General features: G+C 42.3%; 1 protein-coding gene across 3 annotated transcripts; it reads left to right on the top strand.

The window, feature by feature from the left end:
- The first annotated feature begins 29,707 nt into the window (after positions 1-29,707).
- On the top strand, positions 29,708-67,900 carry SMIM29 (small integral membrane protein 29). Of its 3 annotated transcripts, XM_075195735.1 has the most exons (6): positions 29,734-29,810; positions 46,026-46,270; positions 53,552-53,717; positions 53,987-54,012; positions 54,559-54,658; positions 66,714-67,900. In XM_075195735.1, exons 3-6 carry the CDS (start codon positions 53,607-53,609, stop codon positions 66,780-66,782), a joined length of 306 nt encoding a protein of 101 aa, XP_075051836.1. In that variant the 5' UTR covers positions 29,734-29,810; positions 46,026-46,270; positions 53,552-53,606; the 3' UTR covers positions 66,783-67,900. The 3 variants fall into 3 exon arrangements, with proteins under 3 accessions (XP_075051835.1, XP_075051836.1, XP_075051837.1); XM_075195734.1 differs by lacking the exon at positions 46,026-46,270 and having other exon boundaries at positions 29,708-29,810; XM_075195736.1 differs by lacking the exon at positions 46,026-46,270 and having other exon boundaries at positions 29,747-29,806.
- Positions 67,901-72,089: the final 4,189 nt, after the last annotated feature.

Genomic DNA, 72,089 nt, shown 5'->3' with positions numbered 1-72,089 from the left:
ACGTCTAAATTGTACCCTTCTGCTTTCCATTCTTGTGACCCTAGACAGGAAAAACAGGGTGTTGCTACACACTTCGCATTTTATGTGACATTTGAGGTGTTGACATCCCATTCCGACCCTGACGGTCGTTTTCTAATCCTAGTGGGAAAACTTAATACCATATGTACACTAGTCAACTTGTACGGCCTGATTCAAAACCAGCATTCGTTTTTCACTGCCCTAGACTCCTTGCTCTCTCAAGTACGCCAGGGAAAACTGATTATGGCAGGGGACTTTAATGTTGTAGTATATGACACTGTAGTTAGGTCATCCACTCTGGCTTCCCCCGCTAGTGGCTCGGATTCCTGTAAATCCAGTGTCCCTCCTCTCTCACCATCTTCTCTTTGACTCTTGGAGGCTTACGGAACCCTCCTCTCAAGATTATACATTTTACTCCTTGGTTCATGGAACCTATTCACGAATAGACATGGTCTTCCTCAGCCATTATCTGTCTCTGAAACTCAGGGCAACTCACATATTTCCGATGGTTTGGTCTGACTACTCCCCCATATCTGATGACCTTTCAGATATAGTCTCCCGCCCTCGCCCAGCCACATGGCATCTTAATGATTCCATTCTCCACAACCCGCAACTTACATTAGGGCTCCGGACCCTTTTGGAAGAGCATTTTCTGTTCAATAACCTCCCAGATAAACCCACAGCGACCCTCTGGGAAGCCCATAGTGCGGGGCCACCTTATTACAATGTTCTCACGCCGCAAGAAGTTGGCCATCTCTAATTGTACCTCATTACCTATCCAACTCCAGACTCTGGAGAGACAGCACAAACTCTCCAGATAAAGCCACCCTGACCAAACTTCTAAAGGCGAGGTCTGACTTGAACCTCCTTCTCTCTGAGCCCACTGCCACAGCCCTGACATGGTTGAGGCAAACATTCTATGAGAAGGGAGATAAAGCAGATAGAATCCTAACCGCCCGTCTGAGGGTTTAGAGATCTCAAAATAACATTATGACCTTGAAGTCTCCCTCTGGCTCACCCATCTATAGTCCTGACCAGATAGGTTGCGAGTTTCAGAATTTTAATCTACATTGTATAATCTAGATGCCCTAAACCCCGGGAGTGCCCCTCCTGCGTATACTATAGCAGTCTTTCTGAGACAAGCGAATCTCCCCACTCTCACTAATAGCCTAGCACAACAACTAAATGAAGAGATTACATTGGAGGAAATACTGGCAGTTATCAAAGAGCAAAAGACCTCTAAGGCCCCGGGTCCAGGTGGCTTCACCGCGGCCTACTATAAAAGATTTTCCCAGACCCTGGTCCCCCACCTCCACACCATGTTCAATGCTGTCTTGCATAGAGACCCCTACCCTAAATCGATGTTGGAAGCGCGTATTGTAGTCATTCATAAGGAGAGGAAGTACCCCAGCAAGCTACTGTCCCATCTCCCTCCTTAATGTTGATATTAAGATATACGCAAACATCCTGGCCACCCGTCTGAATAAAGTCCTTCCGGGTCTGATTCACTACGATCAGGTGGGGTTTATCCCGGGTCGCCAGGGTAGTGATAATATTCGTCGCGCAATAGACCTAGTCCAATTAATTAACCAGAGACGTCTCCCGGCCATGCTGCTCTCTCTGGATGCCGAGAAGGCGTTTGACCGAATTTCATGGGACTTTATGGTTCATGTTCTGAAGGCGTACAGCTTCTCGGCTGAATTCCTGACGGGGGTCTCCGTACTTTACAGTTCCCCCACAGCTAGGGTTCTGGTTAACGGCTCTTTATCCGACCCTCTCTCCCTCTCCAATGAGACGAGACAGGGCTGCCCCCTATTACACTTAATCTTCGCGCTAGTTATAGAACCCCTGGCAGCAATGATTAGACAGACGGCGTTGATTTCAGGTGTGGTGTTGGGACCCCGGGAATTCAAAGTCTCTCTCTTTACTGATGACATACTACTCTCCCTGACGAACCCCCAGCAGTCTCTGCCCACCTTATACAGAATTGTGGATGAGTATGGCCTTCTCTCAGGTTATAAAATTAATTTTACTAAATCAGAGGCCATGCTCCTTTGTGCCCCCCCCCCCCCCTTCCCTCAGGACCAGCCTACAGGGTAATTTTGCCTGGCAGGCAAATAAGATCAGGTATCTTGGAATCTACATCACCTCTACCTATGATGGGTTCCCTCCCCTCTTGGCTAAAATCGAACAGGACCTAGAGATATGGAAGAGCTATATAATATTGTGGCTGAGGAGGATCATCGCCGTCAAGATGAACTTAATTCCTATATCTTTTCCAGATTCTTCGCTCCTGACTCCGTGTTTCGGGATTTGCAGTCTTCTTTCCTTAAATTTGTATTGCGTGCCAAGCCCCCTAGAATTTCTGTAGCAGTCCTCAAGAAGCCCAGGGCCCAGTGAGGTAGAGGCTTTCCGGACATCAAACTTTATTATTTGGGCTCCCATTATGACTCCGGTAGCGGTTACTTATGTTCCTTATCAATCCATAGCGTGGGTGGATTTGGAGACACACTTCACAGGAGTCCTTTTCCTGGCCTCATTTTGGGGCCTCTCTAATATAGAAAGACCACCAGCAGCCTCCCCTCTCCAATCTCTCAAATTTTCTCTGTTCTTATGGGACTCATGCCGGGTCAAATACAAATTGTCCTCCCTTATTTCACCTCTGACTTCCCTCTGGGGCAATCCACATTTTCCCCCTGGTAACTCGTCACAGCAATTTAAACACTGGATATGTGCAGGATTACGGGTGGTCTTGGACCTGGTAGTCAATCGAACCTGGGCTTCCCTGTCGGATCTTTATTGCAAGTTTGAACCTTTTCACCCACTTTTCTTTGAATACTTCCAGGTCTACACTATGCTATGTCCTTGCCCCCCCCCCTCTAAGCTCTCCGTACCCTCACTGTCTTTGTGCATATGTGTCTACATTCCCTACTCATCAAAGGGATGATCTCCAGAATTTATAATTGTCTTATATAATACACTTTTGATGCACCAGGATGGCATGAGCGATAATGGGAAAATGACCTAGGACCCCCTCCAAATGACTCTTGCTGGGAGGAGGTCAGGGAGTGAATTGGCAAAAGCTCAATCTCAACATTAATTAAGGAAACAGCTTACAAATTGTACTATAGTTAGTACTATACCCCTGCCAAGCTGTCTAGAATGTCTCCAACGGCCACTCCGAGCTGCTGGCGGGAATGTGGCCAGAGGGTTACGATGCTACATATTTGGTGGACCTATCTTCGTATAGTTTCTTTCTGGAACATGGTCCTTGCACTTATAAACTCTGTGTCAGAACAACAGATAAATAAGGAACCTTGGTCATTCCTTCTCTCTTTCTATATACCTGACGAGAGCACTCGTTCTAATAAGCTTATCTCTCACATTTTGGCAGCTGCTAAATCTTTAATAGCAAAGCATTAGAAAGACCCTAATTCTAGCTCCATGCAGGAACTACGGTCTTATATCTGGCATGTCGCAACCATGAAAAGTATAACGTACTACCCTGAAGCAGGCTGGTCTGGGTGGCAGGAGGGTGTCTGCCCCCCCGGGCCGGTCCCACAGAGGGCTATCTTGGGTTGGGTCAATGGGCCACCAGCACTCTTTGTCCTTTAAAATGGGCTGCTGAGTTGAGTCTTGCTCTCCCCTGGTACTACCACCACAATAAACCACATAATTTCGACAAGGTGTGGGCCCTGTGGTACTTACTAGAAAGCTGTAGAAAGATCTAGTACGGCTCTCCCCCCCCGCTGTCGGAACATATTTCTTTGGCCGCCTCCGGATCCCTCGGGTTGGGTGCGGTGCACTGTTGGTGAGTGATATCTATCTGTTTTTTCTTAACAACATGATTTAGTTGTTCCATGTATACCTATTAGCAATATGTTTGATAGTATTTGTGCCTTTCTTACTCCCCCCTTTCCCCCTTCACCCTCCACCCTCCCTTTTCCCCATTGATATAAAGCATAAAACATAGAGGAAACATTTTGTATATTAATATTCTTATGTTTAATATGATGTTTTGTATTTTTCCAGTTGTTTCCTCTTTAAATAAAGAGTTAAAAAAAACAAAAAAACAAACAAAAACCTGTGTTGGGAAGGGGCAAGTTGTCAGTTTCTTGGGGATCAATCTAATTGAAGGACTGTCCATCTTTTCTGCCTAACCCCTGGCATATAGATTATGATAAATTATGCTCTGTAATTTAATCCCATTTGTTTTTATAACTGTTTGCAATTTTTTACTTGTATGTCAAAACTTTATCTAACTGCTTTTTTATTCTCTGTAAGCATTGTACTTGTATATTAAATCTAACAATTTAATAGTTCTGTCCTTATTGCTCTAAAACGAATTAACATAGTAACATAGTAACATAGTTGATGAGGTTGAAAAAAGACACCAGTCCATCAAGTTCAACCTATTTTGGATCTCCTGCGATCCTGCACTTATATTTGAAATGAATCCAGAGTAAGCAACCGCCAATCTGTTTCAATTGTGAAAATCCCCCCAGACTCAATATTGCAGTCCTATTTTTACCCTATATCCACTACTATCCTTCATTTTAAATTAACGGTCGTATCCCTGGATACACCTTTCCGCTAAAAATTTGTCTAACCCTTTCTTAAACATATCTATTGAATCTGCCATCACAACCTTCCCTGGCAATGAATTCCATATCTTGACTGCCCTTACTGTAAAGAACCCCTTCCTTTGCTGGTTGTGAAATTTCCTCTCCTCTAACCTTAGGGGATGACCACGTGTCCTGTGTATGGTCCTTGGGGTAAAAAGTTCCCATGAAAGCTCTCTGTATTGACCCCTAATGTATTTGTACATAGTAATCATATCTCCCCTTAGACGCCTCTTTTCTAAAGTAAACATGCCTAAACTGGCTAACCTTTCCTCATAACTTAATGACTCCATACCCTTTATCAATTTTGTCGCCCTTCTCTGAACCCTTTCTAGTTCCAAATTATCTTTTTTTATAGAGTGGTGCCTAGAACTGTACTGCATATTCAAGATGAGGTCTTACCAACGATTTATATAGTGTCAAAATTACACTGTCTTCCCTTGCATCAATGCCCCTTTTTATGCATGCCAATACTTTGTTTGCCCTTGCAGCTGCTGCTTGACATTGAGCACTATTGCTAAGTCTACTGTCTACGAGCACTCCCAAATCCTTTTCCATTATAGATTCTCCTAAATTAATTCCATTTAATTTATAGATTGCGTTCTTGTTTTTGATCCCTGAATGCATAACCTTACATTTATCTGTGTTAAACCTCATATTCCATTTCGCCGCCCAATCCTCTAGTTTATTTAAGTCCCTCTGTAGAAAAGCTACATCTTGCTCTGATTTTATTACCTTACAGAGTTTAGTGTCATCTGCAAAAATAGAAACTTTACTCTCTAAACCATCACCAAGGTCATTAATAAATATATTAAAAAAGAGTGGTCCCAGCACGGAACCTTGAGGTACTCCACTTAAGACTTTTGACCAATTAGAAAATGTTACATTTATCACAACTCTCACAACAATTAATTGTCTGTTTAGAAGAGACAGATTGCTTGGCTGAATTAACTCTTTATAAACCAGTGTGTGAAGGGTTAACTGTTTAGCAACCAGAGCACAGAGTGTGTGCAATTGGGTGATTAAGTTACGTGCCTTATTCGTAGCTGGTGGCAGTTGTTGAGAGGTGTGAAGCATACATCTGTGTTAGAAAGGGACCAGCAAAATCTGTGGCCTCAGAGGAATAGGTGAGTGTGAGATTTGGGCTGGAATCCTGTGTGTTACCTTACAGTAAGCTTCCAAGTCACAAGTGCACAGAGGGCGGTTTGTGACCGATAAAGGGGTTCAGGAGCGATTTCCTGACAAAATAGAGGTGATATATTGTATGACTATTGGAATATATGATAAGATATCTAATCAGGAAGTAACTAGAGGGGCTTATCCCTGACAGTGGATTAAATCTATTGTGCACCTTGTGTTTTATAATGAACTCCTGAAATTTGTCGGATTGATATAAATAGGAAGGAAACCTCCAAGTGCAGGTCCTTGGTGTAGGACATCTAAATTGTGAGAAAGATCAAAGCATGGTCTGAGATCAAAATATTGCCAATATTGGTCACTAACCTCAGTCATTACACTAATTGGATATTAAGAAATAATCCATATGAGAGGGCAGTCTTTTATCATGTGATTGGCATGATACCTGGGTGAAAATTCTGTTGTGTCTACCCAGCTTTAGACTCTCAGAAAGTAAAATTACAAAATAACAGTGGTTCTTGGTTTGTGCAACATAAGAAAAAATATGAATAATATAGATAAAATATAATAAAATTGGAAAGTGCCCAGTGTGTGTGTACCTGGTGTGGTAAATGCAGAGGTGAGAGACAAAATTGCAGACCAGTCATGCGAGTGTCCGGTCTAGTGCCTATTATTGCAACGTGCTTAATATCAACTGCACTTGAGTGTAAATTGTTAGAGATGCAAATAAAGCTATCTACTTTATTTCCATTTGGAGAGACATATGGGCTGTAGCCGACTAATACAATTGGTACTTGTGCACGACTATACTTTCTGCAACTGCATTACCCAAACTTTATTCTCAAACCTGCATGTACAGGGCTCCATGTTTGCTGAGTCGCCCACAAGTATCAGAGACAAGGGAGACTGAGCTAGAACAAAGAAACAAGTGCACTTTAAAGGAATGTGTTAAAGAGAAATGCACTTATACCACCCATCAGGCAAACAGGGCAAAAAAACTCAACTTGGGGCTCAGTGTAGCATAACAATGAGCATCTCAAAGTGAAGTCATTGCATTATGCGTTATAAGCTAGAGTAAGAAGGTCTTCAGTTGACCCAACTAGAACAAAGGCCTCTAGGACAGCCTCTTTTGGTGTCTACACCCCACCAATATAGCCAACAGGGGTGATTATCTACTATGAAGAGACATTTGTGATGTGAAGTCCTGCTACAAAGGGAATACCCCCAAAAAACTTTGCAACAAGGTAAGCCAGCTCCTAATGCCGCTTCTCCCTTCGGGTGGAGCATTTGAGTATAAGACACACCAGGAGTGAGCCTGTGACTAAGCACTTTTAACTACTTGGGAGAAACAGAGACACTCTGGAACAGTTACTATAAAAGGATTTTTTTAAACCCTCAGTTCAAGGGCATGTCACAGTGGAGGAATTTATGTATGTGCCACATCCCTTGGTTAAGGAGAGATGGGTGCCAGGCATGTTCAAATAAAGGGTAAGCCTGTGGGGACCCTCTAATTCAGCTATCCCATTCATGGTTTCTCATGTGTTACTAATTATGTGTACTATACCAACAATGTCTCCAGAAGAGCTACAACCACCCCTGAGGGAGACCAACCCTGCAAAGACTTGAGCACAACCTGCTGCACAGGTGCTCTAAGGGACGACAGCTCTTTCCACTGCTGGTAGCGGAGCTATGTCTCCAAATGGTTGGCCAGACTTTAGTTGCAGCACCAGTCAACCCAGAACTTGCAAATCTGCAGAAAGCCAAGGGGTTAATCAATCTCCAGTGATCAGGCTTCTTTGCTGAGATCCATTGTGAGTCCCAATCCAACCTCCAATTAATGAGTTCCATCATGTAGACATAACAGTCGGAGATACCAGATCAGGAATGAAAGGCTGTGCTCAGAGACCGGTTGGAGAGATTCAGGGTTAGATTCACTAAGCTGCGGGTTTGAAAAAGTGGGGATGTTGCCTATAGCAACCAATCAGATTCTAGCTGTCATTTTGTAGAAGGTACTAAATAAATGAAAGCTGAATTGATTGGTTGCCATAGGCAACATCCCCACTTTTTCAAACCCGCAGCCAAGTAAATCTAGCCCTCAGTGGTGAGATTGTGGAAACTGGAGCAGAGATGGGAGAGGGACCTCACTTACAGTGGATTGAGCCTAAAGTAGAGACTTCAGTGTTGGCTATAATATAAGTTCAACAGAATAGTGTTATATGGTGTTCCCTGTGTGATATGTTACAATTGTTATAGTGTATAATCAACCTTTTTATAAAAGTCTTATGGGTTGGTTGGTGATTTTGTTTACTAAATTTAGGCTTTCTATATTTGGACTTCCTCCTGGGTATGCAGATGTCCAGTGAGGCAAAGAATCTCATTCTGGCGTCTGCTAGAAGCAGCACAAATCCATCAGTCCGGCAGGCTCCAGGGAACACACTGTAATGGCTCCAGGTCACATGTTAACAGGAGAATTGTAGCTATAGGCTGCTTAAAAGGACAAAAAGCAACCAAGAAAAAGCAAGCCAGCAATTTATATAAGGAAGTCCCAGCTATTACACTAGAAAACATGGAGAGATTCAACAAGCAGGAGAAACAGGGGTGTATCTAAAATTTTAGATGGGACAGTTTGTTGATCAAACCTGACTAATCCCCCTCTCCAGTCCCGACTCCTGTAGGCGATGTGCCCTACAACACTGTGTGTCTCACAAATTAGTGTATTTTAGGATACTAGTCGGTCAGGTTTGTTCTTTGCTTTATTTTATGTAAAACACTATACAGCTATAAAAGCACACCAATAAGAGCAACAAATATCAGAGATGTCCGTCCCATAAACACACAGCTGCCTCTTTACCACAGCATTCTTTGTTTACCTTCCTATGGTCTTCGTTTCTGTCAGAGGATCCTCTCAGCGCAGCTCCTCTCTGACAGAGTCGGGACGTGATGATGATGTTATGCCCGACAGTGAGGAGGAGGGTGCAGGGAGCGGCAGCAAGGAACTGTTCCAGTGCACTGGAGGTGGCAGTGTGCTGATCATCAGCCTGTGGTGAGTGAGCTGCCCCACCTCCCCCAACCTATCTCACAGGGACAAGGATTCAGGGCAAGAGGGTACTTTAATTGGGCAACAATTGAAGGGCAGCACACTACACCTTCACTGCAGCATTCATCTTCTGTTACCCCTGCCACAGCTGCACATGCTCACAGGAGCCACAGTCTTAGTACCATTCCCCTGACACAATTACATGGCCACTGCAAATGGCAAAGTATATCGTCGGTAATTACCCACCCCCGCCAGTACCAGGGCCTTACATTAGCTTAGGCTACCAGCCTGCTGTTACCTCACAGTTCCCATCACTCCCACAGTGCAGATACCAGCATTAAAGAGGGTGCACCCAAAGCAGCCAGGAAGACAGGGATCAAAGTTCAGAGCAGAGACATCATCGCCTAGCCATTGGTGCTGAATTCTCTGTCGACACAGACCTGCGCTGGAAGGCAATATGCCCTTTCTGGGGAAGGGGGGTGATTACACCGATCATCCCCTCCTGGATCTGCCAATGGTTAAAGGGCAATTGGCGCTGGCTTCAGGCCAAAAATCTACAGATTTAGAGCAGGCTGGAGTATTCCTAGGGTGTGACGTAGCCATGATTGCGGCTCATTTGCCGAAGCAAACGAGGAACATCAAGAAATGGACATTTGTTGATATATTTACCTTGACAGAAGCAGGTCTGAAGGAAAAAGAAAAAGCGTGAGGAGCACCACAAGATGATGATATAACACTATAGATAATTGGCTAAGTGGGTTGTTTGTCTACGCAGGATATTACTTAGAGACTTACCCAGGGATGGCTGAGTATGGTAAAATACACAATTTTTATTCACTCAGTCTATAGGAAGTACAGGGGGACTGTGTGGAGGGAATACGTCAAGGCCATTTGGCTGAAGTGGCAGGTTCAGAAAGCAATCTCTTGTCAAGGAATGCAGATCTCTGGTTAAACGCTGAAGGTAGCATTGTTATAGAAAGTGGGGGTGTGACAGCAAAGGCGATAGTGATGCCTAGTTTGTACATTCAACGAAGCTCGGTGTGCAAGTGCACAGTGCAAGTTCAGGCAAGCATGCAACTTTTGCTGAGGAAACCACTCCACAAAAGAGAGCACAATGCAAAAAGGAAGTCTGTCTGGCCACCTTACCTGGCATAAGCAATGGCAACTATTCCAGTAAGATTGGGCAGTATGCTGGCATGATTGGCATAGTATACTAAGCAGGATGAAGCAAAGTTCATCTGGGTACACACTACAGAAATTTTCCCCCAATGCGATATCATTAACAATTTTACCAACGACAAAGTTCCGATCAGCATGCCGATTCATGCATACAAAATTTACCGTCAGAGCTGTGATTTTACTCTGTCATAACCATCTGCTCAAACTGTCATGAATCCGTGACACTGTACAGATAACTGCTGTCCCTGCATCAATATTCAAATATCATATAAATAAAGTGCTGAACCTCAGCAAACACAACATCCACAAACATCCAGGAACAGGAAATACCATCATCGCCATTCATTGCTTTGTGTATAGTGTACGTTCGGGAACTCTGTTCAAATTGTACACTAGGTACAATTTATTGTTGCATAATGACCCATTCAAATAAATGAAAAGCTTGTGCTTTTTAGCTTATCACCATGGCATTAACGCTGCAAACACTGAACCTAGGGAAAGAAGAAAGAATCAGACTTGGTGGACCAAGGATTGGTTGCCGAGGAAAGACTTTTTTTCACATATGCTGCTACAACAGGAGATAGGGGATAACAATCCTGATGACTTCAGGAATTTCCTGCGAATGATTGATCCCACAGTCCAGGAGCTGTTTCAACTTGTCACTCCACTCATCCAAAGGGAGGCCACGCATTTAGGGTGACCTATAGCTGCAGAGCAGAGACTGGTTGCAACCCTAAAATTTTCGGTCACTGGAACGATAATGGCTGACCTAAAGTACAAAAATGCTATTTCACCCCAAGCTCTAGGTCTGATCATACCCAGGATCTGAGAGGCCATCATACAAGTTTTCCAGGGACAATTTATGGGTTACCAATATATATATTTTTTTATTGAAATAGAAATGAACTTAACATATTTAAAACAACAGAAAAATAAATATATATATATATATATATATATATATACAAAACCTATAAAAAACACAAAATCAAACCTTAAAACACAAATCTAAATATAGTGATCTATATTTCACAAGCAGTGCTTGGTGTCTTGAAAGCAGGAGGGGTATAGGATCCATATTTGCAGAGCAGCGACTAGTGGCTAACCTAGTGGTTCCCAAAGTGTGCGCCGAGGCTCCCAGGGATGCCGCGGTGCTGTCACAGGGGTGCCGTGGCCAGGAAAAAAACAAACTTACCAATGTGGCAGCACCCGGGACCCAGCATCCTCCTCACTGAATGTTGAGTGTGACGTCATCACGTCCGACATATTCAGTGAGAAGCGGCAGAAGAGAGGAGGGTGCTGGGTCCCGGGCGCCGCCGGATTGGTTAGAAGAAAGAAGAAAAGACAGTAAAAAATAGAAGAAAAAAGGCCAAGTATGGCAAGTAAAGAAACGGAGGGGAAATAGTAATAGGAAACAGCAATGGAGAGGCAAAAGAATGAAGGATGGGGCAGAGTGAGGGTGAAGGAGGGCACAGAGTGCGTGGATGAAGGAGGGCACAGAGTGCGTGGATGAAGGAGGCCACAGAGTGCGTGGATGAAGGAGGCCACAGAGTGTGTGGCTGAAGGAGGGCACAGAGTGTGTGGATGAAGGAGGGCACAGAGAGTGTGGATGAATGGGGCACACAGTGTGATCGTGAAGGGGCACAGTGTGATGATATTTGTACATGTTGTTTTATTTTGTTTGATCTTATTCCTCTGAATATTAGCTATAAATTTTTCTTTGACAGAAATATAATTGAAAAAAAATATATAAAAATATTCTTTTCCAGGGGGGCGTGGCCTGGCAGCCATCTCAGTCGGACACGCTGAATAGGAGCTCCGTGGATTTCTGTATTTTAAAGGCTCCCCGCTACCAGCCAACGACTTATACTGCGTCCAAGACACTACCCTCCTCTGCTGGTACCCCCTGCTGCAGTCCAGCTCCGCTTTGGGGTGACTCACGGGTTTCCCGTTCGCCCGATATCCCTGTGGCCTAACAAGACCTGAAAAGCCGCGGCCTCGATTTTGGAGCCCCGCCGGACAGTATCCTTCCGCTGGAGCGGTTCATCCTGCCAGACCCTTCCCCCCACCGAAGCTCAGTCTGAAGCCCACTCCCCTCCTGGATTCTCCCTTCATCGGGGCTCCCCCTGGCAACTGTGGGCAGCACACGGTGTATAGCTGGCGCGGTGTGAGGCCTGAGGACCGTCTGCAACAAAAAGCAGATTCTGCTCCTCCTCGGGGGTTTGCACAGCACGGGATCTCCTACTCCTAACCATCTGCAAGGGGGAGACGGAGTGTGGTGGAGCGTGTAACCGCTACCCGCTGTGGTTCCCTGCGGTCCCCCTGTGCAGACAGTTCTTCAGATATTGCTGGCTGCACTCATTTGCTTCCGAAGATCTGGGAGACCCTGAGACTTAATCAGGGGACAAATAGTGCAGCCCTTTGCCAAGAAATAGAGCAGCGCAAAACTGCTGAAAATAACCCCTGGGGCCACATATCGCTTCTCCATGAAGACTGCAGATAAGCTTCTGAAGACTGACACCCTTCTTAAAATCCTGCATTCTTTCAATTTATACTAAGGCTTAAGGGCTCTTACCTCTGTGCCATCAAAAGAAAAGTGTCTTTGCCTTCATTAATATATAAATCAGGAATAACCATAATAACCCTCAGTAAAGAGTTAACTCATTTTTGGGGGTTTTATTGCCATCTTGTGGCTAAATTGTATATCATATTCTTTAAAACACCTATTTGGAATTCTACTGCCATCTGGTGGCTAAACTGAACAGGTTATAACTGATTTTCTGGACTTGCTGCTGAACTGTTTGCTGGCCTATGAAGCCACCTAGTACCTGTATATAACATTTCACAGTTCACTGATAGTTTCATGTGCTACAATCCTTAAATAAGACAGCGCAGAATCCAAGGGTGCTTTTATGTACTTCGCTCTACAAAAAACCCTCTTCTTATGGAGTAATCAGACTCCTTCCTTGAACCTTGGAGATCATACGCTAGCATCTAGCTTTGGACATATTGTTCTATGGCTGTGTGGTGTTGTTTGAGTGTTTCATCTGCTGTCTGAGTCCTGTCTCACAAACCGAAAAAAGCTGTCCAGCCGGCCATGTTTACCCGCAAAGACAAAACACAAGCGAGCTCTTCCGCACTCGAAACTCCTGTATCGCCGGTCTCGGACCGTGAGGACCCCAACCCTCAAATGTAATTTGCTCCACACCAGAGCTTTTGAAGATAATTCAAACCACCATACAAACTGATATGAGGGCGGTTATTCAGGACATTAAAGCTGAGGTTCTGGCCCTTTGCAACCGCACAGATTCATTAGAACACAAAGTGGATGATATTTGCTCCCATCAAACATCGGTTGACCAACAACTCGCAGAAATACGCCAATCTCTCTCAGATATGCAAGATCACAATGAGGATGTTGAAAATCGCACACAACGAAATAACGTCCGCCTTAAGAATATTCCGGAACTCATTGACACTGATGCTCTGCCTAAATATTTAGAGTGCCTTCTCCGCCAATACCTTCCCGATACTCCTTCCGATTTTCTACTGTGCTCATAGAGCCCTGCATGCCAAACCCCCTGCAGACCAGCCACCCAGAGACGTGGTGATTAGATTGCATTATTACACTGTCAAAGAGCAATTTATAGCTGCGACACGCAATACTCCAGCTGTTTCTTACTTGGGTCATAACATCCAGATTTTTCAGGACTTAGCTCCTTCAACTTTGAGGAAACCCCGCACTCTGATCACCATCATGAAAGCACTCAGAAACCATCACATTCGATATCGCTGGGGCTTTCCATTCCTCTCCAAGTTACACATAATGGCTCCTCCCATAGGATTAAGACTCACGAAGAAGGCCTCTTAATGCTGGAAAAATTGGGTATCCCAATGGCCTCTCCAACCCTGTCCGCAGGCAGCTCTCCACTCCCGCGAAGAGCTCCTTCACCTACTTGGTCTACAGCCTAATTTGATTTGGGGTCTCCTCGTCGGGCTTCTTTCCGCTACCAAAAAGTCTTAGTTGTGTGTTTCCCCCCCACCTTTTTTCTCTCTTTTTCTCTCTGTCTCTCTGCTTTCCATTACAGGTATTCCGGACCCCCGGATCAGCGCTGATCTTGAACTTGCATATTGAACTACTTCAAGCGAATGTTTTAATTTCAGAGGACTCGACTTAATAGTAGTCACCTGAGAAACTGTTTTTATTAATATTTGTTTGATGTTCCATGTCATTTCCAGACAGTTGTTATTTTTCCACTTAATGGTTCTACAGGATGGTGTACTCTGGGATTCACCTATGCACTTCGGCTGGGTCCCTCCAAATTTACACTACTTTGACAAGCTTATGTTATTTCTTCATATCTCAGAGATTATGTGGTTGCCCAGGGATATGCTCCAACTCTCACAGTCCCTGTTAAATATATGGGGCTTCTTTGGTCCCTTCCTCTGGGTGTAACATTCTATATCCAGGCTTTAATACCCTTCATTGGCCTATAGTTGTATAAGTTTCTTTATAGTGCGTGTTAATTTCCAACGCATCAATCTATGATATCTGAACACACTGCTGTGGCTGTATTCCCCTAGTTTACATGCTATCAGCATTATAGTTCCTATGCCATTAAAAAGCCCCGAGCAGCCTGTTTTCTTCTATCGTGACGGAAGTCCCACGTTATTTGTATTTAGCCTATGTTCTGTTTAGCTGCATTGCTCGCGCCATTAGATAGGGTTTTTGCATGGTTTTGCAGAATTATTTTCAGGCCTGTATTCTCATCTTAGAGGACTAGCGCACCCTGGTGTTACTGTTTCTAATAATTCATGTTTGATGTTTCATGCTATGTTCAGTCTACTGTAACATTTCTGCTTAATGGCTCTTCACAATAGTGTTATCTGGAGATTATGTGTACATATTGAGTCCTCCCTAATTTACACTATTTTGACAAGGTTATGCTCGATAGGTTATTGTTATCCAATAACTGCCATTAGAGATGTATGCTACTCTAGAGGCTTTGTTAGTTCTCCTTTTAGACACTGCTGACTTAAAACATGTTACTATCGCTGTGTCCATCCTGTTTTCATATTTCCCCCAATATAGACCCTTGACCTTTAAAACATACACACACTCCATTTTTTCCTAGCCTGGTGGGAGACCCCCCCCCCACTTGTACATAGTCTTTAATCTATTTTGCTATGTTGCCCACTTCTCTGGATGTTCCCCCATACTATATTCTATCTGACATGTTTTCATACTAGTTCAAATGTTATGCCATTGTCCGGATGCAGTTTTTGGATTTAGGTCTGGGACCTTCCCCTGACATGGCATCACCCTCAAAATGCCCTCTCGGATTACGATCCCTTCCCCAAGGTTCACTATGCTCTCCCCCCTCCTAACGTAACAATGTTGTTAGTTTGCACTTGTCCCTAACTGTCACTTTGTTTGCCAGTCACGACCCCCATGAACCCCTTTGACTCACAGGATGTGTCATCCACCTTGTTCTAAACTGGAGCCTGGGACCCCCACCTCCGGTCCCTTCCCTACCCCTCCCACCCCTTTCATACTAACATCTCTTCTGCTTTTCCCTGTTTGTTTAGTTTTTGGACTCGTCTCATTAAGCTTTCCTTTTTCACACCCACCATGACTATCAAGATAATATCTTTAAACGTTAACGGTTTGAATGCCCCGCAGAAACGCACCATGGCGCTTCAAGAATTAAAATGCCTTAAGGCTCACATAGCCCTCCTGCAGGAAACGCATTTCACGCACTCGCACCCAAGTCTCACAAATAGAACCTTCCCGCATGCATTCAATTCCACCTCTTCTCGAAACCTAGTGGCACTGCTATCCTAGTCCACCAGTCAGTTCCATTACCTGTACATTCCACAATAACATATGACCAAGGTAGATATACAATATTGACTGGCTCTATTTCCCAAACGCCCATAACCATAGCGACTCTTTATGCTCCTAATGTGGGACAGGGATCCTTCTTTTCAGACTTCTTTGCTATACTTTCTCAGCTAAGAGACACGTCATTTTGGGTGGGGACTTTAATGTCACGTTGGATACCAAGCTAGACCGCTCTCCGCCGTCTCCCTCCTCTCTGCGGACCTCTAGAGACTCTCGTCATCTTTGCTCCCTAATCAAGCTGTATGATCTCTGACTCTTGGTGAGTCCTGAACTCTTCTGCTCGTGCATACACACACTTTTCTGTCCCTCATAACGTCCATAAGCATAGACATGATTTTCACAGATAAATCCTCCACTCCTTCCTTGCGCTCTTCGTATATAATTCCAGTTACCTGTTCGGATCATGCGGCGGTTTCTCTCAATGTTGATATCTTTCCCTCAGTCCGCCCCCATCGATCCTGGCGCATGGACCCTCGTCTCCAAACAGGAAAACTTACAGAAAGTGTTGCAGGCAATTGAGGAGTTCAAGAACTTCAACTCCTCCCCAGATATCTCGCACTCTGTCCTATGGGAGGCTCATAAAGCCACTAACCGAGGCCTCTTAATTATCATGTCATCAGCCCAGAAAAAAAATCCATATAGCACGCATCCAGGATCTTTAATCTGAGCTTGTTTCTCTCACCAAGAAGCATCAATGTTACCTAAAATGCAAAACTTATCTCAGAATCCTGGCTGTAAAAGCTCAGTTACAACAACTTTTGTCTACACACCTACACACTACACCCTCACCTTAAGCTTATCACCGTGACTTTGAGCACACAAAATATTATTGTTCCGGAGAAGCGGATTGGCATTCACCATGAACGGCTGCCTATTGTGAGACCTCCCACCAAACTCACCTAGCTAGGTGCCTAAGAGCTCCCATCTAGACGTCTTACTTGCACAGGACGTTCTCTGAAAGCCCGGCTCCGTTATTAGCGACATCACCACTAGCTTTGATAGTCTGAACCAGTTTATCGGCAGAGGGATATCGCTGATTGCTGGCAGCCTCCGGCATCTTTACTCAGACGTGTGGATAACTACCTTGGTGCATCTTGTCGACTCACGACTGGGAAACCCAACCTCCTTTAAATCTTCAAAACTGCAAGTACGCTATATCTATACAGAACTGTTTGCAGGAGCACCTGGAGCTACATAAGAGTCATCAGAATTCCCAGAGAGGAAACCTATAGCTGGACATCAGAGTAGTTATTGTCCTTTTTTGTCTTTCTACTTAACTTTCCCTCCACCTAGCCCACGTGGGTTTGCTCCCCGCCCGTCTGCTACATACTCAACAGCAGCAAAAGGTACCCCAGAGATCCTGCACTCAACATGAATAAACCCGCGGGTAGAGGCCGCAGAGGTGCAACTGGAGAAATTACACAGCATTTCTCCCGTCAAGACAAAGCATACAATTCTTCCCCTCCTCGCTCACCTCAGGGGGCTCACAGTGATCAAGACCCTCGAATTACCACAACCCCCTCCACTAATGCGGACTTTGCCGAATTACGGAACTTAATCGTGGAGCGTACTAATGCTTTCTCCGTTGATCTTCAGAAGGCTATAAGAGATCTTAAATCAGAGGTGGTCATAATTTCCAAAAGGACCTCAGTTCTTGAAAATAAGATGGAGTCATCACTCAAATTTCAAAATGACGAATCACAGGACCTGGACTTCCTACTAAAAGAAAATGACTTCCTGAGAGACAAGCTGGAGGACGTGGAGAACAGGGATCGTCGTAATAATCTTAGATTACGTAACATCCCTGAATCAGTTAAACCAAAAGATCTGGAAGAATATGTGAGCAAATTCTTCTCCTCACTGGACTCCACATTATCCAACCACCCGATACAGATTGAACGGGTGCATAGGGCCTTGAGACGTCGCCCGAAGGACACCGAACCTCCATGCGATTTGATTTTGCGTGTATTATCTTTCAAGACCAAGGAACTTATATCTAATGCAGTAAGGAACTCTTCTTACACTCTCTTCGAGGGCTGCCGTATACAAGTACTTCAAGACCTCGCCCCTTCAACGATAGCCAAAAGGCGCGACCTCAGGGACGTGACACGAATTCTCAGAGAAAATGGCTACAAATATCGTTGGGGTTTTCCTTTCCACCTAATAATTGAAGTGGAGGGCCGCCAAGAGTCGATCCGTACACCAAATGAAGGAAAAGACTTGATTCATAGGCTTAACCTTTCTCATCTTGACAGGATCGTGGGAGGAGATTCTCAGAGCTCGTCACAACAACCCCCCTGATTTGTAAACCTGTCTGTCCTATATGGGAGGATTGAAATGTCAATATTTTTTCTTCTCTCAATGTTTATACTCTACCATGCTCTTCGCACAAATTGTTTAATGTTGACTTCATGTTGTTTCTTTGTACCGCACCATTTCAGATGCAAATGTTACTGGTTACCTGTTTTGCTGATATTTAATTTCATTGTTTATACACAGATGGGCAGGAGACTCCTCTTGTCCGCTTAGCCATGCACCCGTTTACATTGGGAATTATATATCTTTTATATTGAGGTTCAAAACATATTCCCACACCCTGTGTCTTGTCATAGATTGAGTAGGCATACCTCGCCTAGTTTTTTGTTTACTGTGGTTCTTAGGCACGGACCCCTCTGCCTGTGAGGTTCGAACCTACGCTCTTGCCCCTTATATATATATATAATATTTATATATTCTTATTCTTCCTTACCTTTGTTTCCCCTTCCTTCCCTTTCCTACCTTACCTTCCCCACCTTCTTACCCTTTTGGTATTACAGTCTAGCAGTTTGCACAACTATATTGGGTGTTTCTCCTTAGAATACCAGTCATGTCTATCACAACTCTCTCCCTAAATGTTAAAGGGCTAAACACTCCACAAAGACGTTCTATGTTATTTCACACATTGCACAAACTTAAAGGTGATGTAATTTTTTTGCAGGAGATTCCTTTCAGGATGGCGGATATCCCTCCTTGTTCTCAAGAAGATACTCCACTCTCACTCTACAAAGAAAAACGGAGTTGCCATTCTTCTTCGCAACTCATCTCATTAATTAATGCTGACAGACTTTTCGCTAAAATATTGGCAAATCGTTTAAACGCTTATGTCAATTCTAGTTTTTCCCGATCAGGTGGGCTTTGTCCCCTCTAGACAAGCCTTAGACAACACCAGACGCACAATAGACATTATCGCCCATGTCAATCAGAACAAGATTCCATCAGTTGTTCTGGCTTTAGATGCTGAAAAGGCCTTCGATAGGCTCTCATGGCCCTTCATGTTCCGTACACTTAGCCATTTTGGGGTAAATGGGGCTTTTCTATCGGCCATTCAGGCTTTATACCATTGTCCCCCTTCGGTATTGATGAATGGCCTTTTGTCCCAGGCTTTCTCCTTAGGCAACGGCACAAGACAGGGGTGCCCTGTCTCCCTTACTGTTTGCCTTGTGCATTGGGCCACTGGCTGCCGCCATCAGACAGAACCCAGATGTTACAGGGATCAGAATCGGACCTCATCACTTTAAAATATCGCTATTCGCTGACGATGTCCTATTAACATTCTCCAACTCCCTAATCTCGCTTCCAAATCTGCTCAAAGAACTTAAAGAATATGGTTCCTTGTCGGCCTAAATCGGAGGCCCTTTCACTGCAAGTACCCAGCGTTACTAAAAACATACTTCAATCTTCGTTTAGGTTCCAATGGCGCCCCAAGGCGTTGCGTTACTTAGGTGTCCAGATTACAAAAGAATATAGATAGCTGTTTCACACTAATTATACTCCCCTTCTTGAATCTATAAAAAGAGACCTTATAAAAATGGGATTCGCTTTTTGATTCCTGGTTCGGTAAGATTAGTGTCATAAAGATGAACGTTCTAACTCAAGTTTTATATTTGTTCCAGACACTACCCATATCAGTACCAGAAACTTTTCTAGCGAATTTGCAATCAATCTGTGGTAGATTTATCTGGCAAGGGAAAAAGTCGAAACTTAAACGTTGTGTTTACCGAAGTCTACCCACTCGCGAGGTTATGGGCTTCCGCTCTTTGAACGTTATTACCACACAGTCAACCTTAGCCATATCATCTCCTGGCAATCTGCCCCGGGGACTAAGAGGTGGGTCGACCTTGAGAACGCACATACACCAGATCACAACTTGAACTCGTTCCCCTAGCTCCCCAGGAGTCAAAGACCTGCCACAGTTTATTCTCACCCTTCCATACAATTCACACTTAACATAGGGGACAAACTACACAGGAAGTGGGAGCTTACCTTGTTCCCCTCCCCACTTACTCCGCTGTGGCATCATCCAGACTTCCCGGCAGGAAATCTGAAGTCATACTCGCGTCCTTGGCAAGAAGCGGGTATCACCCAGTTTACCCATATTCTCTGAGAATTTGCTCCCCAGACTTTTCCAGACTTGAGAAAGAAAAAGGGTCTTCCTTCGTCCTTGTACTTTGCTTACATCCAAATCAGAGGCTTTATACATTCACTTTGTAGATCTTCCAAATTGCGTAAGCCTACACCTTTTGAGAGGAGTTGTATGGACCATACTGGAGCCCCAGGATTGATATCTCTGGTATACCATGCTTTCCTGAGCCCAGAATCCGATCTTATCGAACCGCTTGAGACTGCTTGGCTTCTGGAGACCGACAAAGTTATGGATCAAGAGGGATGGTCCCGACTCAGACTTAGGATTTCCAAGATCTCCATTAACACCTCAATAAGAGAAAATACATTCAAAGTGTACACAAGATGGTACTTGGTGCCAACGAGACTTCACATAATCTATCCAGGTATTTCAGATCTCTGTTGGAGGGGCTGCGGAAAGGTGGATTCATTCTACCACATCTGGTGGACGTGTCCTAGTATCTCTAACTTATGGACCCAGGTCGCTGACTTTATCACAAGAATTTTAGAAATTGAGGTGCTGCCGGACCCACTGGTTATGCTGTTGTTTTCCCGAGTCATATCCCTTAATAATCAGCGTGATAGACTCGTGCAGCACATTTGTGCTGCTGCACGTCTGCAGATAGCGAAGGAATGGAAACCCCTTTACCCTCCAAGCCTTCAAAGTATAGTTTCTCGAATCTGGTACATGGAAACAATGGAATATATCACCATTCTCCTTCATGACAAAATTCCAAACTTCCATAAGGTGTGGGATCCTCGGTACTCTTTCCATCAAGCATCAATGCCTGCTACTTAGAAAATTGCATCATTGATATATATCTCAGGGTGGATTATGTTGTCGAAGTCGTATAATTGGATGAAAGTATATTGATTAATATTGTTTTACCATGCGATTGCGATCAGTATGCCACATGTTACATGGCATGACACGATTGCACGATAAAACACACACGCATACACTCGCACTTTCACATTCATTTATATATTTCATATTTATAATGGTTCCATTCCACAGTCGTTTGTGAGCAGATGTTATTTGGTTTATAGTTATATATTATAAGGTTATATGTACACTTTAGTGATATTTTAAGTTCAGGTCACGTGAAGTATGTCATGTTTAGTATCATACTTATCCCTAATTTATTTGCAGACATCCGGTGCAATCGCCAAACAGAACGCACATTGCATATGGTAGTTACAAATTGTAAGGAATAAATGATTAGAATGATATTGTCTGTGTAGTTTAAATAGACTAGTTTAAAATGGATGGGCAGGAAAATCACAGTCATCATCTGGAGAGCAGACCCCACCCTTGGAATGTTGACCCCCCACCCTTGGAGGGGGTTGTTTGAACTGGCCTATGACCTGCATTATAATGGACCCTCCTGAAGCCTGGACCTATAGAAGCAAGCCACATCATCTGTATTGTTTTCTCTATCACTGAGTGTATATATACAGCTCCCTGGGACCAGCTAAAACAGTCATCACTGACCACAGTCTTCTGGACTGAAGGACTGTCTAGCTGGATCCAGCAGAGGGCGCAGCGTATGTATTTATTTGGTATCAGCTGTATTGTACTTGTTTATTGAACTGCTAAACCTTTTTGCTAAATAAATTGCTTGTGCTTTGGAAACACATAAATCGCTTAGATAATGCTTATTGAAATGTGACTGCAGATTTAAACCAAGACTGCCAGCCCTATTATTTCTATTTCAGCAATGGAGCTCTCCTGAATGCCACTGGAGACTTTGAAGAACACTGCTGCCCCTCCTCTTTCTTTTCTACCTATGACGCTGCCCAACTGTACTAGAGACTGCCAAGAACCATGCTATACCTTCTGTGTCCCGCTTGATCGCCGTGGAGGGAGGTATTTATAGAATCCAAGACTCGCAAGATCCGACGACGATACAACGTTTTTCCTCGTTTTCAATTCCGAGGGCGCACGAAAGTACCGAGCCGGCTCAGCTCAGTACTCGGAGCTCCAAAGTTAAAATATGTATGTAGTTCTACCATTGTAATTAGTTTACAGCGTTCAATTGGGGGTTAAATAATGATTAGCATTTAATAGTAAAATCTTTGGTAACACTCAAACATATATATTTTGATATGATGTAAAAACAAATGTGCAAAAAGGCCTACACATAGGACCACACCTTCTGTATAGCATGTGACCTTGAAATGGCCCTACGTGTAGGCCGTAATAAATGTCAATTTTACAAATCTGTTTTTACATGACACAAACCCATTATATATACACACACAACCATTAATGAATGCAGACACGTATGCTTTTTTTTTAAATTACATCATGTAAAAAATAGTTTATATAGATGATGTATAGTTGTGATTGTGTAGATTTGTATTGTGAGACATTCAAATTTCTATAGCTATATTTAAATCTTAGAATGCTGTATTTTTGAGAAGAAAGTTTGCAAATCCGGTAAATAGAAATTTTTACTATGTTTGAAAATAAAGGATGCTGGTAACAACAATCTGGTTTCCTTTTTGAAACTGCTTGATAAGCCTGAAATAGAGGCAGAAACAGTTAATGTGCTGTGGTACTGACGCAGTGTATACACAGGTGTACTGAACTTATGTATGGACTTGTTCTCATGTTTGAGCCCGGCCATTATAAGTTAAAGAATTTAGCTCAGAGTGGAAATCTAGAATATATATGTGTGTGTGTGTGTGTGTGTGTGTGTGTGTGTGTGTGTGTGTGTGTGTATACACACACACACACACACACACACACACACATAACAGGCAGAATAACATACATACAGCAACATAATACAGGATTGAAGAAATTGACACATAGCACATCACTACAGAAATTAGATTATATTGAGAATATGTATTTGTACATTTAACAATTCAGGTTGCATACAGATGACATATAGGGCATGTAAAAAGGGTTTATTATTGCTTCGGTATGAAAAGATCACTATTTCCATGTGTTTTACATTTTACATTTAGACAACAACATGTAGGGGACAGCATCATATATTTAAATATGTAAATATGCACGCCCACAAAGGCGTTGCTGCTGGAGGCAGAATTTGACAGACTGTCGTGAGTACATACACATTTCATTTTTGCACAACATCGTTCCATTGTTTATAGTGATTTTCACTCAGTTTATAAAATCAAATAATACGATGTGCTTTGGTACGATAAACATGATAATTGAAGTGTACACACTAATGTGATATTGGACCTACCCGTTGTTTATAGTGTAATTGGCCCGAAAATTGGGTGAAAAATCTAGAGTTTACCTAGCTTTACTTTGTGCAGTGTTTAAAATTCCAGTTAGGGGGTCAGTTCCTTAAATGATAAGGAGTAAAATATGTGCAACCAAGAGTGGTTACGGGATAAAATTGTCAATGAAATTATCTGTAACCGAATTGCAGGCCCATATGTTGAGCCCCCAAAAAAGGATTTGATAGTCTCCAACCTGGGATTGGTGCCTAAGAAGGCAATCATCCAGTTCAGACTCATCCAGCATTTGTCCTTCCCAGATTGAGAGTCAGCATCATCTCCTCCGGTTACTAGGCTACTTAGTGTTACGAGCCACGGCAGCTCCGGACACCGCCGCGACTCGCTGCCCCAGTGTCCCGGCCGTCGTCATGATGACAGGGACGTCACTTCCGCTTTGTCCCGCTCTAACTCTGCAGCGCCGCATCCCGGCATCTAAAGCAGCCGGGCGCGTGCGCAAATTAGTCCTATTTTAGCCTCAGGTGGTTAAATTTCTCACCCCTGTGCCAAAACGTTTTCTATTGGCCCAATGTAGTATTTAAGGCAGAAAGGGGCAAGCCTTCCTGTCTGTTATAGTCCCTGCTACCCTGCATACTTTTTCTGCTGTTTCTGCTCCTGTAATTTTGATTATCGTTGCTGACCTCTTGCCTGGATACCGACTTTGTTGTTTGCCTGTGACCCCCGACCTTTTGCCTGGATTCTGACTTTCAATTGCCTGTGACTCTGACCTATTGCTCGGATACTGACGCTGCCATATTGCCTGTAACCTGTTGGACACCTGGCCTGGACCTAGACGTCGCTGTCTCGCTGGCGACCCTCAAAACCGTTGCCAGGATCTTCACTCCACCTCTAAGTAAACTCCAGCGCTACATTCTCAGGTTATCAACTCCTACTACTAGAGTACAAGACCTGGGGGCATCAGAGTACCTGTGAGCGCATCTAGGTCTACGGGAAAAGCGGTTCCTATAGGCGAAGACCTCTGAAGCGGTTCTAGGAGTTGATACCTGGGGCGTGAGCCGTAACACTTAGGTGGATAGTTGTGAGGTGATTACACCATAACATTACATTCAGAGCGAAGTACATACAGGGCGAACGGAACACCGTAGCTGATGTGCTCTTTCAGGAGAAATGGGAGGTTTTTAAGGAGGTTGTTCCACATACTAAGCAAGAAGGCTTACCATACCGCTCCCATTTTTGTCAGATTTGTAACCCAGTGTAGGCGAGCTGGTGGCGAAGTACTTGGCGCAAAAGACATGGGGAACGTATAGCACATCTTGGGAAACCCGTACAGTTATCACTGGCAATCCTGGGTGAGCTACACACTGCCCAGGCTTCAAAGGCCAGCATTAGCACAACACTTGCTAGCATTGCATTTTTCGCAAGGCAGCAGGGCTAGGCAGATATAACAAAAGCCATCATAATGTGTACAACAATGAGGGCCAGGAATGAGATACAGAGGCCAGACCCGTGGGAGCGTTCGTGCGGATAGCACCCACAGTTTGGGCAGGAGACAACAAAGTTTACTATGGCATTAATTATGGCATACAGTGGGGCTTTCAGAGCCGGTGAGCTAATAGCACAGTCCATCAAGTCACACAGTTCCCTTGCGTAACAACTTGGTAGTGTCCTATAATGCTATATTCACAGATTCAAGATAGACAAGATGGATAAAGGGAGCTGGGTGCAGATGTGGTGCCAGGCAGACACGATGGTTTGCCCTGTGGTGGCAGTGGATCAATATAACGTCTCTGGGGCTGAGGGCAGGGATTTCTCTTGGTGCCCAGGGATGTAGGCTAAGGCAGAGATTTCTTCTTCTACTTTACACTGTTTAACGCAGTCTCCATAAACCTCTATGGAGACTGCAAACCAAGGGTGTCCAACCGTCGGAGCCCAAGAGTCAAAAAATACCCATAGATACGGCAAATAGCTGACTTTATCTTTTATATATGTGTGCATATACATATACACAATATACACATGCGCATACATAACGCACACACATACATTGAAAATAAAACATAATTTACTAATATCTTGCTAAGTGAAAAAGAAGATATCCAACATTGCCAAAATGTTCATAATAATAATAATCAACTCAACTCTTTCCTTGCTGCTGTGTCCAGCGGAGGAGGGGTTTAAAGAGTACTTACAGTCTCTCAACAATCACTGTGGAGGTAACTGTTGAAGCGAGGCTAATAAAAAAAAAAAAAAAAAAAGTAATAAATAGCCAACATGCCCCTCAGACCCTATTCACATTCCCACCAGACCTCACTATGTGCCCCTTACATAAACATCATTCTCTCCATATGCCATGAGATCCACCAACATGCCCCATGCAGGCCAAACAGCCTCACCGCCCCATGCAGGCCAAACAGCCTCACCGCCACATGCCTCATTCAAGCCAGTCAAACCTCATCACATTCCAACAGATATCCACATGCACCTTACTTACCTCTCACACAGACGCTGGAGCCTGCACAGAGGAAGGAGGGAGAGCAGACTGCACACTCTTCTCCGGTGTTATGCAGAGGAGGTCACATGACGCAAGCTGCTGTCAGATGCGCCGAGGCTCCTGGTTGGGTGATTCTCTGTGTCTGTCAGCAGTGCTCCGAGTGCCAACAGCCAGAGAATCACCCAGCCGGCCAGGAGAGCCGCATGCAGTTGGCCACCCATGCTGCAAACCAACTCTATTTATCAAGCAACAAAAAGGATAACTTTGCTTTGCTTGTCCTTAAATACCATGGAGTTGGCAATGTGAAAGTATAGCTCACAGCACCATCGGAGGATAAACATCTTACCTCTTCCTGCTCGATCCTCCTCTCCTTCCTGCGGTCACTGTTAACCCTTTTACTGCAGAGTGCAGTACATTAAAGAGAGAAACCTGTTAAAGTTAGAAGGCTGAGGAACTTTAAAGTCTGAGAAGTTAAAGCTGTTCTGAGATTAAAAGAGTCCTGCGACCCCCTCCTTTGTCTCATTTATGCTCGTTTTTCCTCTTCCTCTTCCCCACACTAATTTATGCCCTGTCAGCTGGTTCACGCACAGCAGGTATGCAGGAGAAACACTTTGCAGGGACAAGCAGTTTTTACTGCCACCATCCCAGAAAGACAAGCTTGTTAAATCCTGGAGAGAACATTTTTTCATCACTGCAATGAGCAGCGATAACAATAAGTTTTCTTCAGAGCACAGGAACATAATGAGAAATAGGCCGCTTAGAATGTAGTGAGGATCATCAACTTCCAAAAACCTTTCCCAGAAGACTATGGTTAAAATCAACTTGCTTGATGCATGTCTTGATACAGGAGGAAAGATTGGAGGCCCAGCAATGTGGTCTATTCTTCTTTGACCACCCCACTGCTCTTCTGAGCGAGCCCATAGATGACTGTGGGTATAGATAATGGCGGAACAACAAATGTACAGTTCCCACTTAATGTCAATAGCAATATAATCACTAGCAATCAGGAAATCAGATATGGCAACAATATTTGATAGACTCTGTTTAAAGCAATACTCTTGTGTTTCTCCGCTTTAACCATGCAGATTCCTCAGAGAGATGAACTGTACAATTGAGACAGAGACACATAAACATCTGACTACCTTGGCGAAGTTCAGATGAATTAGATTGTGGCCTTGATATAGATAATAATCCCAGCATGATTATGTGGTGGACCTATTACTAATTAGCACTAAGAAATGATTTAAACATTCCAACTGTCAACTCCACTGTTTCTGCTACCACAGCTTTTTAATCTTATTTCCTCCTTTGGTCTCTGCAAGTGAACTTCATCTCTCACACTTCACCTGCTTCTGTTCCATCTCTAGTTTGGTCTTCCAGTTATCCACACACAACGTCCTTTCTTTCAGTCTGAATTTATTCCATGCTTCCCCTTACATCAAAATTCACATTCACACCTAAATGTACTCAGATACACTTCCTATCATTACTGGAACTACTACTCCTGTTTCTAATCCACTCCTCCCCCCAGTTACAGGGGGGGAGATACGCCAATACTACCCCACTGATCCCACCACACATTAATTCAGGTGCTGGCAATTTTTAATCTGAGGGCCAAGCACAGCAGCAGTTTATTCATTATTAACTCCCTAATCATAATAATTTACGATTGCATCATTAAATAATCCCATCTATATTCATTAACCCCTTTAATTAAATGAGCATTACCAAAAGTAACCCATTAAAATCATTAATTCCCTCATCCTCATAATTAAATCCCTCATTATGCCTAACCCCTTCAACAACTTCCCACCTGTTAATATGGAGCTCTATGCTCCATCTCCCATCTTCATAGTGGTGTCCCCTGTGATCTAGTGAAGACAAGAAGTGGGGCAGCCTCCAGTCTTCCGCATAGCTCTACTGAGTATGCACAGACAGGAAGTTCGGCTCTCAGCAGGTTTTTCCAAGTGGCAGAAAAAAGCAAAAAGCAATAATCCTGCGCTGAGCAAAAGGGATTATAAAAAAATCACAGGAGCAGCTGGATCAGGTAAAGGGCTGATTGTTAAACCCTTATCACACACAAAACTAAAGACCCAAAAGCACCTGACAGCGCTAAGTGATCTAACAAATCTATTGAAATAAAATGAGTGATTTTATTGAAATTAAAATCACTCATTTTATTTCAATAGATTTGTTAGATCACTTAGCGCTGTCAGGTGCTTTTGGGTCTTCCAAGTGACAGTTGAACTGTAAAGAGGTGATAACTGGCGCTGCATCCATTTTTGTGTTCTCTTACACATACATACATATATATATATATAAAACATGACCTGAGGCACAAAAAAAATATATATGAATAACCTGTTCTGACTTTGCCCACAATATAAGTTTTATTAATACACTATAATAGTGTTAAGTACATTAACTGCCTGCTACAGTCAGTCAACTGTGAGCAACTGTGTGTATATGTATATATAATCTGTTACAACAAGTTCTGAAATAAACCCAACAAATTGGTCTAAAAGCTTCTTGTGGTTTAACATCTACCACCAATGCCGCTGACACCTATTACAATAACAGCATAAGTGTCCAGATAATAGCTTTTCATGCCAATACCAACAAGTATATTATATCCTCCCTCAATGCCCGACTCAATGCTGCTCCATCCACCCTGTAATAGTCAGAGGAAAACTGATAGCATCTCAGTTCCCCTATGTGTGCTCTCTCTCACAGCGCACCCTGTAGTCTGGGGGTTATACAACTGCCTGTCAGCGTGAGCAGACAGGTGGGCTGGGAACAGGAAGGGTATGTGTTCCATGCACGCTGCTCTCCCTGTGCTCCCCACCCCTAAGCACCCGAGATTTTTTTTCTCCAAAGCCCCTGGCACCATAGGTAGCTGCCTAAAGCTGCGTAATGGTAGCGCTGGGCCTGCCTTTACCTGCAAAAGCACTACTGCACTCCATTGGAGGAATCTCGTTGCAACTTTGACTTCCTTCTCCCTAACTTCACCCTTTTGTTTTACAACACTACCGTTTCACTTTCCCAGCAAACCTACTTCACTTCTCGAATATCCACCGTGCCTTCCAATCCACAAGGCCTCTTTATCACCTACAGCTTGCGCCTTTGCCCAACTGCACCACTTTCCTCTTCCTCCACAGCCCATGAATTTGCTACCTACTTAAAAGATAAAATCAGCAGAATTTCACAAGATATCTTTTCACAGGAGAACCTGCCCCTCCCCCATCAGTTTTTATTCTCTGGTTCTTATATATTACAATTTATTGAGGAAGATATTTAAAATGCAAAATCATTATATTAGAAAACAGAGATTTTAGTACATAGAGATCCCCATAGACTGAACTAGCAGTGGCACACTTACATGCACATTTATGATTTTAAAACGTGGGCAAATATGACTTGCAGACCTACATCCTAGATGTGCACACAACATTCAATCTTCATTAGAGATAAAACATAATTGCACACATTCGTACTATAATATAGCTGTACTGTGACACATACATATGATACATACTCCTGAACTACAAATTGCTCAACACGGTAGTTTTGGGACTGTCCATAAAAAGAGAATTATTAACCCACATCGCAAACTCTGTCCTTCTTCATAGCATTGTTGACGGCTCAGGTTGACACCCACCTAATATCTAACACAAGCCCCGCCCCTGAGTCCTTATTGGTCATAGCTTCCTGACATTTTCTTCCGGGTACAAAGACAGGGACTGAGAGAAGATCTCCAAGTGGGTGAGGCTGTAATCATGATTATATCTGTTGTTATTATTAGACTGCTGGTCGTTAATGCACGATGTTGTTAATTCTTATTTCAGCATTGTATTTTTTGAGACGCTCTTCTTCCAGCAAACACTCTCGAGTGTGAATTCTACTACTACACTCCCCTATTTATGGCATTGTTAAATTAAAATACCCTCTTCTGTCTTTTTGTGTGAGCATTTTATACATAGAAAACTACTGACGACCGCTACATCTTATTATCCGGTTGGACGTATTATGAAATGGATAGAAGCAGGGGTGCAAGAAATAAATGCAGGTCCCGTATGAGGACAATTTAATTTTTAGAATTATCCTATCTTCTTTTTCTGCAACCTTTTTAGTATTACAAAAATGATCAACACTTAACAAAACGGATTGTATAATTAAATAATTGCCACAAAATGTAATTCTCTGTAGAAATTAATACATAAATCCTTCACTTCATTTTAGACCCATAGCAAATATGTGTGACAAGCTGGGGTCATGGGTCATGTTGCAGATTTGTGTCCTGCACTGAAAACTTGATTGAACAGATCATTTGTGTTGCCCATTTTTGTCCCTAGCATCTATTTAATTGTCATGTAAAGATGCAGGGTCCATTAAGTAGTATAAATCAACAAGATTGCCTTTTTGTGGTGTAAGTTATGTGATGTTAAATACTTTGGTGTCAAAAAAGACAAAAGTATCATAGGAGTGATACCTTTTATTGGCTAACCCAAAACAAAATATATTTACTAGCTTTCAGAGCACAGAGGCCCCTTCATCAGGCAAGTTTACAACTAAACTGAATGACTGAGAAAAAGGCACAATATTTAAGAGCTGATACATCAAGAATTTGGTACAGGGGGGGGGGGGGATACATCATTAAGATAAGCTAAAGTAATAAAAAGAAGGTTTTCATTATGGAAGGAAGAGTAAACGTCCTACAAGTTCAGAGGTCTGCACTCTGCTGTGGGGTGTGAAGTGTGTCCATGTAATGGGTCATAGATCCAGGTGTTAAGAGTCCTTTCATCAATGACTGGAATGTTCTTATCAGCTTGAATGCCCCTATTTTTCTCTCCCTGTCATTTTTAAAAGACCTTTAAGTATTAGGACTTTTAAATCTGTCATACTGTGTCCTGGTCCAGAGAAGTGTTTACCCACGGGGGTGTCCAGAGTATTCTTTATTGTGTGGCTGTGTAAATTCATCCTGGATTGCGGTTTCTGCTTGGTCTCTCCAATGTAAATTCCCTTAAGGCACCTTGTACACTGTATCATGTACACCACATTGGAGGATGTATACATAAGAATGTGTCAGTGATTGTATAGTCCCGTTGTGTGTTGGGTATGTGGACTGTGTTTGTTGGTAAGACATGGGTGTAGATTTTGCATTTTTTGTTTTTGCAAGGGAAGGTGCCAGTCTCTGATGGTGATGGGAGGGCACTTCTAAGGAAGAGATTTCTTAAGTTGGGAGGCTGTTTGTATGAAAGGAGAGTAAAATCTGCAAATATTTCCTTCAGTCTGTTGTCTTTCTGAAATATGGGTTGAAGGTCAGCAGCAATTTTCCCCCAGATTTTCATGTGGGGATTGTAAGTGACCACAAGGGGCACCTTGCTGTTAACCTTCTGTTTGTAATCCAGGAGGCTACTCCTTGGGATCCTTGTAGCCTTGTGGATCTGTTCATCTATAACTATTGGATGGTATCCTTGTTGTAGGAATGTATTTCTCAGTGATAGCATGTGTAGTCTTCTGTCTTCACTGTCTGAACAAATCTGAATGTATCTCAGATCATGGCTGTAAATGATGGACTTCTTTATGTGTACTGGGTGAAAGCTGTTCCATCTCGGATATGCTGGGCGGCCTGTAGGTTTATGATAGAGCTAGTGTCGGACTGGGGCATTAAAGGCCCACCGGGGGACTGCAACGCTAGGGGCCCACCAGAGGGGTTGTGGCCAGCCATCATAGAGGCAAGACCTGACACTAAAGGGGGGAGTGGTGAGCTAGCTCCATAGTGTAGTAAATAAAGAATGCAGTGTTTATATAAACAGTACACAGTCTTGACCTGCCCCCTATATTGGGCAGAACAGTCACCAAAAATCGGGATTGTCCCACTAGACCAGGCTTGGCTAACCTGTGGCACTCCAGTTGTTGTGAAACTATAAACCCCAGCATGCTTTGCCAATATATAGCAGCTTATTGATGGAAGGGTATGCTGGGACTTGTAGTTTCACAACACCTAGAGTGCCACAGGTTAGCCAAGCCTGCACTAGACTCAAAACATTTGACAGACTGTCCTACCTGTTCTTGTCACTTTTACCACCTGCGGCTACTGATTTCTTTAGTTGCGGCTTGTCTGATCCTAGAATGTTCGGGGCACTATTTGGAAAAAATAATGGGTACATTTAGAAAATTCCAACCAGCCCCGGCGTTAAATCAATAGTATTCCCATTTAACAAGCCTATTTCCCTCCCTCCAGACAGTCCCTGCAATAAATTAATCGCATTTATGTATAATAAATATACCTATTTCCTGCAACTGTCAATGCCATTAAATAATTTATATTCACATTTAAAAAATAGACCTCATGCTCCTCAAACTCAGCCCCACATTCAATTAATAGCCCCCAAACCACCCTATCTTAAATTAATAGTCCCTACTATAAAATTAAATTGCTCCACCTTCACCCTACAAACAAAATAGCTCCCATTATTTAGCCACCACCTACCACACACAAATTACATTTCCACAAATCCGCTGTGCCATCACACACATATTACTGTGCCCCTTCATCACAATGCTGTGCCTCTTTATGATCGCACTGCGCACTCCATGCTGCTTTTGCTCCCCCCTTCTCCTGGCCACCCTTCATCACCCTCTGCCATGCTGCTTTGGCCCCCCTTCACACTCTGCCATGCTGTCTGTGCTCCCCCTTTTCGCTCTCTGCCATGCTGTCTGTGCTCCCCCTTTTCACACTCTGCCGTGCTCCCCCTTTTCACACTCTGCCATGCTCCCCCCTTGCTTCCGTTCCTTCACTTGCTTTTTCTATTGGCTTCTTTCTTCTCTTATCTTCTGTCTTATTCCCGACTCCTCTCTGCAGCGCTCCTCACTGAACGTCGGGCGTCATGCCCCACATTCAGTGCGAATGGAGCAGAGAGGAGTCGGGGAGCGCCGCGGTCACGTAAGTATTCTTTTTTTTTTTTTTGCTCCCCCCACCAACGAATAGGGGAGCGATCAGGGTCGGGGCCTACCAGGGGATAGCCCGGTCCCCCAGTGGCCCAGTCCGACCCTGTAGAGTGATGTTTGTATAGTATTGTTTTTATTGTATAGGGTCATATCCATGAAATGTAGCTGAGATCGTGATTAGTTAAGAGCGAGCCTAATGGTTGGGTGAAATGTGTTGAAGTTTTTATGGAAAGTCAGCAGCTCATCTTCAGAGCCAGTCCAGATTATCTATGAGTTTTTATGCAATTGTAATATGGTTATTATATGCATTTAGAAAGTAACATTTTGTATTGACACATTAAGGTTCATCCATGAAATTGCAGAAGTGTAAATCTGCAAAGCTCTGTCATTGCACTTTTTAGTGGCAGGCACTCATATTTGCAAGCTAAGATGGGGGTGCAAACTTTGTATTGGCATATGGGAGAAGTTGGCCAGCTTGGTGGATGGTTCCTTGCTGAATGCGGATAATGAGCACCTACTTTTGCACCCACATGCAATAACCCAATTTTGTTTTGTGGGATGGGATTATTTAAATTAAATAATGGGGTGGAAAGGGCACATACACCCTGCTTTTTTTTTCCCCACTAAAAGATCTGATATTTCCATTTCATCTGAGGGGGCGGAGATTGGGTCTCACCATACTTTTAATGGCACACATTTTGTACTCTCTAATTGCATGTTTGCAGAAACGCCCATTTTATACTTTGACCAATGTAATGAAAACATTCAAACACAAGAAAGTGGCACATAATAAAGGTAGTCCTAGGGGCAGATTCAATTCAGAAAATATCTGCATGAGGTGAGTCTGGAGCGGTTGTGAGACAACCTGCGTGGATATTTTCTGACAGAAGTAATGCTGATTTTTACTTGCGCCCCATAATGGTGCGAGCAAAAATGTGTATTACTTTTTATCGTAGTAACGGTAATAAAGCACTCAGAACATCACAGCCAATTGCATCTACCGCCTAATGTTCCCACTCATGATTAATTTAAGCTAAACTGAGTAGTGTTTTAGGGGGAATAATGTAACAGATGAAATTAATGAAAGATGTAGTCTTAAATTGGCAATAAATTGGAATCTGATGTGACTTTTTAAGGAAAAAAAAGATATAATTTAATGAAGTTTTTTACAGAAAGAAAAATAAACAGAAAGATGAAATCTAAGGGAGAGGGGACAAAAAGGAAAAAGGGCAACAGGAGGAAGGGATGAGAATACTAAGAATCAAACAACTGCTTAAAACATAGCAGGAAACAAAGTCAACAAAACAGTATTGCATAACTAAACGAGTGCATCACAGATATCCAGAATCGTAAAACATCCAATAGATATCAGACAGCTGAGGAGCAGTGTGCAAAAGAAGGAAGGTGAGGACAGGAAGGAAAGTTAGTAGAAGAAGAGAGGAAGGGGATGTCGGATGTCTAGATCGGTTCTATCAACACACATAGCTAATGGTCCACCATGTAGAATACAGAAGTAAAAACTTAGATGCTCATGTGGAGGAAAAGGTTAAATAGCGGCCTTGTTATAAGATAGCCTGAAATTGAACAGGTCGTCATGGAGTATTTTTGTGATGAACTCACATTGATAAGTTTGTCAAATTCTATTAATAACTGCAGGGAAATCAGGCTGTTTCCAGTTTACTGCTATTGCGCACTTAGCGGCAAAAGAATGTGTCCATTCAGAGCCGACGTATACTTGACAGTGTCCGGGAGGAAACTGTGTAAAAGGGAGTAAGATGGACAGTTAGGTATGTGAGGTTGCGGATTAGGTCATGAATACAGCTCCAGAAACTCAAAATCTTATGGCAGGTTCACCAAATATGACTAAAAGATCTATCTTGACAGCTATTTCTCCAACAAGATTTGGAAGAATGAGGATAGATCGCATGTAGGCAGATGGGGTCAAGTACTATCTATAAAGCAGTTTCTGAGTCTTTTTTTTAGTATGAACTTCCAGTAGAATAGACTAGAGAATTTAAAAAGGTGGTTAGGGAATTTGCATAAAGTGCTGGAATTTCAGGGATTGCTTGGTTCAGAGGTTTGGTGGTTAGGTAAATGTCTTGTTTGAGGTGGGGAACTTCACTGAGTGTGTGCAGCCTCTAATGTTAAATGGGAGCAAATAATGTTCAAGGAAGAGAGGCGTAGATCTTAGGCAAAACAGAGTTGGGGATATTTTGAGACAAATGAAGAGATGTACGATTATGTAGTTTTGTGAATGGTTTTGTATTACTGATTCAGTAAAGTACAGGCAAGCTATGTAGAGACTGGCAGAGTTGAGCAGCAGTAGAGGAAAGTTTTGTGAGGAAAATTAATTTAGCTGCTGCATTAAAAATAGATTGTAGGACCTCTGTCGCTCCCAAGCGACATTTGACAGAGAATTATCCCGTCTAAGTGAAGAAGTTGAGTCTTTCAAAGAAAAACAAGAGGACTCCGTTCTCGACGTAATAATATTTGAGTCCGTAACGTGATCGAAGATATTTCACCATCTGAAATTCAGCCGTTTCTCAAAGGCCTCTTTCTACATCTACTCCCAGATCTATCAGATTCTGACTGCATGATGGACTGTGCGCACCGCGCCCTCAGAGCCAGACCAGCTTCTGACCAACCCCCACGCGATATAATCGTGCGCTTTCACTACTTCCACATCAAAGAACGTATTCTAGCTTCCACAAGGAATTCCACTTCAATCTCCTTTAGAGACATGGACATACAATTTTTTCAAGACCTTGCCCCCTCTACTATTCAAAAAAGAAAAGCCCTTCAACCCGTCACCTTGATTTTATGCCAGCATAATATTCGCTACCGCTGGGGGTTTCCCTTTCAGCTTCAAATCTTTGCGGCAAACACCACTCATCATGTCAAAACCCTAGACCAAGGCCAGGAAATACTAGCCAAGTTGAACACTCTTCCCGACTCCAGATCACTATCCAACTCCATGTCAAGACAAGACCGATCACCACCTCCAACCCCTGAGTGGTCTAAGGTTTCTCGACGTTGCGGTCGAGTCGATTCTCCAGCCTGAAATGTTTAAATGTTCTAATATAATTTATTTTATTGTTTCCTATGCTCATTAGTCCGGAGGTGTCTATCGCAGAAGGTCTCACCTTGCAGAACTTTCTCTTCTAATTGCAATCTACCCATTTCAGTTGTCTCTTTTACTTTTTATTCTATTTTCATTTTGCACCTCAATACGGACATCGGCTTTAATATAACCTTTTTGTCAATAATTTTAGTCAAATAGATGTTTTTATTCCAAACATCTCATAGTCATCAGTTTGGAATCTCCTGTTCTTGGTTAGAAATCATAATTGCTGTTGTTATTATATTTTACGGTATTACCTACATACCTTAAACAAAAGTTCTCTTGTTTTGTACCATTGTATTGTATTAATATAGAACGTGCCTCGGCTCATATCACCCTCCCCCTCATTTTTTTTTTTCTTTCCTTCCCTTTCCCATCTTCATTCCCCTCCTTGTCCCCCCCTCCCTCCCCCTCCCTCTGCTGCACAACTTATCTATGCATCTGGATAACCTACGGAAGTGAATACCTCTCTAATAACCGCATCCAGTTTATTAGACAGAGCTATAGACTCAGGTAGCAAGCCTGATTAGATGTTTCCACACCACCCCCCAGGCTCCCTATATGACTTTTGTTTAGCTATACTATGTTTAATGACATTACGTCTGGATCCCTCCTGGATCCCACCGTTAAAGGATTTCTGCCCAATTGGCCTATTATTTTCTTTTTCTTCCTTTTCTCTCTTTCTCCTTTCTCTTTTAGTGGCTTTCTCTTTTCTCTCCTCCCTTCTTCCTTTCTCCCCATCCCCCTTTTCCCCATTTAAAGGTCCCTGGTCCTACCCCTCTTTCTGTTACAGCTCCCAGATGAGTTATTTAACAGCGAATACATCGTTTTGGCCTCCATGACCCTGAAACTCCTCTCGATTAACGCCAGCAGCCTCAACTCCCCTCGCAAACGCACAATAGTCCTTGGAGCCTGCAGAAGGGAAAAATCGGACATAGTCTTCCTTCAGGAGACTCGCTTCACAGGTACACACACACAACTCCAGGGTAAGCAGTTCTCCCAGACTTTTTTTGCCTCAGCTAACTGTAAAATGGGGGGTGGGAGTAGCGATTCTTATCCATAATAAGGTTCCATTTCAGCTTTCTTCCACATATTCTGACCCGGAAGGTCGTTTTCTATTAGTTATGGGCACACTTTGCTCCTACCCGATCTCATTGGCCGTTACCTATGCCCCAAACCAAGGTCAAGCTCAGTTCTTCCCAACATTATTTCGGCACATTGAGCGATTGGCCCAGGGTCACATTGTAGTAGGTGGTGACTTTAATGTTGATTTAGACCCACTCCCCGATAGGTCCTCCATCTCCCCTCGCGGTCTCCCCACGCCCTCTTGTAAAGCTTCCTCCGTCTTGTCTGCCTTCTTGCTATTACACCACTCTCTGCATGGCACCTGGCGTTTAAAAAATTCCACTGCGAGAGATTATACGCATTACTCTGCTCCCCATCAGATATACTCCCGCATTGACATGATCCATGTTTCCCAGTCTTTAATACCCCTAACCACTCAAGCGAGCATCGTCCCATTCTCATGGACTGATCATGCGGGTGTAAACATCCTTCTCGACCTCCTCCACCATTATGCTTGCCCCTATAGATGGCGTCTAGATGATTCTCTGCTTTTAAACATTTCCTCCTTCATGGACATTAAATCAGCTATATCTGATTATTTCCAAGAAAACGCCTCTCAGGAATTGGCGCCTGGTGTTATATGGGAAGCTCACAAAGCCACCATTCGTGGGCGACTCATAAGTGTTGCTTCACAGGTAAAGCAAAAAGCCGCCCTAGAAGTCTCTTCATTAGAACAACGTATCTCCACTCTTCTGACTCAGCATAAACTGGTCCCTGATCCCTCTCTATTAACACAAATTAACTCTTTAAAGGGCCAGCTTAATACCCTTCGAAGAGCGGCTTCCATATTACAGAAGCTTCAGCAACGCTTTTATGACAAGGCGGACTCATTGTTAGCTCGGAAGCTCCATCAGAGGCGTTCCTGAGGAGTTATTGACAAACTCCATAAAATCCCACTAATTCAATAACATACGAGCCACTTGAAATTGTTAAGGAATTTGGAGACTTCTATGCATCTTTTTATAACCTTCCTGACTCCCCACCCTGGGGGGACCTCCTATCTGATACTCTGGAGTCGTACCTAACTAGTACCCCCCTCCTACATCTCTCTCACTCTCAGCTCACTAGCTTAAATGAGGACATCACTGCAAATGACGTTAAATTAGCTATAAAATTCCTTAAACCCGCCTCTGCTCCTGGTCCGGATGGTTTTTCAGCACAGTATTACAAAAAGTTTGCTGTGGACCTTGTTCCTCACTTAACACTCTTTTATAACCAAATTCTGGAGGGGGCATCCTTTGACTCTGCCACTAGTCTTGCCAATATTGCGGTCATTCCAAAACCCGGGAAGGACCCTCTCCATTGTGAGGGATATAGACCCATTTCTCTCCTTAACGTAGACCTCAAGCTTTACGCTAAAATCTTTTCCACCAGACTTAACCCCCTGCTCCCAAAACTGGTCCACCCGGACCAAAGGGGCTTCATCCCAGGGAGACAGACCCCCAACAACACTAGAAGGTCCATCGACTTGATCCATTCCATCCATAGTGGAAAATTGCCCTCCCTTATGATGGCTTTGGATGCGGAAAAAGCATGTGACCGTATCTCTTGGACATTTATGCGGGAGGGGGGGGTCCTCGAATCAATGGGCTTTTCTGGCAGATTTCTGACTGGTATTTTGTCTCTCTATTGAAACCTTCTGCTACGGTGTCGGTCAATGGCCTAACGTCCAAACCATTTACAATCTCCAATGGCACCCGCCAGGGATGCCCCCTTTCCCCATTGATCTTCGCCCTTATAATTGAGCCACTAGCAGTCAGAATTCGTTGCAACCAATCCATCTCCGCTATAAAGGTCGGTTCTACGGAAAGCAAAATTGCTCTGTACGCAGATGATGTCCTCATTAGCATGTCTAACCCCTTTGCTTCCCTTCCCCTCCCCTTCTCTCTGAACTAGATACTTATGGGCACTTCTCAGGCTATAAAATTAACCTTGCCAAAACTGAAACGTTAGATTTTTATATTACTAAAACAGATAAGATAATCCTGGATCAAAAACATTCCCATTTACTTGGCACCGTCATAAAATAAAGTGCTTGGGCGTCTTTCTGACCAAAAATCTCTACCATCTATTCCAAGCTAACTTCCCCATACCCTATCCCAAGTTAAGAAAGATTTTAGCACCTGGTCCCACCAATTTATTTCCTGGATAGGCCGCATAAACTCAGTTAAAATTAATATCCTCCCTAGACTATTATATATATCTTTTTTAAACCCTCCCTATCTGAATTCCCCCCTATGTATTTAAGTTCCTTCAATTTGACTCATCTAAATTTATTTGGGCAGGTAGACGTCCACGAGTATGACTCAGGGTTCTGCAGAGGTCCTCGCGGGGTGGTGGTCTAGGTATACCTAACTTTAAAAAATATCTAGCGGCCAAACTCGCTCAATGTGTCTTATGGAACGGTCCTACTTCTGCTAGGGTCTGAGTGACATTAGAGGCTGAGAGTCTGGGGATGCTTACTCCTGCCTCCCTTCTGTGGATTCCAAGGGCACGTTGCCCCAAAAAAGCTCTGACTCATCCCATAATCTCCCTCTCTCTAGCTATATGGGACTCGTCCATCAGGATCTACGGTCTCTCCCCGCATCCATCACCAATAATCCCTCTTTTTAATAATTCAGATTTCCCTCCAGGTTTGCACCATCCCTCGTTCTTTCCATGGCACTCGCGAGGCATTTGTTCCCTAAATGACCATAGCTCGTAGCGTATCATTTCCCCAATTCGCAGACATTCAAGCTACACTTGGCCTGCCCACAGGGATAATTTACCAATACTTGCAAATTCGTAATTTACACACCACCACCAAATCACGCCTTACCTCTCGACCTCTCACAACAATCGAGACATTGTGCCTGCACCAGGCATCAACGTCAGGTCTTATATCTAATATCTACTCTGAATTAATCGCTCCCTCTACTCCTCCTCGAAACCCTCATGAGTTGGCATGGGAACATGATCTGGGCTCTCCTCTTGATACGGAGGAGTGGTCGGAAATTAGGGACAATGCTGCCTCCAGCTCAATTTGTGTCCGAGTTAAGGAAAATGTTTACAAACTCCTCTTCCGGTGGTACTTTGTTCCTACCCGACTACAAAAGATACTGCCCGATTCCTCCGATAGATGTTGGCGTCTATGCTCTGGCACAGGCTCTTTCTTACACATATGGTGGGACTGTCTGAAAATAATCTCCTTCTGGCGTGAAATTAAATCTTTGATAGAAATGTTGATCCAAATTCCCTTACAACTTGACCCTAAATTTTTCCTTCTACCCCTCAGGTTTTCCATGGCTACTAGGCATCAAAATAAACTTGCGCGTCACGTTATTTCAGCGGCCACATGCCAAATTGCTATGGATTGGAAGCAGGTTGCCCCCCCCCCCTTCATTTTCCGCTGTAACTAATAGGATCTGGCAAACGTATAGAATGGAATACATGACTAGCATTATATGAAACACGGCCAAATCATTTAACAAGGTCTGGGACCCTTGGATGTCTTACTTCCAATACCGCTCCCCTTTTACTTAATCATACCCGCTACCCATTTGCAACCCCTCCCCCTCCTGACTCACTGCTTCTGATTCAAGAGTGATCTCTCCCACACCTCCCCTTCTCCTCCTTCACCTGTCTTCTTCTCATTTACCTTCCTTTATTTCTTTCTTCTTCTTTTCTTTCCTTTCTTCTCTTTTAAATATAAAAATATACCGGTCTTTATTTTAGAGAATCGGACCTATTTTCTCTTCGGCACTCGGAGAGCTCTGCTCCATTATTCTAAGTATTGATTATATTTTGTATGATATAACATGTATCCGTATTGCATTGTTGATTCTTTATGACCGTCAATAAACACTTGGTTTAAAAAAAATATATAAAAATAAATTTTAGGGGGAGTCTGGTTAGGGGAATACCAGTAAAAAGGGAATTGCAATGTGGGAGAGTGCAAGAAGTAACCACATACTGGTTATACTGAAATCTAACTGATCTTAACAGTTTTCAAACAGAACTAGTATAGACAGAGAGGAGCAGAGGTCCTAGGACCAAGCATTGTGTTTCTACAATTGATAGAGGAAGCACCAGGGAGGTGGATCAAGAGAAATAAACACTGAAGGGGCAGTTTGATTAGTAAGATGAGAACCAGGACAGGACAGTGTCCTGAAAACCTAGAAAATACAGCCTTTCTATGAGAATAGTGGTGTCAAAATCATTAGAGAGGTCAAGGAGAATTAGAAGTGAGTAATGGCCTAAAAGTTTTGCAGTGAAATCATTGACCACCTTAGTCAGTGTAGTCTCTGGAATGTTGGGAATGAAACCCTGATTGAAGAGGGTCCAATTGGTTGTCTGAGAAAAGGAGGCTTGAGAGGTGAGAGTAGGGAAGCCTTTCAAGAACTTTGGAAAGGATGAGAGTTTTCAGAATGGGATAATACCCACATCCTTAACTAACTAATAATGAACAGATACCAGTAGAGGGAGAGATTACAGATGTTGGGTAAGGCTGGGATGAGCACAGGAGACAGTAAATTATTAATTTATGAAGAAGATAGGGCCAAGTGAACAGGTAGTAGAGTGGGATCAGAGAAAGAAGGTAGAAACTTTGGGGTATTTACTAAAGATTAGATTTGCAAAATTGCATGTTCTTTATCCTTTATATGTACAGTTTGGAAAGAGATTTACTAAAGGCCAACCACACATGAAATAGCATGTTTTAAAAGCACATGGTTCTAAATCGCCATCCCGATTTTTTTTTTCAAATGACAAATGTACAAATCGTTAGAGGTATGAGGATGAGATTTGCAGAACCGCATGTAAAAACGCTAGATAACAAGGTAGGGGTTTTTTTTGCTTGTTTTTTTTAAGCTATCTTGCCTGTCCAATAAAAACCCCCCAATAAGGTAAGTATTTATTAGTTAGAAAACAATGATGGGGCATTATTAATTTATTATTTTATTATGGGACCAATAACATTTGATTTATAATGGGGAAACTAAGATTTTATTCTGGAGACAACACTTCTTTTTCATGTTTGGGGCACAATTTATAGTATTTGTCATCTGGTAGTATAGAGATTAGACAGATTAAGAGATAAAAAAAATCAGCAATAATTCAAATGTACAGTCATGACCAAAAGTTTTGAGAATGACACAAATATTATTTTTCACAAAGTCTGCTGCCTCAGTTTTTATTATGGCAATTTGCATATAGTCCAGAATGTCATGAAGAGTAATCAGATGAATTGCAATTAATTTTAAAGTCCCTCTTTGCCATGACAATAGACTTTATCCCCAAAACAACATTTCCACTGCATTTCAGCTCTGCTACAAAGAGACCAGCTGATATCAGGTCAGTGATTCTCTCATTAACACAGTTGAGAGTGTTGACGAAGACAAGGCTGGAGATCACTCTGTCATGCTGATTGAGTTAGAATAACAGACTGAAATCTTTAAAAGAAGGGTGGTTTTTGAAATCCTTGTTTGTCTTCTGTTAACCATGGTTACGTGCAAGGAAACCCGTGCAGTCATCATTGCTTTGCACAAAAAGGGCTTCACAGGCAAAGATACTGCTGCTAATAAGATTGGACCAAAATCATCCATTTATCGGATCATCTAGAACTTCAAAGAGAGAGGTTCAATAGTTGTGAAGAAGGCTTCAGGGCGCCTAAGAACGTCCAGCAAGCGCCAGGACTTTCTCCTAAAGTTGGTTCAGCTGCGGGATCGGGGCACCACCAATGCAGAGCTTGCTCAGGAATGGCAGCAAGCCTGTGTTAGTGCATCTGCACACACAGTGAGGTGAAGACTTTTGGAGGATGGCCTGGTGTCAAGAAGGCCAGCAAAGAAGCCACGTCTCTCTAGGAAAAACATCAGGAACAGACTGATATTCTGCAAAAGGTACAGGGATTGGACTGCTGAGGACTGGGGTAAAGTAATTTTCTCTAATGAATCTGCTTTCAGATTGTTTGGGGCATCTGGATAAATGCTTGTCCAGAAAAGGAAAAGTGAGCACTACCTGTGTTATGCCAACAGTAAAGCATTCTGAGACCATTCATGTGTGGATCACAAATAAAAGAGGAGTTGGCGCTATAGGATATAGCATATAGAATACCTTAAAAAAATCCTAAACATTCGAAAGATAATGTCACTACTTCATATATTAAAAGTTCCCGATAAAATATAAGGATTCTTCTTTAGTAGTCCCCGTTGTTCATACTTCCCAGATGGATATACCTGAAAGAAATATAAAACCGACATAGCACAGTCTGTATGTTCCAATCACATATAAACACAAATATAGGACCCTTTACTAGCCCGTGTTCTGAATATATATCCACAAAAACACCACGTGATGGAGAAGACTCTTCTTAACCCCTCATGGGTATGCACTTACTAGAGAACACTGGAAATAAAGCGTGTAAAATCACTTCCAATCTTCATTTCTGGTCTTTATTCCATAAAACATAACTCCACTCCGTCATAATGATGGTAAAAAGAGAAAGAAGACTTCATAGTGTAAAATCCTCACAAGGATCTTAGGAAAAATGAGAATATTATCATCAAGCTGGCGGATAAAGGAGGGAGTGTAGTGGTACAGGACAAACAGAAGTACCAACAAGAGCTTGAAAGACAATTAGGGGATGAAGAAACATATAAAAAATTAAGAGGAGATCCATCTGAAAGGATTAGTAAAAAATTGCTTTTGTATGTGGATAAGTTTCTTTCAAAGGGTGTTATTAATCAGGAAATTAAGGAATTTATTGTTATCCAGAATCCGTACATTCTGGTCATATATACCCTTCCAAAGGTCCATAAGGATGCCACATGTCCCCCGGGAAGACCTATAGTAGCGGGAACTGATTCTATCACCTCCTACTTGTCCCAAGTGCTAGATAGTTATCTTCAGATACATATGTCCTTCATAAGATCGTATCTAAAAGATATCCTCAACATTTTGAGGAAATTAGAAGGTATTACATGGGAAAACACATATACATTAGTGACCGCGGACGTCAGTTCCTTATATACTATTATAAACCACGAGCATGGTATTGAAGCTGTGGAGTATTTTTTAAATGCTTCAAATGTTAATAAGGATGAACAGGACTTTATTAAAGAGGGTATAGAACTGATACTGAAGAACAATTTCTTCTGGTACGGGGATTGCTTTTATTTGCAATTGCAAGGAACGCCCATGGGAACCAGGTTTGCCCCCAGTTATGCTAACATCTTTATGGGGTGGTGGAAAGAAAATTACATCTGGAATGACCCCACCATGGGGGCGAACCTGGTTTCCTGGCACCGTTTCATAGACGACATTCTGTTCATTTTGGAGAGGGGATAATGCTTCTTTATTGAGTTTTTGTGAGAAGCTGAATGATAACCCCCTTAATATTAAATTGACCTTTAATATAAGTCAACAAGAGGTAAACTCCCTGGATTTAAATATTTATATCCAGGAAGGCAAGATCTTTACCAAAAATTATCACAAACCCACCGATGCCAACTCTTTTATACCTATTAACAGTAACCATTATGCTAGATGGTAAGATAACATCCCGTTAGGCCAATTTCAAAGGGTCAGGCGAAACTGCACAGATGTTAACACCTTCCAGTTGCAGGCAGAAATATTGAAAAATCAGTTTCTAGAAAAAGGATACCACAAAGAAGATTTGGATAAAGTATTGACTAAGGTTTCGAATATAGAAAGAGAAGAACTAATGATTCCTAAGATAAGAAATCAAAAAGCCCAATTATATCAGGGAGAGTACAATTTGCCTTTTATAACAGAATATAATACTGAATATAAGGAAGTGGAAGAAATTATTAGGCGCCATTGGTCGATTTTGAGAAATGATGAAGACTTGAAGTATTTTATTCATGATCGACCCAGGTTCATTTATAGAAAGGCCCCTACTTTGAGGAACCTGTTGGTCAAGAGCACTATTACCAAACCACCAAAGAATTCTTTAAAAAACAAGGGGTTCTTTAGATGTGGGTTATGTGCAGCATGTCAACACACCAAATGTCTGTCTAAAAATATTATGGAGGTGAAATCCAATTCTAGTGGATATATTTACAAGATAGAATATTTTATTACCTGCGACACCAAAAACTGCATATACCTTGTGGAGTGTATATGCGGTCAACAATATATAGGAAGAACAGGGAGGAAATTGAAGGAAAGATGGACCGAACATGTTAGAAATATTAAAAAAGGTCAGGAAAATTATTAATTGTCTTCTCATGTAAAAAATCTACATCAATGTAATATTGGTTCTATTAAAATGTTCTGTGGTTTAAAAAAAGTTGTGGGACATTGGCGCAAAAAGGAATCTGTCAGTGATTGAGCAAAGGCAGAAATGAAAATGATCTATACCATGGGTACTTTGGTCCCAAACGGCCTTAATGCCGACTTTGAATTGAAGTGGTTTTTAGGATGACATTTAATTATGCCAGTTCCTTTTATATTTTCCCTCTCTGTGTCAGATTATTAAAAGTGGAGTCATACTATGGGGGATTTAATTTTTATATTTTTTATTTATTTTTTTATTATTTTTTCATTTTAATGTCTAGTTTTTTTTATAGGTAGATATGACAGGCTCTACCACCTATTAGATAAGTGTACTTGTGAAGTATTTTTTTATATAGATATTTCCTTCGGTATTTGTGTGGAGGTATATGTTATTTATGTCTATATCGCAATATGTAACATATGACCAAAAGTGGGATTTCCTTCTTTGATTTGGTCATGATAGGAGTGCCATGAGAGTCTGTGATTTTATGTAAATGCATATGAAGGTATCCGGAAGATGCACACTATTGGTTTAAGCATCGTATAAAGGACATCACTATGCCTGGATAAAGATTTTTTAATCGAAACGCATCGGCAGACGTAAGTGAGTGACGTCAGGCGCTCCACTGGGGAATCCATGTGTGGAAACTTCAGCTCTCTCCGGACAGCGTGCAGTGCGGAAGTGTTACCCGGGACATCTACGGCTGATTGTGTATTACCATCTACCACGCTTGTCTGTAAAGACTGAAGGGTAAGGGTCCACCTTTTTCCTTTGTAGTGGTGTCTGACTTTTGAGATCGTCTATGGATGTTATCTATATGTGAATTTTACCGATAAGCTTGAAATAAATGTTTGTGAGGATTTTACACTATGAAGTCTTCTTTCTCCTTTTACCATCATTATGACGGAGTGGAGTTCTGTTTGATGGAATAAAGACCAGAAATGATTGGAAGTGATTTTACACGCTTTATTTCCAGTGTTCTCTAGTAAGTGCATACCCATGAGGGGTTAAGAAGAGTCTTCTCCATCACGTGGTGTTTTTGTGGATATATATTCAGAACATGGGCTAGTAAAGGGTCCTATATATGTGTTTATATGTGATTGGAACATACAGGCTGTGCTATGTCTGTTTTATATTTCTTTACATGTATATCCATCTGGGAAGTATGAACAACGGGGACTACTAAAGAAGAATCCTTATATTTTATCGGGAACTTTTAATATATGAAGTAGTGACATTATCTTTTGAATGTTTACGATTTTTTTAAGGTATTCTATATGCTATATCCTATAGCGCCAACTTCTCTTATATTTGTGGTTGACATATATTTGTTTGAGTATTCATAGGGGATTGCGTACCATAAGTGGAGAGGCTGCTTTTGGATAGACCGCGCAGATAGACTTCAGTGATTGGTTCATTCATGTGTGGAGTTGCTTTTCAGCCAAGGGAGTGGGCTAAGAACACAGCCATGAATAAAGAATGGTACCAAAACATCCTCCAAGAGCAATTTCTCCCAACCAGCCAAGAACAGTTTGGTGACGAACAGTGCCTTTACCAGCAGGATGGAGCACCTTGCCAGCACCATGGCCAGGAAACTCTCCAGACCTTAATCCCACTGCGAACTTCTGCTCAATGCTCAAGGGGCAGGTGGACAAACAAAAACCCACAAATTCTGACAAATTTCAAGCATTAATTAGGCAAGAATGGGTGGCCATCAGTCAGCATGTGGCCCATAATTTGATTGAAAGCATGCCAGGGTATACCATAGTAATATCTGACAAAAAGTTCTAAAAACATTGAAGCAGAAAACTTTGTGAAAACCAATATTTGTGTAATTCTCAAAACTTTTGGCCATGACTTAAACTGTATTTGAACACCACTTATCTTTTTAACAGTGCAGTTTTAATCAGTGCTGACAGCGCTGATGCCAGTAGACATTGAGGTAAGAGGAGGTAGTGACAATAAATCTTGCCTCACTTGTGTCACAGCTCCGACACAGTTGGCATTCATTTCCCTTACAGAGCTGGTTAAGGCATTTAATGTCCCAATAATTTGCATTAAGTAGCTGTCCATCCTCTCAAGGACATTAGCTATTCTGGTTTGTGTATTTGTTTTTTTTTGATACCTTAATTCACATTGTGATTGTATAGTAATTTTACTCCTTTGCCTGCTTCGGGCCTCCATAAATTCTTGTTGGATGCGGCTTAAAGCATCCACAGCACTTTAAATTTAGATTACATGGTCTGGTATTGGGGGAGTAGTTGTTTCTTCCTCAGCCTGCTCACTTTTATCAGCTGGAGCAGGTTATGCTGATTCCATATCCACAAAATAAAGAGTTGTTATTGTGTCCTCATTTTCTGGGTGAGGGGTCCTTCTTGTTGTTGCGTCTAGACTCTCTGGCCATTGTGTTGCCATGATGGGCCTATAAATGGAAACATACAGTGTTGGCCTGATTAATTAAGGCATGCGAAACAAACCTAAATTGTATTTTCTTTATTTTAAACGCATGTAATTTGGTCAAACATACGTCCATATTCAACTACAAACGGATATGAATAAATGTCTCTTGTTGAATATGGCTCTAGTTTTGTTCTGCTCAAGCACATGACATATGTTGTATAAGTCCAACAGGCATGTGGAAAAAACAGTCCCAAAAGAAGACAGAGAAAAAAAAAAGTATTCTGTTATTGTCACCTGTTAAAAATTCTTTTTTTTTTTCACAAAGTTTGAACATTGGAGCACTCCAGTCCTTTAATCTAAAAAGTATAGATTCAAACTAATCTTTATTTTTAACCTATTCAAAAGCACTCATAGGTACAATTTTGATAGGCAAATTATCTTACAAACAAAATAAGTGAAGAGAAGGAAAAATAAAAAATGATTATTATCTTGGTTGCTATTGTCACGATATAAAAGCCACCCCTCTAATTAGGATTTTTCTATAATTATGAGCTTCTAGTATTGATGTAGAATGTAATATTACCCAATACCAATTGCCTATAGGGATTTTATGTGTATATGAAAAAGGTGAGGCGTAAAATGCTCTGCATACATAGAAAGCACTTATCTGGAGAGATATAATATTTATCTATATATAAGACAGTTTAAGTAATATGTATTCAAGTTGTAATCTATTTATCATTCTGTCCATATATTGTATAAGATATCTCCAGATTATTCCATGATGCATTCAATTGTTTATAGGTAACATATATATGCGCATGCTAGTAAAGTTTGACCACTGTCAGAGTATTTGTAGTAGGGATAGAAGTTGTATTTCTCCCTTTCTCTTAGTGTCTTAGACTAGCTTAAGTGCCTATCATCTGTGCTTAATCAGATTACTGCTAATAGTTTCTGCATCTAACACACAGAGATATTCCCAGACTAGTGCTCTGCACTGCTAGCTAGTGTCCTGGGAATGCTAAGCCTGATGCCTATTATTAAATGAGCTAGTGGTCTGATCTAAATATCAGTTTCACAAATATGAGCATGCATACATTCTCACATACACGCAACTGTTTATCGGAAGGCTGTCTTATATTTCTTATTTAATTAGACTTACTGTCTCTCCCATTTCAGAGCGGCAATACTTCGCAAGCAAAATCCCCCACACTTCACGGCTTAGTCATGGCAATTCCCATGACTAAGCCGTACAGGGGAAACATACGTCGGGTTGTACGTCATGTGAAGTGACGTTAGACCCGAAAGTGTGTGGGGGATTGCTTATTTTGCTTTTAAGATAATTTGCCTATCAATAATTGTCAAGAAATGGGGGGCTACTGGACTGAGAACTTTTTATTCATCACTCGTTTCTAATGGTTTAATGTACTTTTTACTCCTTTATCCAGTCTAAGTATATACACCTGAGCATCGATGTATTATGTGTATTATTATTTCATGTTATTCGGTACATTTTGCCCTTGCTATTTCCTGCAATATTGTATTATTAGAAATAGAAAGAATATTGCCATATTGTGTGAAAATAACAGGACAGCAGAAGTCATTTTGCTTCTGTTGGCTAAAGTAATTACCATTTGTCTCAAATGCCCTTTGTTATGAGGTGTGGCGTAGACCTGGTTTGTAATCAGAACAATGTCTGAGTAACTTGACATAGCTAGCTGGCAGCCCATGTTCAGTACCTAGGGTCAACAGGTAATCTTGAGAGGTAATTAGGTTACAACTTCTAGATGATATGCAATGTGCCTCCTCAGTAATATACTGGCTGAAATAGCATTGGGAAATTTATTAATATGCATCAATATAAATGTTATTATATCAAAATATATTACAGACTCAGATTGTGTAATGTTGCAGATACTATGTGTTAAATGTCTTGTTGTTTCACGCAAGCGTAAAGTGTCATTCCTTGATGTTATATTATAAACCCTTAGTTTAGTGTATTCAGCCAAATAGCTAATTTAGTCAAGCTATTCTATTGTATAATCAAGGTAAAAGGGACTGTATGTCTAACAGCTAAAGTGTCCACTAAGAGACCCCTGCTGTAAGGGGGAGGATTAAGACATTTGACCCTACTGCCTTTGTATAAAACGAAGAATATAGGGAGAGGATAATGCCAAGAGAGCTATTCTAGCTGGAGGATCCTGTTGTACAAGACCTCAACGAAAAGGACTCTGGGCCAGACATTGTGGTGCCGCTGGAGGAAACCCTACCAGGAAAGGGTCTGTGTGAGCCAGTAACCCAGGCTGGGCGACACCTTAACTGTCTAGCTAATCGGTAGTGGTAATATTGCGAGAGGATAAGACTCTGAAAGAGACTGAGATTATTATTTTGGAGTGCTGACTGCAAGAGGCTGCTGGAAGATACATGCTACCATTTACCCTGTGTCTTCTCAACGGTGTTGTGCTGTCGTCATAAAGCATTATTTTTTATATATTCTGGTCTATCCGAGTGAGTTGAATCCCACAGAGGGTAACTGTCATCCCAGCTAAGGGTGGTATCCTCACAATAATGTACCTATGAGTGGTTTTTCGTAATTTACAAATAAAGATTAGTTTTAATCTATACTTTTTGGATTAAGGACTGGAGTGTTTCAATGTTCAACCTTTGTCTCTTTTAAATGATTCCCTATATGTTGAAAGAAGAACACCCTCACAATTGATAAATATTAATTTGTAAATGTGACCAGTGAGGATGGTCCATAACCTAGTGCAGAGCCAAACTTTTTTGTCTTATATTCCTGTACTTGTTAGCATGTTTTCATTGATGTTTACACATTTATCATGCTTTATTAATGTTTAAAACAAAGGAAGAAATATATACAGTACCTATATTTATGGGCATTTGTGGGAATAAGTACAGAGAAGTTGGCAGAGGGTGTGGGAAAGGAATTGAGTGTGTTTTTTGCTCATAGCAGAGGATACCATTCATATTGGATCTTGCCAGAGAAGAAAGAGTAGCTAGAGCTACAGTGTGATTAAGATGTGTAGAAATTGGAAGGGAGGTTGTTGCAGAGTGGTGTAAAGTTTTTGAAAAGTAACAGACATACTGAAGGTATGGGGGCGGTTTGGATAAATTGCTGGAGGAGAGGCAGGTAATCAAGTGCTGGTCTGAAAGACATAAAGGTGTATTAAATAATTCAGAAACTGTACAAAGTCTGGAGATAACAAGGGGAAGGCCATCGAATTGAGTAGAAGAATGAGTCCACTGAGAGAAACCGAGGGAGGATGTTGGAGAGTGTAGTTTAGAGCCAGAAAGAGAATGTGAATTGTCAATTGGGCTGTTGAAAAGATAAATAGGATGGTGGGGATGTTAGAAGATAAGAAAGTAGCTAGCCAGGTAGGGAAATGTTCAAGGAATTGGAGGGGGTGATTGAGGGTGATAAATTGATCACAGCAATATGTAGAGAGAAGGGGTTGAAAATCCTGATAGTATGTACTTCAATAGATAGACATGTAAGTGATGGAAGAGCTGGTAAACCTGTGAATGGGGCGAGTAGGAGTAGCTTGGGGCGAGTGGGAGTCCAACCTCGCCGCCTTGTCTTTTTCCTGGCGTGGAGGTGTGGGTGAAGTAAAGACCACCAAGTGAATCCTCTGCAGATGAAGCACTGTCTGCTTGTGGGAGCCATGTTTCTGCTTAGAAGGTTAAGATTATCTGTCTGTCTGAGATAAGGGTTACTTTGTTACAGAATGTGCATTCCATCAGCCACATTTTAAGTTATTTTGATTTTGAAAGTGATGGTAAACAGATGGTAAATTTTGAGTTTTGCAGGATTTCCATAGTGTTTTGAATCAGAGTGAAGTGTATGGGACATATACAGGAGGGAAGGGGGAACTGAATTTGATGATATATCACTAGTTTCTATAAGAAGAATGACTAAAAGGTAGATGATTGTAAGATTTAAGTTTTTTTATTTTGTACAGACAGGTGGAATAATTGCAGTGGACTATGAAAACAGGAGTGATGATCATGAGAGTTTATTAAAGAGGGGTAGCAAGAGCAATATATAGATAAAGGGATGTGATTTGGGGGGTGTTAAGGATGTTGTAATGATAATTCCATAGTAAGAAAGGCAGTTGTTAAGCATTGTGGATTGAATAGGGGTTTGAGCACGAGTGATAAGGGACCAAGAAAAATAAACAAAAGGAATCCATCAGAAATAAAACCAGCAAACTACATTGTTGTGACTGCAGTTTCTCAACGTACTTTTATAAGTATGTAAGCGAAATAATAAATGCATGAATGCAAATTACAGAACAAATTACATGGCAAATAAAAACAATTCAACAGAAGAGAAAAACAGTGACCAAGAGGAGGATGGAGAATGGGCAGACATGACACACAAAGTACAGGCATGGCACAAAGAGTACAGCATGAGACATAGGGTATGGGACCCTGCCCGAGAGAGCTTTCATTCAAAAGTGAGGGGATGACAGACAAAAGGAGAAAATGGGAACAATAGGCATAGAGGAGTTCGCTATGGTGCAGAGGTCTGCAAGATACTGAGGCCATGCTGTACAGAGGACTAGATGAGGCCATAATGGTGCAGGGGCCTAGGTGGTACAGAGTGCTGGAGGGTCCAGATGGTGCAGAGGCCTGTTTGGGAAACCTCCAGGATGCTGCAGGGGCCATGATGGTGTTTGGGCCTAATTAGTGTAGAAGCCTGGATGGTGAAAAGAGAGGTATGACAGTGGTAATATAATCAGCAATGCAGTAAGTGGTAAAACAAATGTAAGAACACTATGGCAAAGCAATGTTATCGTAGAGAAGTACAAAAGTCAAAGGCAATGCAGTAAAATAATGGTTGAGTTAATTGCAGGAAAAACAAAGGCAACGGTAAAATAGTGGAATGGGAAATTAGTAGCAGGAGAGCAGTGGAGAGACAAGAGCAGTAGTAAAGTGGTGATGAAGTTGAGGTGAGGGAGTTTGTGGAAAGCAGAAGTAGCAAGTGAAAGGGTAGCCAGCAGGAGTTGAGCAGCTGAATGGTGACAGTGAAGAGGTATGTAGATGAAGACAGTTGCTGGTTTTCCATAGTTTTTGTAAAATACTTTTTAACTGTAATTTCGCATCACTGCTAGGATATTACATGTGCACCCATCTAGATTGATTAGTAGCCACTTTATCAAACATTAACTGCTTCTAAGGTATCTGTTTTGTAGTCTGTTTTTCGGACTTGTAACTCTTAAATATATAAATAAATAAATATATAAAGGAATCTGAATACTATATTATAATTAATTACAGCACATAAATATTCAACCCTAGAATGCATCAAAATAAAATAAATGGTCACATGGACATTGATAAATGACCCTGCTACCACTTCAATTGTATTACCCTACTTTTAGCATTATGTGCAATATTTAAGATAGCTAGTGAAATGTTTATCAGAATATAATTTTGTTGCTCGTTTATTTCCTCAGTTTGTGTTTGGTAGTCTGCTTTCTATTAAACTTTGTCCAGTTCATTGCTTTAGGTATTAGATTGTTACTTTTGCACTGCATGTGCTTGTGCTGTGATTGGGACTGTTTAGTGATATTAAACTATAGATTCTGCTACTTCTTTTTGTGTTAGATTCTTGGCTGTGGCACATTCCTTATATCAGCCTCATGCACCCCTCATTGCTGCCATGAGTAACTCCACGGATCCTGGATCAAGTGATATGAATGCTGATTCCATGGGGGGGATTGTGCTGGTTCCTTTCTTCCTTATCACTGTGCTTGGTGTAGTTGTGGCCGTGGTGAGTGCTAAAACCCCGTTTTAATGCTTTTCTCTTTCAAATAGCTCTACTGTTTTGTATGATTTTTTTCATGCTGAGATATTGCTGTATTTATCTTGCACTATGCTAGCCCTATACTGACCCTACAAATACTGCTATGAAACAGCACTTTTTTCAATCTCATCTAGTATTCCTGCGCTGTACACACGTCTTTAACCTATACTGCACCTGTGCTAATAACACCTTGTGTTATACTAACAAATTCCCATTTCTTGTTTTTCCGTTTACAGATTATGTATGTAAAGAAGAGGAAAAGGTAATATTAAAAGTAATAAATATAAGAACAGGGACGTTGGGTTACATATATAGCTTTACACCCTTATAAATATTATATTCTTTAGCTTTTAACCAAAAAGTCACCTCTTCCATAAATGTATGCATTGTATTTATCTAGGGGGTGTGCATAATAAGGCTACTTGAAGAATTTTTTGGGCATTAGGTTTAAGGATTTTTTTAAATAATTGTTATTGATGCAAAAATGGAAATTGGTGAGTGATATTTACTAAACAGTATTTTGAAGGAGATCTAATAATATTCTTAAAGTCCACAGAACTGTTATACTAATATTTTTGTAAAGGATGCATTTCAGTCTCCACATCAGGCAGCTAAAATAACCAGGCATACCTCTGTACTTGTCTGATTACAAGCTCCCCTTTCTTACTCCTTCCGCATCTTTTACAGTTCCCTTTATTTTATCATATAAAAGGTTCAAACAATTTATTAATTTTTTCATTTTGTCTTTGTAAACCAGACGGGTCTACAATTTTGTTTTAATGAAATGCTATATGTTTCCCCGTATTAGAGTGGACAGACTTAGGCATCATCTACTTCCCCTGTACAGCTATGATCCTGCAGAAGAGATACATGAAGCTGAGCAAGAGCTACTGGGCCAAGAGACAAAGGTCCGTTCACTTTTGCTTTAAAATTGTTTCATTATACTAACTAGTAAAATTGATGAACTTGTAGCATATTGGATAGCCAGGGCTGCTGTTAGGTTTTTTGAAAAACTTGGAGCCTGGACAAGAACCAAGACCAGAACATTTCAATACAAATGCAATTTATGAGAGGATTCCGAGCAAGAAAATTTTCTCTTTTCATCAAGGAGACTTGATTGGTACATTGCATACATTTCTCAACTGTAATAGTCGAGGAACAGGGCCTGAAAATATATTTTTTTGTTGTAATCTTTCTTTATTGGGGTGATAACAAGGAAATGTACCAGTACATTAAGACAATCAGTTTAGGAATCAGCCTCACAATTTGTCCTATATGAGTGAAATAATAAGAATAGGGCAGCCAGAGAAAGAGAGGAGAGAACAGGTAGGAAGATAAGGGAGGAGGGAAGGGGCATGAAGGGTTCTCAGGGCAAATATATTTTTTTATGATAAACGTTGTATGCTGTATATGTTACAGCTGCATGGCTGAAAATGAAAAGTGTTAGTCATACATTGCCCACTCTTCTGGAATATAAAGGAGACCCCCGAGTTTTGGGTAGGTCTGGAGAGTAGGGTATTCTCCCGCATCTGCCCACTTCACTAGTGGGTGCAATTTGCTGAGCCCTGTCCCCACACGCCCGCCTCCCCCTCGGCAAGCATGGTATTAGTGGTATACATTAATGGGACATTTGCTTTATTTTCAAGACATTGTTATATATACTGAAATGTAGTTTTATGAAAAAGTATGGTGTGGCTGGATCACTTATAGATAACTTATTGTATAAATGATTTAGACGGTCCCCAGCAAGCATGGACAGGATGGACCACCTATGCCACCCTGTCCATGCTTGCTGGGGACCGTCTGGGCTTGCCTTGCACCGTCCCCTTTTCTTTATCCCAAATGCACCCTCTAGCCGCAGTAGGAGGGGCTTTTGCTGCTACCACCACTAGGCTCCTTTACTGGCACCTAGAACTGCGTCCTTCTGAGTAACTTGTGCTGCTAGGGTACCCTCTTGCTGACACATGAGCTGGTACACCTTTTTTTTATCCCAAATTGTGCTCCTCTACATGCAGTAGACAGGGCTTCTGCTGCCACCAATATACTCCTTTGCGATGCCCAGAACCACCTCCTAATGGATAACACTTGCTGCTATGTACCCCCTGACCCTTCCTATAGATCAGGGTTGCTGTGGATGGTTCCCCCCTGGCCTATCTCACTAGCCAGAGCTGCAAGGTAGTGGACAGAGCATTGGAATGCTGGGTCCCAACCTCAGAACAGCCAGATAATGGATTCGATTGGTCTAGTCTGTAGGTCACAGGAATAGCCGCAGGTAAGTAGGTGTCAAAGCAGAATCTTGAAGCAGTGATGTTTTATTTGCTCAAGTAGCCCTTATAAGGAAAGTTACACACCAGTTTATGGTGCTAGCGATCTTACCAGAAGAGTACAGATGCAATAATTATACATTACATGTTCAAACAGTGCTTTGTTATACAGTTTTGGACTCAGCCTGGCATGGGGTAAACCAGCCCCCTTTTCCGACCAGGCACCAAAAAGTCTGAAATATTTCATTCAGAGATTAGCATCAGGATGTGATATGTCTCTAATCTTGCACTTAATGCAATTTAGCTTTCAAAAGTCAATCTGTGAGTTCTTAAAACTTGCTGAGAGTTCCTGCATCCTTCCTGCATTAGAGATATTGGAAGTCTTGACAGCAAGTGTTTTTAGGCTAAGCAGAAATGTTGGCCACTGAGATGTAAAGGTCTAATGAACATGAGATTACCTGCCTTCAGACAGGTGTGGAAACACATTTCATATACAGAAATTAAACATCCTATAGAGAAGTACAACACAATCTAAAAAAAATTCAGTACATTTGTAATGATATACAGCGGTGCCCTGCACCCCTAATTAAAATAAATATTTACAATAAGTTATTTCTACGATCCAGCCACAAATAAGTTATTTAGAAGTGATCCAGCCACAAATGTATTTCAATAAGTGGCACAGTGTGCCGATGTATAGTACATCATTGCAAATGTACTGATTTTTATATTAGAAATGTATTGATTTCTGACGCAGTAGGCATATGTTGGAGGAAATGTGTTTTTGTAGGAAAGGAAGAAAGTAAATCCCATGCTAACTATGCCTTTTCTTTTGTGGGTGACATCCTGTATCTTGGAGAGATAGGAAACTTGACAGCAAGTAATTTTGAAAATCACAGATTGATGTTAAATTTTGTTAAATTTAAATTGCATTTAAATACAATGTTTAGAGAACATATTACATCCTGATGCTAATGGTTGAATGTAATATCTCAGACTTTGTGGTGCCAGGTAGGTAAGGGGGCTGGTTTACCCCCTGCCAACATGTGTGTCAGAAACAAAGTGCTCTGATTGACCATGATATATAGTATACCTTCTATGCTTCTGGATGATCACTATTACTAGCACCTCCAACTAGTGTAATGGTCCTTGTAAGGACCCCTTGAGCAAATAAACAGCCCTGCTTGAAGGAGAAGGTGATAATTTTGTGCACTCATTGGTATATTTTTCTCTCTTATTAAGTATCTTGCAATGAGGATTCCTTAATGACCAATCCATCAGCTAAACTAGACCCAGAACTCTGATGTTGAACTTCAAATTGCTATTGTCATGTGTCCAGTTCCATTAGCCAGATGTGTTTTTTTTTTTTTTTAATTCTTTATTTTGAATGGTCAAACAATAAAAGGCATATAAAATACGAAAGTATGAAGATTACAATGTGTACATAAAAGGACATTAACATTGTAGTGAAAACCAGAGAAGGCAACCTTAGAACACTTAAATTGACCATATTTTCATTATTTTTGCATTTCTTTAGGTATAACAGACAATAATACAAACAATAGAATGGGGGGGAGGGGTGAAGGAAAATTAGAAGGGAGAGGGAGGGGAAGACCACAAAGGTTAATGCAAGAATGTGATCGGAAAGAAGGTAATATGTAAATGTTAGAGGGTCAAAGGGTGGCGTAGCAGGAGCAGAGTCCTGGTTGCCGGACATGAGTCATTACGAGGTCATTGAGGGTCAGAGGGGAACGAGTGCTCTACGAACTGCCAGGGAGCCCATACTTGGTTGAAAGCATAACCTCTATCGTGTAAGTAGTAAGTAATCTCTTCCATGGCTACCACATGCCAGATTTGCTTTTTAAGGACGGAAAGAGATGGAGAAGAGCTGCGTTTCCAATTAAGGGCTATAAGGGATTTGGCGTCTGTGAGCATGTGTACAGTCAGTTTTCTAAAAAATTTATCAAGGTCTGGGGGAGGGTAACAAAGGAGAGAAATTCCTTCGCCACAGGAGCCTCAAATAGAGTGTTGATAAAGTCATGGATCGCGTCCCAGACGGGAGTGATAACTGGACAGGTTCACCAGATCTGGCCACAACCCCGCCAACAGTCAGGCGACGAGGAGGGGAAAATTGTATGAAGTCTGGTGGGGGTATAATACTAGCGATAATAAATTCTGTAGGATGTTTCTTTTAGTCTGGTCGATATGGAGCTTTTGGCTATCGCCAGTCTCATGTCCTCCCAGACCTCCTCATCCGGGGAGGGGCCAAGATCCCTCTCCCAGTCAACTTCATGTGAGAGCTGAGGGTGAAGAGTGGATTCAAGAAAGATATTATAAAGTTGTGATATCATTCCTTAGCCATGGGGTGGTGTTTGCAAAGGTTCTCAAATGAGGCGAGGGGACGTAGTAAGTATTTGGGTGGTAGGGATCGTAAAAAGTGGATGATTTGAAAGAACTCTAAGGGGTTAAGCATTAGGGCTGGGGAGCGAGACTGAAGTTCTGCTAGTGGAAGCCATTGGCCTTGTTTCGAGAAGTCTGATGGAAATTTAAGGCCAGCCAGAGTCCAAAGGTGGTGTCTCAACTTGGAGAGGCCAGAAGGAAATATAGGATTAAACCAAATGGGAGTCAAGGGGGAAAGGACGGATGTGAGTTTTAGTTTAAAGGAGTAAGAGTCCCAAATCCTGATGTCAAATTTAATGGTAGGAAGTAATTTGGAAGGAGAGGTACGGTGTATAGGGGGTAGACCCCATATTGGTGTGGAATTCGGGAGGGCGATATATGCCGCCTCTAGGTCAAGCCAGGAAGTGGAACATGGGGGGCATATGATGCAACAATTTGTGAGAAGTGGGAAGACAGATAATATAGCTTGATGTCGGGTAGACCTCTACCGCTCCCAGAGATGGGCTTTTTCAGAACATTGAGCGAGACCCTTGGAGGCCTGTAATTCCAAATAAAACGAGTCCGAGCTTTCTGGATATTAGATAGGAGGGTAGTGGGGACAGCAACTGGTAGGGTTTGGAAGAGATACAGCCATTTGGGTATGATATTCATTTTGACTGCTATGATCCTGCCCAGCCACAAGATAATAAGACTGTTCCAGGAAGCTAGATCAGATTGTGTTTTGGAGAAAAGGGGTGGGAAGTTTTCCTGATAGAGGAGGTCATAGCGGGATGTAAGATAGACTCCCAGATATTTTATTTTCTTGGTCTGCCATTTAAATTTGAATGAGGACCGTTACATCTCGGCCTCCTGAGAGGGGACATGGACCAGCATGGCCTCTGATTTTGTATAATTTATTTTATAGCTAAATTTCACACTGTAGGTCTGGAGAACATTATAGAGGTTGGGGAGGGAGATCGCCTGCTGAGAAAGCGAAAGCAGGACATCATCCGCAAAAAGTGAAGTTGATGTCCCCCCATGCACGCCACAAATGTTGGGGTTAGATCGGATTTGAGAAGCCAATGGCTCAATCACCAGAGCCGAAATAAGAGGAGCGAGAGGGCAACATTGCCTTGTACCATTTTGGATGGATATCGAATTCGAAGGTGTACCGTTGATTAGGACTTTAGCCAAGGGCGAGTAGCACAGTGCCAGGACGCCAGTGAGAAAGTCACCAGCGTAGCCGAAGGCCTCAAGAGCCGTTCTCATAAAACCTCAGGAGATCCTATCAAATGTTTTTCAGCATCCAGAGAGAGGATTATAGTAGGAGATCTCCTGGTGTTTGCAATATGGATAACATAAATGGCTCTTCTGGTGTTATCCCTCGCCTGGCGCCCTGGGATAAGACCCACTTGGTCATAATGGATCATTAATGGAAGAAATACATTCAGGCGGTTTGCGAGAATTTTAGCGTATGTCTTTAGGTCCAGGTTAAGGAGGGAGATGGGTCTATAGCTGACACAATGAAGTGGGTCCTTCCTTTGGAATCACTACAATTTAAGCTTCGAGGAACCCCCTTCCCACCCGAAATGCTCAAAGGGCCCCATTGTACAGGGAGTGCAGGTGGGGAGCAAGCAAGCTTGAGAATTTTTATAATAGGCTGCTGTAAAGCCGTCGGGGCCTGGGGATTTGCCACTCTTTTTGTGATTTAATAGCAAGTTGGATTTCATCTACTGAGATTTCTTCATTGAGGTGTTGGAGGGCGTGAGGGGATAGTTTAGGGAGTTTAGAGGTTAGCAAGGAAATCTGAGATCAGTGCGGCGTTGAACTGCTGTGAGGAAGGGACAGGGGGATGGAAGATTGTAAAGGGTGGAATTTTATTGTTGGAAAGCTTCTCTGATAGCAGCGGGGTCGTGAAGGAGTTGGTTGTTGAAATCATGGATCGATATAATATTTTTGTGGGTCCTGGCTGATCGAAGCCATGCAGCTAGAAGTTTGTCCACCTTGTCCCCCTTTTCATAAAAGGATTGTCGGAGCCATTTAAGGCGCTTGGCTACCTGTTTGGAAATAAGGAGATCAAGTTGGGCTTTGGTCTCGCAGAGGGCTGGCAGAGTGGCAGGGTTTGTTGTAGCTTTGTGTAGGGCTTCCAGGGAATGTAGTTTAAGGGATAATTTGTTTGTCCTAGTAAGGGTTTCTTTTTTCTTCCTAAAGGTGATGCTAAGTAAGTATCCCCTCAGGAATGCCTTATGTGCCGTCCAAAGAGTAGTTCTAGAATTATCTGGGCTGTCGTTGATCTCGAAATTATCTTCGAGGTGAGCCCCGAGCTGGGAGAGTATATCTGCGTTGTGGAGTAGAGAGTCATTGAGACGCCATGTCATGGGGGGGAGCGGTCTGATAGGCCGCAGAGGTCTATAGAAATGGGAGCGTGATCAGACCAAATCATAGGGGTGAATTTGAGCCGCCTGGAGGTTTAATGCAAAATTATGGCTGAGCAGGCTCATGTCAATGCGTGAATAAGAATGATGGGGTGGGGAGTAGTATGTATTGTCCCACGTGGCCGGTTTCCTCACTCTCCAGGAGTCGTAGAGAAGCTAGGATTTCATATGACTGAGGAGCGATTCAGAGGATATTGAGTCTTAAGCTGCAGGGGGTGCAGCCACAGGAATGATTCAAGACAGTATTAAAGTCTCCCACAACGATAAGATCTCCCTGACGAAGGCGGGACAATAAGACATCTAGTTTTGAAAAAAAGCGATTCTGGTGTTGGTTGTGAGCATAAACATTAACCAGGGTGCAAAGTTTATTATTAAGTTCGCCTTCTAAAATAAGGTACCTTCCCTCTCTGTCAGCAAGGGAATCAATGGGTTTGAAAGTAAGATGGCGGGCAAATAAAATTGCGACTCCTCGTTTTTTAGTTGAGTGATCGCATGCATGGTGTGTAAAAGGGTACGTTTTGGAGCGGAGCTCGGGATGGGAATTGTGTTGGAAATGTGTTTCTTGTAGAAAAATTAAATCGCCCAAGTGGAGTTTGAGGGTAGTGAAAAGCTTACCTCTTTTCTGAGGGCTATTCAGCCCTTTAACATTAAAGGAGAGGACTCTAAGACCCATGTGCAGCGAGGAGGAAAGAGATCAGGAGAGAACCTGACATTGTTTGGTCAGTTAGGGGAGGGGAAGGATTTAGGAGGGAAGTGAGGGGGGGAGGGGCAGGAAGATGGTCACACGGCGAAATAGGCCAGGACCTATGGTGCCGACCTTGGGAGGGAATACTATGTGCTGGGGAAGCACATAGGTCAGCAAAGGAGCTAGAAGCTCCAGGGAGTTGCGGCCAGGCCGCGAGAGGGCACATTACAAAGAGCACGGCTGCAAGTATGCGCCCCTCTGGAATAGCTGACATAATGTAAGATTAACAAAACTAGTGGTAGGTCGTGAGCGGAACTTCCAGGTGGGTGGGTATGGGGGGGCAGGAGCAAGGTAAAGCTTAGGGGGAATGAGAGGTAAGAAATAGATATTAGAGGAAAGGTGAATGTTGTGGAGACATAACATAAAACAATATATCTTCAAGGTTTAACATTGTATAGTATAACATCGCATAACATAAGTCGGAAGTCCCAGCTACTGTAGAGTGCACCCCTTAGCAGGGGAAGCAGCCAAGAGGAGCCGAGATCCAACAACAAAGGTACATATGAACTCTATGTGCCAGAAATGGGCCAACATGTAAGTAAAACAAACTTAATACAAAAACAACATAACAGAATTCGGTAGAGCTCTCACGCAAGACTTCCAGACAGTATCAACACCATTTCTGAGAGTGGGGAAGCCCCACAACACTAGACGGAGTCAACACATGCGGGCGTGGAGACGAGAGCCGCTGCCAAGTAACAGGGGTTTCACTAGAGGCATGATCTAGGACCAGACCCCAGTGAAAGAGCAAAATGGAATGAAAGGTACAAATAGGTACAAATAGAAGAGAAGCACAGAGCGTTAACCTGGTATAGGAAGTCAAGTCCCAGAAGCTTCAATGGCTTGCGAGTAGAATGACGATGTCGTTGGGATTGTGGTCCACTCGGTCCAGGGGGATTGATTTTAGGCGTTCTCTGAGGAAGGGGAGACATGTCAGGGAGTCCTGTAGTAATGCAAAGTTTGGGAAGTAGAGCTTGGATTTCGATGAGAGTTCTGGCCATAAGCATAGAACCTTGGTGCCAGATTAGGAGGCGAAAAGGGAACCCCCAACGATACTTACTTTCCTTTTTGCGGAGAAGTGAAGTAATAGGTTTGAAATTTCTCCTCTTGGCCAGTGTGAGTGGGGAGAGGTCTTGAAAGATTTGTAGGGTGGTGTTATCATAGGTGATTGAGGGAAGTCGACGTACCTCTTTCATGATGGTTTCCTTCGCGGTAAAGTAGTGCATTCTAAGGATAACATCCCTGGGTTGGGACGGATCTTGAGAACAGGGTCTGAGTTCACGATGGGCGCGGTCCAGAAGAAGATGGTCTTCGGGAGTTACAGGGGAGAAAAATTTTTTTAGGTAGATTTCGAGGTGGGCAGTCTCAACATGTTCAGGTATTCCCCGAATTCTCATATTGTTGTGCCTAGCCCTGTTGTCCTGGTCCTCCTGAGCCTCCTGCAGCTGGAGAATATCTTGGCGCAGCTGGCCCAACTCTGTACCAACTGGTTGTTGATACGTCACCACCTCTTCGACCCAGTGTTCAAGATGGTTTGTTCTATTCCCTATGCCCGCAATGTCCTTTAGAGAATGGAGGGCCTGAGCTGAGGCTTCGACGTTTTCACCTCCTTGAGGAGGGACAGAAAGTCCCGGTGAGTAATGAGGGAGCGGTTGTCTTCGTCAGATCCTGATTCAGGATGTTAACCCGATCTAGGCTGGCTTTTTTGCTTGGATAGATAGGGGAGGAAGGTCTCCTCCTGTAGATTTTTTCCCTTTAGGCATTTTGGAAAGAGGGGTGGAAAGGGAGGATAGGGAGGTGGTAAAGATGAGGGAAACCTGGTTGTTCCACAGGGTGTAGCTCAGGGTCCAGAGGGACACAATTACATAATTAGAACCAAGTCATTTTATAGTGTTGAGTCAGGCAGCGGAACAGGAAGGTTGACGGGAGGCCAGCTTGGTGAAAAGGAGCCGTATTCCTGGCCGATGGATTATTGAAGAGTCACTATGTGACAAGCGTTATGCCAGCTAACTATTCAGGCGTGAAATTCTGCTAGTGTGAACAGTGGTATAAGCAGGGGAGGCAGGATGGGCCCAAACTGCAGGGCCAATACAGAGTGAAAAGACCCAAAGTAGGCACAGGGCAGTAGGCCACCCAAAGTGGCGCTATACACATACAAGATTATAACAGATGCTGGCTGGTGTTTCTTACCCTTCCGCTGGGCACATGGAGTAGAGGTGTGGGTGAGCCAGAAGTAGCACGGCCTCAGGGCAGGAGGCGCAGGGTCCCAAACCACATAACCAGCGCCGCTGAAGATCAGATGCCGAGTAGGTCTTCCTTACTGAACCCCCTTAGGTAGACAGCCGTTGGTGAGGTGTGCGACAAGGGTTGCCAACTCCTGATGCACAGCTGTGTCTCCAGGTCTGTAAGTACAGAAAATCACTGATAATAGCCAGATGTAGCCTATTCAGCCATCTTAGCTTTGACATTCATCTGAAATTATCGTCTTTTAAGTCTGAGAATAGTTTACGCAATAAATATCATCTTTATTCACACTCCATCCTGCCCACTGCGATCGGCCAATTATCGTCGACACTACTCCCCTCTAATTAACTCCTCTCACTCTCGTATTCAAGACTTCTCCCGCATTACCCCCACTCCATTGGAATCTTCCTCGCTCTATTAGGACATCCCCAAATCTGTGCACCTTCAAACGGGTATTAAAAATCCAACCTTTTCTTAAAAAAAGGTGGGTTAACTACCCACCTTGTTACCTCTCTGTCTCATCCCTTCTTCCCCCTTCCTCTCACGCTCTCCATGTGACTCTGTTCCCTTGTCTTCTGTATGTCTGCCCCTCCCTTTAGATTGTAAGCTGCTTAGAGCAGGGCCCTCTGTCCTCCTGTTTCCACCACATTAAACTTTGCTCTCCAGCAACTCTGCCCACCTCCTTCTTGGCCCTTCTGCCCACTGACTCCTCTCTTGCTTTTATCACCACCTTTCAGTCGCTCTTAACCTGTTAGATGAGCCCAACCCTCCTGGCCACAGGTTTCCAGCATGTGCTGAATATCCCTCACCCTTTCAGCCTTTCTTTTTAGCTTTGCCTTTGATCTGCCTGAGTTATAGTTTTAACTGTTAATTGTACCGTGCTGTTTCACCTTGTACTGTCCTATTGTTTGTTCCTGTACAGCGCTGCAGACATTTTGTGGCACCATATAAATAAACATTAATAATAAAGTGATATTTTTGCTACCAATTAATTGACTTTAATCAAGGGAAAGGTACAAACATTGCACTACAGATCTCTTCTTGCTGAAAGTGAAAATACCTTGTGGCACTGACAGAACTACCATCATTGCAGTATCTATGGGGCCTGGAGATGAATGGGACCTACAGTCACAGCATTCCATGCAATGGCAGTAGTTTTATCACTGTCTCCATCCATTATAATGTCAAGTCAAGCGGAGTGAAGCAAAAGCTGGGCTTCCTTGCATATGTGCAGGTCCCCATGTGTGCTCAAAAGAGCAGAGACCGCAGGAAGACAGGGGGCATTACTGGGCCCTGTTTCCAAATTTTACTATGGGGCTCAGCATATTTCGTTCCAACCCCATAATCACCTGCACTGTACTAGTAGATTGGAATGTGTAGCTATTTACATTTATAGACGACTGCATCCAGCTGGTGGTTTAATCTAGACCCATTGTCTGCTGATAAAAAGCAGCAAGAAAATGTTAATGAAAGAATGATTAGACTGTTATAACTACACTAAGTATGTACAGCTTTTCAGTAAATGACTGAGCTGTGTGTATGCTGACCCCAGAACAACCAAGATGCCTGATAACGAACCCTTTAATAATTTTGGTATCCTTAATGAGCATGTTATTAAATGTGGTTGGAATATAACCTGTATCGCTTGTGTGTGTAATCATGGTGAGACATGGTGATGCCGAAAGGGATCTGGCTGGTGGCCCATCGCAGTATAGCTGGGCCTAGACTAAATTGGCTACCCACATGTGTGTCCAAATTGGAAAGTAATAATGTCTCTACCCTGAGATTGTGTGGGAGGATTGCTAAATGTGGCCTTCTTTATGTTAGTTGTTATATTTCACAAAGCTATGTAAAAAGATTCCAGGAAGGCAAGTTAGTGTTTTGCATGTAATGGATTGATAATAAAGTATATTTTTTTTATCAGTTTATAGTCGGTAGCAACTGTGGAGGGTTGGAAATACAGTTGACTAGAATCAAATTTGGGAATTTGAAGATAGAATACAGCTGCTGCAGTTCTCTTGTGACCAATAGAGTGCTTACTGTATTTATTAGATGCTTGCAGACTTTCTTATACTATTTTAGGGAGCTTTGGAATAGACTTAGTGGGGCTCATGTAGAGTTGGACATGTGTCTGCTTTGTACGTCCAACATTAAATGAGCCCCACTATGTGCATATGTTTGTTTTATATTTTTGCTTTGTGTGTAATGTGTCTGCTTTCACTTAAGAAGGTGCAATCTTCACGCAGAGTTACAAGTCTTCTAAAGACCCATGTGTCAGACAACAGACCTTTGACCATTCCAAGTGCACATTTTATTTTTATTTTTGATAAATATAGAATGCACATGCAGGGCCGCCATCAGGGGGGTACGGGGGGTACTGTTGTACCGGGCCCGGGCTCACCAGGAGGCCCGGTACAACAGCGCAGCACAGACTTACCTGGGGCCCCGCTGGTCTCCGTGACAGCCAGGCCCTGCGATCATGTGATCTGGCTGTCACAGTTAGAGCACATGATCGCAGGGGAATGATTCATCCACCCCTGCGATCGCATCACGGTGACAGCCAGGCTGAAAACAGAGTAGCAGAGACCAGAGGGGCCCCCAGGTAAGTATGTGTTGCTGTTGCTCATGTTGCTGTTGCCGGGGGACACAGGGGGCCCGTACTGGGCCCCATGATTGCTGAAGGTGGCCCTGTGCACATGAACGAGATATGAACTATTCACAGTGGTCAGCCAGATAGGGTTAGTTAAATAGTACCATATGAATCATGTGAAAGAAACATAATACAATTATTCTTTAGGGATCAGTAATGAATAACTGTATGACGTGGGTGATATTAGGAGGTTGGGTGATAATTTGATATTTAATTATTTCTGCTTTTCTACCTCATTTATTATAGGTAGTCCATGGCTGGACAAGTGGATATCATCAATATAAAAGGGCATCATTAAGGGATGTGACAGCATAAGTCACTCTCTCCGAACCAGTCTGGACATGGGCTGAGAAAGAACATGGCATCCTCCCCTGTCTAAAACCAAACAACAATTCTTTATTTACAGTGGTTTTAATAGTTAATGTATTATGTACATAAACAATTTTTCTTCACTTATGTTAATAAAGTGTGTATCTTTGCATATGAATATATAAATTGAGGTATGTTTGTCAATATACTCAATTGTATATTTTTGTATGGAAAACATCTGCACAGGCTATTCAGTAGTCTCTTATGTGCATCCAATGGATCATGCTGCAAAGGCAACTTCTAGTGCAAATGAAATGGCTTCTATGGGTAAGAGGTATGCTGCTGAATTCACAGTTACAGCACACAAGTTGACGATTGAGTATATGTTTGAACTGTGTTCTGTTTGCCCAAACACAGTTGTCACATTTTTACTTCTTATATGGTGGCGGCGGCACTATATCCTAGACTGTGTTTTTATTTATTTTTTACTCAAATATCCCCTTTTCTGGTGTAGTTGGTAGTAAATTATACTAGTGCCTTATCATAAAAAGGTGCACAGTTTCTTATAGAAGCCCATGGCCATGCCAAAACCACTAAAACACAGAAGCTCCTGTTAAGCTACTTGTGTACACAAAATATGTATGTATGGACACTAGACAAGAAAGTCAGCACATGTTGTCCATATGCCAATTTGTAAGAAAACCAAACCTAATCAAGGTTTTTGCATAATAAATATATACTATATAATCAGGTGAAAAAAAAATAGTCTCAATTTGCCTTCACTCCTAAACATAGTTAAGGGTATATTTGACCCTCTCTCTCAAAGTACCCCCTTAAGGCCAAGCTTCACAGTTCCTTTTCTTCATCAATCCTAAGTGGATGTGTCAATACTGTGTCATAATGATTTCATGTAATATTTTCCCTACCTTAATTAGCTGATGGAGATTATTATTTTGTAATTATAAAAGAAACTTAAGTTATTTTATAGACTGTATGAATGAAGTTGAGCATTTGCCACTATGGGAAGGACATGAAAGAGAAAACCCTTAATCACCTTGTAATAGCTGTTGAAAAAGTAAAGTTTATTGTTTGTCATTAAACCACTTTGTTTGGCTTGTACATTGCTTTGAAGACAGCGAGTGTTATATACTAACATTGCTCAGAGGGTGCAGGTTTGCAATAATCCAAAGCAATCACACCGCAATTAGCTTTTATATGTCGGGTGCAAGTTAGATAAAGAAAGCAAATGTCCAATTGGTTGCTATGGTTAAGTACAAAAGGTACAGAACTCGTGGGTAGGTAGAACAACCTCTGGTTTAGGGCACATTTACACCTTTGTGTAATATTAAGCTGCACTGTCACTTTTAAATAACACTATATTATATACCAAACTGTATGCACTTGTTTATATTCATTATTTAATAAGAGGTTTGTGCTTTATTGATCCCATCTTTGCAATGTTATCACAGTCAGTGGTAGGACAATGTTTTTTTTGTTTTTTTCTTTCATTGTGCCATCCATGTTGGAATATAAATGGGTTATTAGTTCTCCCCCTCTCATTGACAGGACAGATCTCTCCATCAGAAAAGGGGGTACTTTCTCTCCCTCCCTCATAGTTTAGTAAGGTTGAAAAAAAATAAGACCGGTCCATCAAGTTTAACCTTTCATAAAGTATAATCGCATTGTATTAATCCCTCAAGAGAGGGTATCGAGTTTAGCATTACCTGAAAACAAAATGTACAAATTGCTCTAATAAAGCTTCATAACCTTGAGTAAAAATAAGTAACTTTATTGAAAGTTTGAATCTGTGACACATATTTAGGTTGTATACATTATAAAGTAGAGTTGTGTGTGGACCTAAAAGTTCTTTGGGTTTTGGTTCTGGTTCTGGTTTTTACCAAAAATCCTGAAAGCTTTTGGATTTAGATCTGGATTTAATTAAAACTTTTGAAAAATCGGTAACATCATGTACTTGAGCTATTTTTGCTCCTACATTACTATTTATAGCATTAGCATTCATTTACAGTCTATTTTCTAATGATCTCTTCACAACTGTCCAAATGTCTACCAATTTTGGCCAAAGACTGCAGCGAGCTGGCTGTCTAAAATTAGTAACAGAGCAGTGGCACAAATACATGATACTTTAATTTAAAAAAATACAATACGTACAACGTAGTGGCACAGCAGTGTTGCATAAATTATCTGCATGCATTTGCTGATGCTGAAAATGACATTCCTGAGTTTTTCCAACACATTGACACAGGTAGAAGAATAAGAGGTCATTAGACAGACATTTAGACAAGTAGATAGACGAAGGTGGGCTTTACCCATAAAAAAATGTTGAAAGACTACGCACACAATACATTTTGAATGTTAGAGGGCATCCATCATTAACAGTAAAGCTACAAAACAGACAGAGTTCAAAAGTAGGGTACATTTTACATGGAATGGGGCGACACAACATTCCACCAACCGCTGGAGGCATTCCAGAATACCCAGTGAGCCAGTGTGGAGGAGGGCCACAAGGAGATCTAAGCCCTGTACCTAGTTCAAGGAGTCTTTGCCATGATGCTAGTAAAAGGAGGGGGAGGGACATTGGGAAGGGAGTGTGAAAGGGGGATGGTGACAGAGGTGGGGAAGTGACAGTGAGAAGGTGTAAGGGGGCTTTTCATTATGCCGGGCATAGGTGCTGTGTTGTGCAAGTACCAGGAAAATATTTTCTTTTGTGGAAAGAGGCCACATTGTTGTTCTGGAGTCTGGTAATGTATTCCATCCAGGAGATGAACCATATACGGTTAATCACCCCCTGGCATGTGGGGGGCTACTTTTTTTCCCCAATTGTGAGCTATCTGAAACTTAGCCGCACAGGAGATGTGTAGAATCAGCTTGTCCAGCAGTTTGTCAAGATGGGGAATAGGGCTACAAAGAAGGAGATTAGCGGGAGTCAGATGGAGGGCTAGTCCGCACCCAGTAGGATGACAGCCTCGGACACTCCCACCATAAATGCATGAAATCACCTTAGTGTCCACATTGCCTCCAGCAGGTGTCCAAGGCAGTGGGGGACATAGTGTGTAGTATGGAAGTCAAAAAATTGGATGAAGTAAACTAAATTGATTAATGATTAATATTGTTTTACCGTGCAATTGCGATTAATAAGTCACATGTAATGATGCAATCGTACGGATTAAAAACACATACATTTACATTCGCATTTACACTTGTAAATAGTTCACATTTATTAAGGTTTCAATCCACATTTATTTATTAGTAAAATGTATTAGAGATTATTTATAATAGATCAAACTATAGTAAAGATATTTATGGTTCAGGCCCTCTAAAAGGTAAAGAGTTTGGTCTCGTATTAAAGTTTATTTCACCAGCATTAACCCGGTTTCGACTGAGTAGCGATCGCATCTAGCGGTCGCAAGTTATGAGCAATATGAGATTAATACTCAAAAGTACTTTGTTTATGGGTCAGTTTAAACTGGTTATTCGGCGGGAAGACACATAGGCAACAGTTGGAGTGAGTTGCCTCCCCACCCTTCGAAAAGATCAAATGAACTGCCCTATGACCGGCAGACCACTGGAACATCGATAAGCCTGGACCAATGAAGACCTCTCAGGGTGTTATCTGTGTGCATTCGTGACATCATTACTGTTTTTGTTAACTGAAACTGCATATAAGCTTCCTGGGCCAGTCCTTCCTCTCATCCTGACAGACAACATGCCTGTATCTGAACCTGGCCTGAGGGGAAGTGCTGGCTTTTATGTAATGTATTCGGTTTATACTTTCCTGTTTATTGTTATATCTTTTATGCTTCAGCATGGCTTACTATGAATCCTGCTATCTTTTGCTATTAAATCTGCCTGTATTTCAACGAATCCAATATAAAATTCTTCTAGCATATAAAGCCATCAACAAAATTGCACCGACATACATTTCCTCACTTGTCTCAAAATATCTCCCAACTCGACACCTCCGTTCTGCACAAGATCTACGTCTCTCTTCCACTCTCATCACATCCTCCCATTCTCGGTTACAGGATTTTTTCCGGGCTGCACCCACTTTGTGGAATTCCCTCCCTCGTACCGTAAGACTTTCCTCTAGTCTTCAAACCTTCAAGCGTTCACTGAAAACCCACCTCTTCAGACAAGGTTATGATATTCCTCAACCACCATCTTAATTTCCTTAGATTACCCTATTACCATCCTCTACACAGTGAATGCAAGACAACAACCCTCTGACCAACATTGCCACACTGACAGCCCACTCAATACTTTTACCTTTGCATTCTAGCTGGTCCATTGGGCAATATGATGTAGCATATGCCCTTGTGTTTCAAACTCCCATTGTCCTATAGATTGTAAGCTTGTGAGCAGGGTTCTCTTACCTCTCTGTCTGTCTGTATGTATTAGCCAGTATTGTCTTATTAATGTTTATTCCCCATTGTAAAGAGCTACGGAATCTGCTTGCGCTATATAAATAAATGATGATGATGATGATGGAATCTCTATGTTGGAACCACAATAATCACTTTCATCATCATCATCAACATTTATTTATATAGTGCCAGCAAATTCCTTAGCGCTTTATGCTCAATGTTTATTGGTAGCAATAAAATGAACATTACAGTAGGCATGTGGGAACTAGGTACCACCTTGTGAGGACCTTATATGAGTTTTCCTTGATGGCCAGAGTGATAGAGCACTTTGAAATTCATTTGTTTATTGCATCACACAGTTCTTTGCTTATGGCAGTGGTTCCCAAACTTTTTCAGTTCGCGGCACCCTTAGAGTCTCCAAATTTTTTCAAGGCACCCCTCCAAAATAATTACTGATCAGTCCTGTTTTAGAAGTAGTTGGGTCAAAAAATTGTAATAAGTATTTAGGTCACGACAGAAATACTTATTTAGTTGTATGCAAAAATGCCCCTCTGCATCCAGGCACACTGCCCCCTCTGCATCCAGGCACACTGCCCTCTCTGCATCCAGACACACTGCCCTCTCTCATGTTACCCCCTCTGCCCTCTGTCACGCTGTCCCCTCCTCTGCCCTCTGTCACGCTGGCCCCCTCCTCTGCTCTCTGCCCTCTGTCACGCTGTCCCCCTCTGTCACGCTGTCCCCCTCTGCCCTCTGTCCCCTCCTCTGCCCCCCTCCTCTGCCCTCTGTCCCCCTCCTCTGCTCTCTGTCCCCCTCCTCTGCTCTCTGTCCCCCTCCTCTGCTCTCTGTCCCCCTCCTCTGCCATCTGTCCTCCTCCTCTGCCCTCTGTCCCCCTCCTCTGCCCTCTGTCCCCCTCCTCTGCCATCTGTCCCCC

Source organism: Mixophyes fleayi, chromosome 2 (genome assembly GCF_038048845.1).
Source record: "Mixophyes fleayi isolate aMixFle1 chromosome 2, aMixFle1.hap1, whole genome shotgun sequence".
In the NCBI taxonomy this organism is placed as follows: Eukaryota; Metazoa; Chordata; class Amphibia; order Anura; family Limnodynastidae; genus Mixophyes; species Mixophyes fleayi.
Note: the sequence above shows the minus strand (reverse complement) of the source record. Positions and strands in the feature narration are given on the sequence as shown.

Coding starts and splice junctions, on each gene's coding strand:
- SMIM29 (XM_075195734.1), top strand. CDS start 53,607: ATGAGTAACTCCACGGATCCTGGATCAAGTGATATGAATGCTGATTCC. Junction 53,718..53,986: donor TTGGTGTAGTTGTGGCCGTG/GTGAGTGCTAAA, acceptor TTCCGTTTACAG/ATTATGTATGTAAAGAAGAG. Junction 54,013..54,558: donor TATGTAAAGAAGAGGAAAAG/GTAATATTAAAA, acceptor TCCCCGTATTAG/AGTGGACAGACTTAGGCATC.